This window comes from Sinohyriopsis cumingii, unplaced genomic scaffold (genome assembly GCF_028554795.1).
Source record: "Sinohyriopsis cumingii isolate HCF-2022 unplaced genomic scaffold, ASM2855479v2 utg001518l, whole genome shotgun sequence".
Taxonomy (NCBI): Eukaryota; Metazoa; Mollusca; class Bivalvia; order Unionida; family Unionidae; genus Sinohyriopsis; species Sinohyriopsis cumingii.
In genome coordinates, this window is record NW_028316010.1 from 582,783 (window position 1) to 654,871 (window position 72,089).

Consider the following 72,089-nt stretch of genomic DNA (forward strand, 5'->3'; position numbering starts at 1 on the left):
TTTTATTCCAGGTTTTTCCAGGGAAGATTCTCCAGTGCAACCTGAACCAAAAAAATCTGACTTTGCCACCAACGAGGCATCGTACGGAGGTATCGTCATACACATGGATCAAGTCGGAAAGGCCATTAATCTCATTAACCAACATAAAATCGGTCGTATAATATTTGCTTTTACTTTCAAGGGTGAAGGAATTATCTCATGGCTGCCCCTTCCTAAAACCCCACCCGCGGGTACACAGGTCGTCTATATCGATGGAGATAAACCTGTGATAGCCCCAATAGAAGGTGTCTTTATAAGAGATGCCATCAATGAATTTAATCTAGAACATAAAATTTATTTATCTAAATTGCGATCATTATTCAATGAATGTATCTTAAATAAATCAAAATCATGTAAATTAATTTTCTATTACGTGAAATTTTTAAATCAACTTGCGAACGATCTTGAATATTATCACGGTATGTTCATCAAGGCGATAATTGATGATATATCAATTGCCGATTATGTTCTTCCTATTACCAGCTTCACGTTGATCAGAAATTCAGGTAATAAAAAAAAATCATGACAACGTACAAATTAACCGAGGCGACATTGCCAAATTTCAAATTTCCCGGTTACGATATTGATAAAATGAGAAAATCCGTCACCGATACCATCGATGAGTTATTTCCAAAATTACACGCAGCGTGGGCTGAAAAAACACAATTAGCTTTGTTTCTCAGACACAATAACGATCCGACCAAAGGCGGACGGCATATTTCGCCTGGTATCATTAATATAACGCAGGTCATCGCGATTAATCTTCACGCGGATGTTGTTGAAAACAGCTACAACGTGGATTCGTCCGTGTCAAAACAAGCACAACAAGGATTTATCTTGTATTCGTTTTCACCTAGCCCCTCTCCGGGATTTTTGATAATAAAAGAGCCAGTGAATCCGTTTTACCTGCGATGTCATAATCGATTATTATCGAGGATAAATTTCAAACTGACGGATCAAAATGGAAATTTACTTGATATACGCGGAGAAACATTGAGTATCAATTTACTTGTGAGATCGTGAAATTCTAGATTTTAAATCTTTCCACGGGAAAAAAACGGGCCAAAAAAATAAATAAAACCCAAGGAAATTTTCAAAATTAGTAGATTTTTTTATTTTTGTTTTTTTTTTTTGTGGCAGAAATTTTCAAGGATTTTCGATTCAAAAATCTTTGATTTTACTTTCATCGACTAGTTTTTTCAACTGCCTGACGCGCGAACTTGTAATTTATTTTGACTCATATTCGTCGGACAAACTCGATCTAACTTTTTCTACCAGCGTCGATAATTTAACAAAATTCTCGATTTGATCATCGCTGACAGTCGCAAGAGATTGGTACATCGCAATCTGGATTTTCTTTATAAACTTGTATTCTGACGGTAGCGTGTATCTGTATTCGAGCTTTCCCTGAACAATCGTCTCAAATTCGGACCGGATTTTACCTGTGTCCAAATCTGAGGATAAATTTATTTTTTTATTTTTCAGGTCATCGATGGCTTCGATGATGTTATTTATATTCTGTTCGTCCATTATATAAATTTTGTAATATTTAACTAATTTTAGAAAATCCTGAAGAATCTCCGATTCTTATTTTTAGTCTGAAATTATCGGAATATAAGAAAATTCGATCCATTCACCAAATCGATATGAGAACGTTGCGTTGATTATTTTTTCTGCCGCATATCGTACCGAGGGAGAATTAATACCGAAATACCTTGCAGCGGCATTCATCGACGTGAACACAATTTCCTCGTTTGTTTCTTTATTTATCGATTTAACCGCCTTAGCTGATCGTACACCGCCGGTATTGCCGGATGTGCAATTTTCACTCTGAGATACCGCGCGAAGATTGAATAGTTTGTTGTTAAGTTTATTTCCATCGATATGGTCGATGACAAGGCCGTCCTTGGTAGGTCCGTTGTAACATTCGAATACAAACTTGTGATTGAAATATTTTGCGGATCTTCTTTTATTATTTTTGTTGACGGTAAATCTGAGATAGCCAAATTTATTAAAATTACCAACACGTTTCTTCGTTTTGATATGCCTAACGACACCATCGGACGACGCCTCGTATCCTTCGATCGTAGGATGAGATTTAAACTCGCATGTAATTGTTGATTTTGGAATAGCTGATTTCAGATCCATATATAATAATCTATTTGTCTAAATCGTTATTGGCTTGAAATCGATTAATATAATCTTCTTCGCAGGTTATCACCGACGAGGATCTTTTTTCGTAATATCGCCGCAATTCCCTATAATTTTTTCCTCCACAAGCCAGACACAATCGAGTTTTCCCTCGCGTGCCAACTTGACAAACTAAACACCGCTGCGGTCCTTTACTGCCACGTCGAATCGCATGTATGTGAGCGCCACAATAATCGCCTCTACAGGATTTATCACAAAATTTTGTTGAACCGATTAGTATCCATTTGCATTGATTCATTATATTTAAACATTTGTCTAAAATATAATCATGGACGCATTTGATCTTGATGAGGCAGAATATATTATACCTGAAGTTGACCGAGCCAAGAGAGAATTTTTCGACGATGGAGCGATTCACACTTGGTCGACGTGGAAAACGAACTCTGTCGATGCTACGATGAATCTGGAGCGAGCCAAGAAAATAATCGAACACATAAAAACCGAACACAAAGAAGAACGATTTATCTTTGGAATAAAATTTATCGTACAAATGCCCGACGATACCTGGATTATTCGCGATAAACGAGATCCAGTGCGTGGCGGTAAGAAAAATGTTGTTCTCGATAAGAATTCTAAACCCGGGTTGTTACTGGGAATCGATGGTCCCTATTACGCCAGGGCATATCCATCTAGTGCAGTCGTTTATGGAATTTATCGGCTAAATAACAACCCGGACGTGAAAAATCTACCTGCGATGAAAGAATCACCGATGATAAACTGCGTGGCCGAGCGCGTCATCGAACATATGAAAAACGCCCGACGTGGATCTGGTCTGACCCAGTTGAGGTTGGATAAAATTAACGCGTGGGCGAAGATTGTCGCTGATGGTGCATCTGTGGACGATGTAGCTGCGTTGAGCAAGAAAATTAAATTTCCTATTACGGTAAAAACGTTATCGGGAGAAATATTATACTCGTCGCCGTATAGATCTCGAGGAGCGCCAATCGAGATTGTTGATCACAATTCCCATGCGTGGTCGCAATCGGTGATGATATTTCCACGGGATCGTATCGTCAAATTTTATCCCGTTGACACCGCGAAGGACAATTCCGATTCTATGTTCAGATTTATCAAAAAATTAAGCGCATCTGATCCAATATCGATATGGTTGTTTTCGAGCGAAGAAAGATACGATCAGTTTATTTTGCCATGCGGCGATATTTACCGGGATGAGATATTACATGAGTCGATGAAAAAACTTGCGGTAAAATATTCGTCAAATCCCGATCAGCTACTAACGAATTGCTTTACAGTACCGTCTGTGGCCGCTCACGCCGCTAGAGAGAAAAACTCGTGGAAGCCTACAAGGAACGAATATCTCGCTGATATTCAACTTAGTTGTATCGAATACGGCCATGCCAGGTACGATTTCGAAGATATGATCTCCGTTGACATGAGCGCGTGTTATCCTGGAAGTTTTCTTGGATATGGCGATTGTGCAGATTATTTTGCTAAATTCGGCCATCCTACCAGCGAGATGACAAGAGTAGCAATTAACGGACCGTTGCCTGATTTTGTCATGACCGGATTCGCTTGTGTAACGTCGTTCGAGTTTGCTAAAAATTTACATAAAATTTGCTACATTTGGTTCGGAAGGCATTTATCTCAGCGTCGTTGGGTTCCTACGGTGTTGTTAAGATATATGCTGGATTCGTCGATGTTAGTGTCGTTGACAGTGAGCGAGGCGATCATATCTTACAGAAAACAAACTAATGTGTGGTTGCCGACGGATTGTGACAACGCAAAAGATATAGGAAGAAAAATAATTGGTAAATTTACTCAAGGTGGATCCGTTGATCATAAACATCGACACGCTAGGTTGTTTATCAACGACGCCGAGATGGATTTCATAATCGCCGATACGGTATCGCGAGGAATATTCTGCAACAGAGAGAATATTATCATTGATGGAGCGAAGTTAGGTACCGTGATTAGCTACCTTGACGGAGAATCAGCGCAATATACGCATTTACGATCATCGATGCTCGCTTATGTTAGTATAAATTTACTCTCGATGATAAATAAATTTTCTGATATCGCGGTAAGAGTCGCAACGGATTCGTTCTATATCGATAAAAAATATCAATACAGGCTGGAAAATTTAATCACCGATGGTAGTTCATGGGGAACTTGGAGGATAAAAAACGAGGATATTCTAGATTATTGCGAGGACGCTGATGTTGAAGATTGCGATAAATTTCATCGAGATAAATTTGAAGATTTTTCCAAGGCCGCATCTGCATTTGACCAAATTTCACGCAGCAAATTCGTTTACCTAAATGGTCCTGGTGGTAGCGGTAAAACAACGCGAGCGATAAATTTATTTGCGAACTCCGATATGATTGTGTTGACTCCGACTCACAGATTAGCGCGAGAAATAAAGCAACGCGAAGTTAATTCTTGCACGTATCACAGTTATTTCAAGTACAGTGGTGGATCATGGGATTCGGCACTCATGGGAAACAAATACATCAACAAGATTATAATATTTGATGAAATTTGTACAGTGAATTTGGATATTTTAAAATCGATCTTGACTTGGCTGGAAGGGAAAAATACCGCTGTGATAATGTGCGGAGATCACGGCCAACCTAATCCTATTGATGGTGAATCGCCTCACGAATGGCTCAGAAACTTCGTTGACTATTACGAGGAAATCGACGCTGATTATAGATCGACTGATATTTTACTGACAGAATTTAAGAAATTGATTCGACTACAACCGAATAAAATTCAGTGTGACGTCATGAGAAAAATGATCGACGAGACTCCGATGAGCGAATTTCTAAATTTGTGGCGTCCCGATCATTTGATCGTTGCTAGTAGAAAAATTATTCGTGATATTATTCAGGAAATGTTATTCAAGCTGCACTGTGAGATATTTCCAACGTTGCAGGTACCGTTATGCTACAGGCCCGCCAATACTAGAAAACAAAATATTAATATTATTTTGCCATGCGGAGAGGAAAAGATTTTGGTCCTAAATGATATTATCTTTGTTGATATTAATCTCGTTAATGACGCGATAAATGCAGAAAAATCACCGTGGAAACTAGGATACGCAACAACGATACACTCGTGGCAGGGATTAACCGTAGATGGTCAAATTTGGATCGTCGATGATATAATTTCCTGGTCAAATTTAGTGTATTTAGCCGTGTCGAGAGTAAGAAAATTATCGCAGCTAGGACGAATTCGAGTAAACTACATAAGTGACGCTGGCGGTAGTTGAGTATCTTCGGGGACTATTTGTAATTCTTCCTTGGTAAATCCGCGTTGTGGCGCTAACGAATCCAGAATATAAATAGCTGGTCTTCCTGACGATCTTGTTACGGCTGATATTTTGTGTGTTGTAACGCTCCAGGTTGGGTCGGTTGCTCTTTTTCTGCCTCCTTCAGCCTCGCCTTCTTTATATAAATATCTGACTGTGACACTACCTAGTACAGGCTGAATTGTGGAATCTCGCTTCAGAGGTATATTTGATTTTGTAATTGCAATTGCGGGTTTCATCGCTATCGTTCGAGTTGTCTCGTTATTTAGCGCGTTAATTACCTGAGGCAATCTTGATACCCAATCGTGAGATCGATTATCTTGAATAAACTCTCGCGCGTACTGGTATCCGAATAATCTTTCTGCGAGAGTTTTATTGAATCTTTCGACGATAGCTTGATTGCGATGAACACCTACAATACCGCGTCGGATTTTCACATTATTTTTTTTCATCAACGAAGTAACCGCGCCAAGAAATTCTCGACCCGGATCAACTTGAAGAAGATTCGGCCATGTCAACGGAGATCGTGAGTAAATTTCGTTAAATGGCTTGGCAATTTCTGTTGCTGTTTTATTCGATAATGGCTCGGCTTCTTTATACCTGCTGGCGATATCAACGATGGTCAGGACATATTTATATGTGACGCCGTCAACGGTGTCGTGAGGAAGAAACATTAGATCGGCCTGATGGACCTCATTAGGGATGCTGACAGTGAAACTCGCATACGGTATTTTCTTAGGCGGAGGAAGATATATTTGCCAAATTGCCTGTTTCGATAGCCACGATTCAGCGACGGATTGTTTTACTTTAGCGGCTTTGGCGAGTTTGGCCATCGCTGATTTTCCTCGCCAGAATCCTCGCGGAGAATAATATATCTGCTCCATTATTATTTACCAGCACCGAATACTAATTTGCCTTTCATCGCGCCTTTTACCAACCAAGTTGCCAATTTTTCTTTGAAACTTTTGTCTGGAATGCGTTTAGTGCGTGAATTAGCCTGATATCAGCGAGATGTCTTTGTTGTAAATCTCCGCTGCGATACGCGAGATCGTGAACATAGCAAGCGTTATCGATGGCATTTACCGGATCTTCACCCTGAAATGGTTGGTTATTATCGTCGAGTCTGATATCGAGCCTCGTTCCGGGTCCACAATAATTGTATCCTGGTAGATGCTTCTCTCCTGGATATTTCGCCCTGGGAGTCCCAGGTAGATTTGTTAAGGAGGCGGCAATGTCTCCTCCGGTTCTAGTTTTTTTTTTACAAATCTAAACTTGCGCGTCTTACAAACTTCGCATTCTCCTGCAATTGCGTTCCTGTTATTACGTGTAACGATTTCGGTTGGATTTATCGTGGCTGTGTGCGTGCGGCACTTAACACAATATAGATCCATGTATTCTAGTAACATGAATGTAATTGATTTTTCAGCCACGAAGCGACGCGAGCAGGTAAAACATAACGCGGTATTACCAAATTCGATTAGAATGATAATCATTGGCCCGTCAGGATCTGGTAAAACGCAATTATTATTGAATTTGATAATGCGATGGCTAAAATGGGACAAATTGTATTTGGTTGCACCAACCGTTGACGATCAGCGATGTTATCAAGTGCTAAAAGAATTTAGTGACAATACCGATGAGGGCACAATCGAATTCATCACAGATATCAATGAAGCTCCATCCGTGGAAAATTTAGACGGCGATATTAATAATCTTGTTGTATTCGATGACGTTATGCTGGACAAGCAAACTAATCCGGCCAGGATATTCTCGCGTGGCAGACACAAAAACACCGATGTGATTTACGTAACACAGAGATATACGCAGATTCCAAAGGTGATTAGGGACAATTGTAATATTTTATCGGTATTCAATGGCGTAGACACGCACACGTTGAGAAATATTCATCAGACCTGGTGCAACGGTGACATGGATATAAACAAATTTAAAAATTTATTCAGCCGCGCTCAGGCAACGCCGCACGGTTTTATTACGATAAATCTTCATGATCCACGCAGTCGGTATCGAATTGGTCTCGATCAAATTTATTCATGAAAAAGCGGCCCAACGTTGCAACAAAAAAATTAACACAAAAATCTTATCCTAGAGAACTCTCCGTGGTTTATTTTTCCTGTCCTTGATGCTATATTTACTAACACACCGGCGCGACCACCTGATGCACTCAGTCTGAAATGCACGAAAATTAGCTTCCGTAGAAGGCTGTAAAAGTGAAATCCGAGGCTTCTACGGAGAAAGTTCTCGTAGGAAGCTTTATTTTGGCGGAACACAGTGGTCTGTTAAACTTCCCTGCTGCTAACAGCGTTTCATTGAATGGGAGTAGATGTAGATTTAAATGGTGTGAGATCTTCCTAGGTTCTAAAGGAATGATTCAAACGTTCATGTTCATAGCACTTTAATTTGTCTGTTTTGTTGAAAAGAGCTATATATTATTTTAGCAGACTAAAAGCCAAGGTACGTATCTCTTGCATATAGAAAACGTTTGAAAACCAATAACAAATTCAACGGTTTTATTAAAACAAATATTTCAATTACAAAGAAGAATATTTCTTTGTTAACTTATCTGAAGGAATCATATCTTCATCCAGTAGTTTTATGCACGTGCGGTCGATATTATCCATTGAATAACCGTTATATTTCGTGAATTAACATTATTTACATAATTAGTTACAATAGTCAGGAATGTATTCACAAGTTTACTTGAATGATGGACCTTGAAATTAGTTAATCCGACATGTAACAACAGGTGACTGGGGATATTCGCTGACTTAACTGACTTAATTTTATAATATTGAGATAGATAGTGGTAAGTGTTTGCAGTTAACATCAGTATCTTTCTAATTAATATTTTGTGCCAAAAAGGCCAAGTCTTTGGTGTCCTTATCACAAACAAGTTAGTGATCTTTTCTAAATGACAAGTGCTCATTGCACGTGGTTCCAGCACTTGTGCAGGTAGATGATGATCTGTTTATTGCACATACTGCATACTTAAGAGTAATGTTAGGTTTCTGTTACAAGACTTAATAAATGTTAATTTAATTATGTAAAACATTAAGATAAACCACGAAGATGCATTAATCTAACAATCGAGACAAATGATTTATGATCAGTATTTAGCAAAGAACTATTGACACTACACACTTAAACAACGTATGTGTCTTCAGCGTATTATTTTCATGAACTTGCATCTTTCTTGTGGAATGATAGCCTATTTAATATAAAATGTCCCCGTGACCCGTTCAGTGGGTAAAGATAGCAACATATTTTAGAAAACACCCAAGTCAAGGAAGTTAAAAATTCAAGAATAATTAAAAGAAAACTATTATGTAACTAATAGAGATAATACAAATTGTTTATTTTTCATCAATTTTCGTCTAATCAAGATGGCTTTAACATCAATATTTTTGTTTCGTTCCATTTACATCTATATATATATATACATATATATATATATATATATATATATATATATATATATATATATATATATATATATATATATATATATATATATATATATATATATATATATATATATATATATATCTGTGTGTGTGTGTGTGTGTAATAGCAAACGAACATTTCAATTTCATATCATTATATTTAATTGACTTTACTAAACAGTTAAATTTCCAACTAAAGAACAAATTCTTAAGTAAATGATTAAACCCAAAGTTATAGTGGTAACACTCTGTGGTAAATAATGACTTCCAAACATTGTAACTGAAGAAGATTGTACAGAAGTACAATCTATAGTTTCATCATAATGGTAGACTGCATTTATTATTATTGGAACAACTGGATATAAGTGCTAATATGCACATAACAGCTGTTTTGCTTCATTTTTTTCTACTGGCAGTAGAAGTGAACGTTACTACTCAGCGACTGATATTAAGGATGGAAGAGGCAAATTAAGTTTTAAGCTTTAGAAAGTTAACATTCTAAAATGTATTTCAGAATAATAAAATGATAGAAAAATAATGATTAGAACGGTCCAACTAAAAGGGCCTAATTTTTTTTTTTTTTTTTAAATTACAATATCTCTACTTCAGATTCCACATGGGTTTTAACAAGTTGTAAAAGTAGCTGAAACTAATTGTAATGTTTTGCAAATTTCTAAAATAATCTACTTGATACATATATAACCACATACATTGATGCATAAGCCTATTTCAAAGGGATTGTGTATTATCTTGCCATCAAGGCGCAAGTTGCATAATTACGTGACAGTTCAACAGTGAGATATAGGTAAGGATGCAGACATAGTTCTCTGCAGAATAATGAGCTAGGGTTTAGATAAGGTTATCCCACACAACAAAATCAAGTGACCGTATTTTCTTGCCTAAAGGACGTTTGATGTTAAACTCATCTTACTGTCTATGCTTGCATGTAACTATTTATATATGTATGCATGTATGTATGTATGTAAGTATGTATGTATGTATGTATGTATGTATGTATGTATGTATGTATGCACGTATGTATGTAATTATGTATGTATGTATTTAAGTATGTATGTATGTATGTATGTATGTATGTATGTATGTATGTATGTATGCATGTATGTGACTGACTGACTGATTGAATTTATTTCCTCTTCACAATATATTTCATTCAGACATTTATCATTAGTACAATGGAGATAGGAACATAGATTTTGTGCCTGATCCTGAATCGAACGAGTACTTTAACAATTATCAGAGCAGCCATGCTTTTAACGTTTGAACTATTTATAGTAGACAACGATACCAGAAGTACATCATTGAAATGAACTACAAAACCCGAGTTTATAAGCCACGAAGGAACACATAAGTGTTTTAGAAGCAACAATCAAAATTTAATTGTAAATGGATTTGATGCGTCTAAGCGCCAGTTATGCCGCCTTGTATATGTTCATTACATGTTGGTGCAATGAGAGCGTACTGTAGAGTGATACTTAGGATTCGTGATGACTGTGCATTTAATGTTGATTTTATTGTCTGAGATTTACAATTTGAATTAGAAACTCTGTACGTGATGGTCAGGACGGTCTTAGTTTCTATAATCCTTAGCTTGTTACATATATTACTTGTCCTTAAATTGGGCGTGGTTCTCTATACTCCGTCGATGGTATTACCAACTTCCGGTGGTCAGCTATACGTGTTTATTTGTGAATCATTAGTGTACACTTGGTGAGACTCCGGATGTCTGTTTATGACACTTGAGAGCGAATGAGTGTATATAATTTAGATGATCGGAATGGTTACAGAACCTTGTGGAGCTAAAAAACATACAAACGTGGTTAGAATGGTTTCCATTTACGAGACCCGTGTGGCCCATTAACTTGAACCACTGTAAAGCTATATCGCGAATACTAAAATACAATGTAGGAGAAGGTGACATAATATATAATGGTACATTGTGCCAAATGTGCCTATAAGTGATAGGCTGGTAGGAGGGTATACTTTTGGTGATAAACAAACTCCCACATTGTTTTTTTATCTGAATTTGGTGTAGATGACGTGTTGCGCTATTGACATATATGGACAGGATCTAGGATATTGAGATGATAAGACTGACAGGCAGTAGGAATTAGTAACATAATAGTGTGTGCTTATGGATCAAGAGTAATAATGCTTTTACAACATGTATTCATAAATTTCGTCTGGTGCGTGCTCCGTAAGTACTCTATATATTTTTTCCACTATGGTAGTGTGCTAGTGTGATAGTTTACTTTTTAAAGTAATAGATGTGTTAGTATTCGATCCAGTGTGCTATTAGCCTTGTTTGCAGGGCAATTCGATATAATAGTCTGTATACCCGTTTCTTTAGCGTCAACGGCTTAGTTATCTTCAGTGTTGCATACATGAAAACTGGCTGTGATGTAACTTGATTATGTACTTGCTACATAAGTGGAACAAGACCTCTCAGAGGACATAACATATCCGTGATATATAGTTTTTATTTCTTTTGTAGACAGATAAGTTTAATTTCACTTCTTAAACAAGATTTTCTTCAGCATTTATCTTGGTATATATGTACTAAATGAATGATATCAAAAGATTCACGATACCTTCATGAAACAATATAATATATTATATTATATACATATAATAGTTAATGCTACACTATAATATGAATCTTACCTTCAGATCAGGCGATGTCGTGTGCGGTTCACGTACATTAATGTTAACCAATAAACCATTTTTTTTAAAAATAATATCTGTTTCAGATTCAATGTGTTTTTGTTTCCATACCGGTGATTTATTCAAGAAAATGACGTCCACCAAATAATTGACTAAAAATGTTGCCCGACAGGCGACTTCATTTTGTCAGCTTCGAATACGATTCTAGTCTGTTCAGATACGATACTTTGTCTCCTCTTTTGACACGCTATACTTTGTCATGTACCAGTCTGCCTATATCTTTCAAATATAGGAAAAATAAATAGAACAATATATACAATGTGCGTGCATGTTGGCGATTAATACAATACAACGGTATAGGTCATTCAGTGAGATCCAAACATGACGCAGCATTCATATCATGATAATAAAGATAATTCTCTCTCAAATCATTAAGTTGACGGGCCATAAATTGTTAACATGAACTCTAGGCCATATGATACGGTTTACCGTTATTTATAAAATATCTGCATAACCTATAACTCGTTTTCATTTTCCGAAACAAGATGTATTGCTGGGAATAATATTTTTTAGAAGCATTCAGGTAATTACTGTTGGGAGTTAAAATATGCTTCGCTCCTAACAAAAGCCAGACAATGAAACCTTAATTTCAAAGCATGCATTAATCAGTGAAAAGTGTACTTGCATATTGGGTAACTAACAAATCGTTAATATGATAAGAATAATCAACCCAACACAACGTCTTTAACATGGCCTGTTTCCCACATACAAATATATATCGTTATGCATCGTTATGTATGTATGTATGTATGTATGTATGTATGTATGTATGTATGTATGTATGTATGTATGTATGAATGTATGTATGTATGTATGTATGTATGCATGCAATCATGCGAGCATGCATGCATGCATACATGCTTGTATGTATGTATGTATGTATGTATGTATGTATGTATGTATGTATGTATGTATGTATGTATATATGTATGTATGTATATATGTATGAATGTATGTATGTATGTATGTATGTATGTATGTATGTATGTATGTATGTATGTGTATGACTGACTGCTCGACTTAATTTCCACTTTGCAAGAGATTGCATTCATATATTTTTCATCAGTACATAATAGAGGTCGGAACATAGATGTTGTGCTTGATCCTGAATCGAACGAGTACTCTAAGAATGACCGGAGGAGCCGTGTTTTTAACGTTTTGAAGAATTGTAGTAGACAAGGATGCCGGATGCCAGAAGTACCTCATTGGAGTGAATTACAATAGCCCAACTTTGAAAGCACTAAAGACACAGAATAGTTTTAGAGGCATCAGTCGAAATGTAATTGCAAATGGATTTGATGCGTCTAAGCTCCAGTTATGCCGCCTTGTATATGTTGATTACATATATCCAGTCTGGGTGACCCATGGCTCGGAACGTTTCCTGGACTTTGATCCAATTCTGATTGAGTCTCTCAAACTCTGCCTGTTTCTTTTTGTTTTCCTGGTCTTTTCTTTCTTTTTTCCATCTCTCTTTAATCTTCTTTACCTCTACTTCCATCACTTTTCTCATTAACTCCTCTCCTTTCTTCAGTCTGTCCAGGCCTCTCTCCACAAAAGAGCACTCGGTCCCATGCGACATATTTTCAAGAAAGCACCTAACTTTGCTTGCATTGTCAAGTTCTTCCTTTAGGCTTCCCACTCTGACGTAGGCAGGATTCATCATACCTCTCAATCTCTTTTCCTCCTCTTCTATCATTCCTGCTACCACTTCTTTTGCTACGTTTAGACATTTGGCGTAGTCCAGGTACTCTGCTATCTTCCATTCTTTTTCTAGTCTCTCCACTACATAGATATCATCCATTATCCAATAGTATGTATGTACCAAGTTGTTGAACAACTCACTTGCAACCACCATCTTCGTTTTGATTATTCCTGAGAATGGTTCGAACATCAAACTTTGTGGGTTCTTATAGTTAAATCGCGGACGTGATGGAAAACATCCCCCTAAAAGAAAATTGATATTACCTAGATCATTGCTTAAAACGCGCATACGTGAAGGAAAACATCCCCTACTTTTCTCATTTCATATGATCTACTATCCACATACGTGAAGCAGCAATAAATAACCCAAAATCTACTAATCACACACGCAAAGCATTAAAATGAAACCCCACATTTACTATCCACACACGCAAAGTATTAAAATTAAACCCAAAAATACTATTCACACAAACGTACGTGAGCGCTTACAAATGAAAACACATACACACACACATACACACACTATAAAAAAAGAGTCAGTGTTTATATTCACACTACTCTACATACACACACATTGGCAAATCGATTACTATTTCTTTTCTAAAGGTTTGGGTAGCCCTGAAAAGGGCTGTTTTTTTTAAACTCCATGGCACCTGGTTAATGATGGCACCTTCCAGGCCTGGCACGACACACATATCTTCTTCCCCAGTCTCTTTTCACTCTTTTTTGGGGGAGAGCAGAGGCGGGATAAGTGGCTTCAGAATCCCAATTTTCTGTCTCTGGGATTCTGAAATTGTCTTCTTGTGGTTGTGGTACAGACATTCCTCTCTCCTTTTCCTCCTCTTCTTTTTTTCTTCTCTCCTCCTCTTCTTTGTTTCTTCTCTCCTCCTCTTTCATCATTCCCTCTTCTACAATGGCTTCCGCGGCCAGTTCATTTAGTATGTGCCTGGCATATTCCAGGTGAACATGAAGTTCCAACAGTTTTGCTAGCCTTCTGCTCATTCTCAAGTGTTGATCAATCAACAAGGGTAGCTAGACTGCTGAGCGAGTTTCAATTTATACTAAAAGCGCGGACGTGAAGGAAAACATCCCCCTAAAACAAAATTGATCTTACCTAGATCATGACCAAACAAACGCGCGGACCTAAAATAAACACTCACTCACTTTTTTTATATTACCCATTACTAATTTAAAAATTTTCATTAATCACTTCAATATACTATCCACATACGCAAAGCAATCAAATCAAATCCCAAATCTGCTCGCCACTCACGTCAAACAGCTAAAAAAAAACATGATCATAATCTACTATCCACAGAAACGTACGTGAGTGCTTACAAACACACAATCATATACACAAACACATACACTCACACCACAAAAGAGTCAGTGTTTATATTCACACTACTCTACATACACGCATTGGCAAATGGATTGTTATTTCTTTTCTAGAGTATTGGGTTGCCCTATAAAGGGCTGTTGTTTTTTTGTTTGATATGGCTATCTTTTAGTTTCTAAGAATGCGATGTCCTCTGACGATAGACTTTCTGGCGATAGGTCTGCTTCTTCGGAAAGAGAAGAAGAATTCTTTGGTGTCGATACGACATCGACAAAGCCTCTGTCAGGTTCAGGTTGCTGCTGCTGCTGCTGCTCTTGCTGCTCTCTCTGCTGTTTCTGAAGTCTGTACTTCTCTGTCCATTCTTCTTTCCCCCTGTTCACTTCTTCTCTGAAGAGCTCTTCTATCAGGTCTTCAGTGACTTTTAACATTCTCACATTCTCTATCTCTTCTGGCTTCGGTATCAGACTGTGTCTGACCCTATGCCAATTCACGTAGGCTTCGTTTAGCTTAGCTAGTTTGGAGCACATCTTCGTAGGAGGATGAGTCGACAATGGATGGTTAGACTGGAGGCTGACCCCCGGCTTTAAAGTCAAAGCGCGGAAGTGAAGGAAAACATCCCTCCACGGTTTTCGAGCCGCAACGTTCAATGAGTGTCATAAGAAGGATAGTAAGAACTCAAAGAGCATGAATCAAGATTCCTATAGCCAAACAAACCACAAAGGCATTTTTTCCAAAACACAACATTTTTTATTCAAAATCACTAACAAACAACTCTAACATTTTTAACAATAATCCAACAATATAACATCAAACATTTTTTTCAAATCACAAACATTTTTTCATCTAACACTCTACTTTAAACAGGGCTGACAACGCGGTGAATGAAATTGTGATTTCCATTGTTGGAAGTCATTAGGCCATTGATGGAAACTACGTTTCCTAGCTTGAGACAAAAGATAAGGATAATGGTCACAAAACCATTGATTTACTTTCACATCGTTTCTAGAAGAAGAACGAGGATCAAAATGAGTCACTAAATGTTCTAAGGAATAACCCAGGCTGCGATGATATAGAAAATACACACAGTACTGTCCTAACACCAAGGAATCTGTGCCTTGTAATTTCACAATATTGAATCGGGTGGTCTGAGCATTTCTTCTCATAAAGTTAATGATATCGTCTTCCAAAGGGGGCAAACCATACGAATTGAAATATTCCACCCATCCTTCTTGAGGAAAGTAGACGGCTACCCAGTGGGTTCCTGAGAGAAAAAATGTCGTCCTTGTTGATCACGTAAGCTTGATGGTCTTGAGGCTTGCGATGAGGGAGTTCATCTTTAGCACAGACGACAGGATTCCAAGAAGCCGTGTACCAGCTGTGGTTCAAAAGGTAATAAAATTCCCAGGTATCCATGTTTTGTGTGTTTTTGTTTTCTTCTTCTTCACCGGTAATAATAAGTCATCAATTCGATCCTGACTTTTTGCTTGAAAATGTCTGACAAGTAAAAGGCGTTTAGCTTCGTCTCCCCACTCTGATTCAGAAGAGCTTCGATACGATGGATCTCTTGAGTGGTTAATGGTGGACAAGAATGTTCACGCAAGTCTTTATACCACTGACGCAACACGACTTCGTCCGAGATGAGACTCCAAGCTTCGTACAGATACTCGTTCAATTTTTCTTCTTGACTCATCATCAGGCATTTATCGTGTTGAATTTGACTGGGATGATCGTTTTGACATCCATAGCAATCTTTCTTGATCAATTCCGTCATGTTTTCGACCAAGTGTTTGGCAAAACAGGAGACTAAATGGGCTTCTTGTTATGGCCATCTTGACTTCATCATGATAACTTCTTCGTCTTTGTCTTGAGATTCTTCTTCCCCGGTCTCCTCACATTCCATCTCCAAAGTTTCTCCACTAGGTAAAGAGGGAAAACAGTCTTCCATAGCTTCTAATAATCTAGAATGACTTCTCTCAAACTGTTGATTTATATGGTATTTTCAAATTCTGCATACAGAAGGACGTTCACTGTGTGATCTGGGGGTGGATTTGCAAACTGAAGTTCCACACGAATCTGACCCGATTTTATAGGGTGGAAATGTCCTTCGTCGCTGCCTTGGTCTGGAGTGAAATCAAAACCCCACAAAGCATAGCCTCCTGCATAATCGTCGTACGAAATACCGTGACTGGTGTTGGTTCCTAACTGTCCCGTGGCTTCGTACAGGGACAAGTACGATCTCAAATAATTCTTCGCGACACCAAAGTTGGGCTCAAAGGGTCGGGTACACAAGGTCTTGCCGTCGCGACTGACTTCGATCTTGGACACATTGCAACGTTGAAACTCAAAAGGATTTTGATCGTGGGTTCGTTGAAGGCTGAATTCCTGACGATACCAACAATCAAACGCTTGGGTAACTGTCCTTGGAACAGATGATCTTCGATCATAGATCGCTGTACAGCGGGAATGGTGAACGTTTTCACTTCTACGCGTCGTATCAAATACTTGGCGGTCGTTCTGCTCAACGTATGACTGACGTCGTTCCCCACTTTAGGTAACACTTCCACACGACGCACGTAAAGTCGGGCTTCTTGAATGATAGTTTTGTATTCATTGGCATGGGCCATCAAATGGAAAGCGGCACTGTTACGATTCAGTCTCAGACGGATATCCACCCGGTTCAGCAAATACTTTTCTTGTAACCACATGTCCAAATGCAAACGATTCATCAGTTCTAAACTTCGCCCTTGCAGAATTTTCTTACGACGGTCGTTAAACCCCACATTGTGCGGATTGTTATCTTCTGTCAGGACTGTGTCGCTAAACGTGCCTACACCTGCCGTGTCAGGTTTCCATACCACGCAAGCATCCAGATGAGTATTCTTGGCTTATTTTCCGTACGTCAAGAGATTTTCCAGGTAGGCGCGATATGGGTAAGTATCCATGCTGCTGCTGATCAGTTTGTTATTCAAGTACAAGTCCACTTCGCTGAACAAGGAATGCATGAAATTGTTGACAGGAGCTACTCTAGCATCGCCTCCTGGATTGGTGTTGTCCGTTTTGATCACTTTCACTTTCAAATACAGGTAACTGCTATTCAGATCGATGTAATCTTCGGGCTGTCCTTTGATTTCAAACTCGATGGGAGCGGAATCCATCAAAGCGGAGACGGGATGAAATTCCACCCACTGGGATTCTTGCATGGTCATCATGGTGGGGGGCATGGCAAACATATCCAGTTCCGTCTTGGGACAGGCGCAAGACTCTCGGTGAATCATTTTTTTCTCTTTCTCAATAATCGAAAACGTCTAAGTCTCGAACGGTTCTTCTTTTCTTTGCCTTTCTAGCTTTAGAAGTGTGAAGTCTGGTGAAAGGATGTTTTCTTCGTCGTCTCTTTCTGCCTTGTCCTTGCTGAATGCCTGACTCGGTAGCGTACAGGGCATTTAAAGGTGTGTCTCGTCGGCCCTAAAGGTCTTTGCCGTTTGCAGCAAGACATTTTTGCCTGCCCTCATGAAGGCTTCTTTAGGATTTTATTTGTCGATGATGACACTTTGGAGAAATTCTTTGCCTTGCGTCAGTGCCACATCTTTCAAGGTGTGCAATCCGCGTGTCACCATCGGTTTCAACACCTGGGCCACCGAACGAAAGGCCGATTTCAGCATATCTCCTAAACCGTGTCCTCGCTGTCGAGCAACCCCTCGGTACACTGGATACATGACTTACGAATCGTGAGAGAACCGTTTTCGAAAATGGAGTTTCACCGTGACTTTTCCTTTGGTGAATGGAATATGTTGTCCCAGATCTCCTTTTATAGCAATGTTGACCGTGTCCAAATAAGACTTACTGACAGGCAAATAGTGAGGATGTACAAATTCGCAGTGAACGTGGTAAGTGTTTCCACCTTCCTCGTCAGCGGTCGTGGCAGAATCCACTTTGAAAGGAATGACACGCAGTAACGGCACAGAGGTGTGTCCCACCACGTTGTACTCCACCACATCGGAGTACACAAACATCAAATTCAGTCCTTGGTTCAGTTCTACCGGGGCACGAAATAACTTGCTAAAAGACTCGTTGTCGTAAATGATTGGTAATTCGTTTTTCTTGAGCATGGCCTTTCTCATGTCCATGTCTCCGCCCAACATGTCAAACAATTCAGGACAAAATAAAATGGACACGATTTTACTCCCGTCAAATTTCATAAAGAAGCGACGAGCTGCTTTGTGGTATTCCATGGTGACACTTTTTTGACACTTTCCAAAGCTTTCAGAAACACGACATTAAACCTGGAGGTTATGGTGCCACCAAATGTTGACCACTAAAATAATAGCCTGGGGGAACGAACAAGTGATAGGTGGTGTATTTTTGATTTTTTGTGCCAGGGGTTTTCTTGTCATGTTTGCAATAAGTATACAAGTACTGTTGCAATTGTTCGTCATGAACTTCCACATCAAAAAAATTTTGATTGGGAAGAACATTGAGGACTTCAGTCGGTGAATGATTTCTACTAAAGCCACTTCCCAATGGGCTTCGTGATCTAATGGGATGGTCTGAGGTAATTTGGCCGTGTATCAGCACAACGTGTTCTTGGGAAACACCTCCATGGAACTGTCACTGGGTAAGGTTAAGTAAAAATGGTTTTGGTGACTCATAATTCCAGAGTTCTGTGGCTGTCCGAGGGGTTACTGTACGTCAGAGGCGTGTCTCCGCCCAAAATAGGGTTGTCGTTGTTATTGGAGCGGTGACTGACACTGGCACTGGACACAAGGTTCCCGTTGTTCCCGTTCGAGGAGAATTTCATGGAGGGTTTGGGAAGCAGGTAACCGATGCAACTGCTCAATAAAATGGTCCACAGTTGTTTGTCTCCTTGTTGCAAACTCAAATTGGCAATGGCTGTCCCGATGACACAATACACCACGAAGATTTGGCAGAAAAAGACGATCTGCGTCTTAGGCACACGTTCTCCACACCACACCCACAAAGGCTGTTTTTGTAAATCTTGCAGAGAAGAACTAGATGAAGGAGTGGTCGACGTAGCTGCGTCTGTGTGAAAGGGCATGATGGTCACTTCTTTTTATAGTCGATGACCTGCGAAGCGTCGATCCAAGAATCAAAACTAGGTGGATATCCTTTCCAACGTACTTTCACTTCTTTGACACGTCGTTTACCCACTTTACGGCTTCTGCGTTCGAGAATGCTTTCGATGTCGTACACGTCGTCTTCATTTTTGGTGACACGTTGTAACTCGGGCAAATAAAACGTTCCTTTGAGCACTTCTCCGTTCATGTCTTCCAATTTATAGACGGCAGAATCTTGGCCATGCACTCGTCCAGTGAGACGAAACAATTCGGTCGTCCAGTTAGGTAAGTAACCTTTGTCGAAAGTGCGTTTGGTTTTGCCAATGCGTACCCAGTCTCCTACGGTCAACACTTTACTTTTCTTGGGGGCAGCCCTCGTCGGGGACGTACCAAACAGGCGCTCAAACACCAGCACTTCGTTCTCGGGAGTCACTTCTTGCGGGGCACGTCCGATGCTTCGATGGTAAGATTGGTTGTACGCTTGCACCAGGTGCGGTAAGATGTCGATGTACTTCAGAGTGTGGTGATGCGTAAAATATTTCCACATACGTTCTTTCAAAGTGCGTTGAAAACGTTCCACGATGCTGGCTTTGGTTTCGGGATTCTCGGTGGTAAAAAAATGAATCTCACGTTTCTTTAATTCTTTTTGGAAAGCTTGGTTCAGAAATTCAGTGCCTTTGTCCGTTTGCCATCGAAGAGGGTGACGACCACTTTGTTTCAACACTCGTTGCAGGGCTCGCACTAACTCGCTGCTCGATTTGGAAGTCAAGGGTACGAACCAGGCAAATTTGGAAAAGACGTCGATGACACAAAACAAATATTTGTAGCCGCGATTGTAGCTGGCCAAATGAGAGACATCGGCTAAATCGGCTTGCCATTGATGATCGATGCCTTCCACTCGGGTGCGACTTCTGGAAAACTTGCGTCGAATGGGTTTGTGTAAATAAAGTGTAGGTAGGTTGTTCTTGTAACCATCGTTGCACTTGAGGTAAACGGAGACTTTTCAGTCGAGCTTTGGCAGCACGATACAATTTTTGAACTCCTGCATAACCTGCAGGTTGGGAGGGATCGTAGTAAATGCTGGCTAACACTTTTTCCATTTTGCGTTTGTGTGTTAATAAGGCTCCGACTCTTGGAAGATGCTCCTCTGTTTCTCTTGGGTTACTTTATTGGATTGCAGTGCTTTGCGTGTGCGTCCAGCAAGAGGTGTGGCAGAGGAGGATGTCGGAACAGGGGATATCGGTTCTTGTTTCACTTCTGTCTTCACTTCTGTCTTCACTTTCTTTTTATCTTGTGATGAAGAAGGGGTGGTCACCATCTTTTTAATCCATTCTGGAGGTAGGTGGTGTTGTTAACTTTCGTACTTTTTCTGGTGGAGTTTGAAACTATTCTTCTTCTTCTCCTTTTTCTGTCTTGGTCACTGGTAGTGGTGGTGGTACTGGTGATGGTGCTGGACTTTTCATCAAGGTCTTAAAATCTTTCAGAGTGGGTAGAGCTGTTTAGTCTAAAGCTTTCTGGTGAAAGAGTTGTAGTCGTTGCAAGAGTTGACCGTACTTTTGCGATTTTTCTGTTTCGGACAAATCTTGGCGATCCATCAAGGACTGCAATTCGTGTTGTAACTGGGACATTTCGCTCAAATGGGAATTAGGAGGTAAATGCGGGGTGCGTTGTTCTTGCCAACGATGGTATTCCATCCATCATTTGTAAGGCACTAAAGATAGTTTTCGTCCTTCCATGGGGTTGGCAAGGGTCGATTCTGAGATATTGGGACTTCAAAGGGCCTTTTTATCTTGCTCCCATCCCTCCTCCCAACATGGTTCCCAAGACTCCTTTCAGCAATGGGCCTAACAAGAGAGGTAAAATGCGTTCACGATGGAACAACATCTTCTTCTTTTCACGAAGGGGGATTTTCTTTTGAACCATTTGGCGAAGAACGTGACGATGTTTGCCTAAGCATTGTTTCTGGTGTTTGGACAAAGGGATCGTGCCTTTCAAGACGTTCAAACAACATTCGCACACGGTATCGATGACCTCTTTGGAAGCTGATTGAATGAGTTTTTTTCGTAGGGGTGGAGAAGCTTTGGACAGGACAGATAACATGTCCCCGTGTTTGACTAAACGTGGAGGCAGTCCTTTCCTTTTCTTTCCTTGGGGTTGTTTAGGAGAGGGATGTTTTCTGGAGGGTGACATCTTCAGGAGCAACAAAATACTGATACCCTACTTGGTCAGATACCTTTTTTATACTGGAACGCGTCGCCACTGATTGTCTTTACGTCGTATCAACTTGAGGACAGGCATGACACGTCGTGCAGGGGTACGTAACGGACTAAATCGAGTCAGTTCTTGCTTGGACAAATCCAGTAAACTTTGTAACATGCCCGATCTTTCTTGGACTTTGATTTTGGGAGAAGGTACTTTGTGAGCAGCGACCACTGCCACTAAATTCGAGGGTCCTGCCACTGGAGAAGTTCTTGGGGTCATCAACGGAGAAGTTCTTGGTGTGATCAACGTCTCCAAGTACTCTTCAGTTCTTGGTGACGTCAACGGAGAAGTGAATGAACCTGAGGCTACCGGAGACGCGGTCACCGCCGTGGCAGGTTGTGGCTTGCGAGTGTAAGGTTGCTTCCTGGCCGAAGTGCCTCTATTGCGAGTAATTTTCTTCTGTGGACTTTTCTTTTTCTGGGGGTATTTTCTCTGTTTCTTTTTTGGGGGGGGCTTCTTTTCTTTTTCCGGGGTGGTGTCTGGTAAGAGGAGGGTCCCGCCACTGGAGAAGTTCTTGGAGACACGGGTCTCCTTGAGGACCTGGTCTTTTTCTTCTTCTTGGAGCTTCGTTTGACATTTTTCTTGGGGAGAACTATGGGGGCATTATGATCCCATCTTAAGAGAGAGCGAATGATGACCCCTCCTAGAGTACCGCTCCCTCCAGGTTTCAAAATGATTTGTTTTTTTATCTGAGTGTCGATGCGGGGATCGGCCAGTTGGGTCAAAGCGACTTTGTTTCGATCAAAACAGCGTTTGGTTTGATGAGGAATCTGAATGATCCCTTGGAGTAATTGACGTGCCGTCACCGTGAACCATCGTAAGACTTCTTTGAGACTAGCTTCTAAGACACGAGCTCGTGTTTGTGGATTTTTTTCTCGATTGATGCCATACAAGGCACGAATCAATTTGACGGGAAGATGCGAGTGAAGGGACGTCATGTTGACGTTGTGAGACATACGAAAAGGGTCTGAGGTTTTATAGATTTTTTTTGTGGAATGAAGTAAAGTCGAGGACGGAGACGTGTACAGGACAGGCCCTCCGTCTTGGCACCAGTGGTGAAACAAGTGGGTACGAAATCGCAAATCATCGGGGGTCGTAGGTTTCAAATCGACGAGTAAATAGGCGTGTGGAGTTTGAGTGGCATCGTCGTACGCCTGAGTCAGCCAAGGCGTTCCTAACTGTTTGGCTAAGACTTCCACTTGCGATTTATCTCGAGGGCTTTTAAACAAGACCACGTAATGCGCATTGAGACTGATGGTGCGATGGGCTTTACTTTGTTGAAACAAATTTTGAGTGATGTAAACGACACTGACATTACGGTGATGCCCTTTGCGCGTGAACCACAGTTTAATTGCTTCTTCGTCTTCTCCTAACATGTCGTCGAAAATGACCAAATGGGTTTGACGGGAGTCAGAGACGATGCCGTCGTCTTCTTTAGGAATGCCTTCCACAAACACGATGGAATCGCCTTGACTTTCTCGCAAGAGGCTGTACGCCGATTACCACTCTTTGTAACACCACACAATGCGTTGAGGTGGTCGATCGATCAAATGATGTTTATGTTCGATCAAACGTTTGAGGAATTCGGTTTTGCCTGAACCGCTAGGTCCAGCAATGAGCATGTTAAAGGGATGGCGAAGATACAAAGCCTCCCAACTGGCACGATCTAAGTGTTCGTCGATGACTTTGACAGTAGATGAAGAGGGAGCAGAGATAGCAGAGGTAGCCATAGTGTCAGGAATGTCACTTGTGACACGACAACAAACAAGACGAGAGTTTATATACTTTTCTCAGGACACGTTTATTGAATGTTTTAAACATGAACACGAAATACAAAAATACATAAAAGCCAAAGGCTTAAGTACAACGATAAAAGGCACATGATAACCATCAACGTGGAATAAACACAAGTGTCTGTACAACATGTTTTGGGTAATGTTCTGACCAGTTCTATAGGGGGTAAGGTCACACAAGTGTCCTCCCGAAAGGGTCTTTTAGGCATGTCCACGACAGTCCTGTCCTGGGTGCCGGGTTCTTCTGGCACTGTCACTAACACAGGTTGAAAAGTAACTTTTTTCCTTGAACAACTCTCGTGCATACTGGGCCTCAAAACACCCTTTTTTCCAGTCATGGACATCTGTCCAATTGGGGTGTAAGACACAAGCTACACACACATCGTCATACACGTCTTCGGTAGCTAAAAGTTGACGAATCGTTTTTTCCTGTTGAGGTCGAGAAGTATCCAGACGAAAACGCAAGGATTTGAGAAAAAGGAGTCTTTCGTGACCATTTAAGGTCATTGGGGTGGTAAGTACTGTTCGTAAAGAGTCCACAAGGAATCGGCTGGTAAACGAAATCCCAGAAAACAAGTCACTAAGACACACACCACTTGTCGACCCAACTTGGATGGATACAGTTCTTGTAATAATTGATGGTAATGATCCACGGTTTAAATATGGTCATTGAGTTCCTTCCACGGAATCTGTTCAATCACTTGTGACATAAGCCGTGGCATGGATTCCTGATTTTATAGTCTCTTTATTTCGGAAGCAATAGTACCAGTGGTTAAAGATCTGGTGACGTAATGGATGCAATTGTTCTTTACATTTGACTTGTATTTTGACCAGCTCTCGGTAAATGCGTTCTCTCAACTCCACAGGCAAAGCACGAATGTTCTCTTGCAAAGTATCCATGAATAGGTCAGTCCGTACAATTCACAATCTTCTCCTAGGGCAAAAGTAATCCACATAGTGAGTAATTTCTGGCCACTGCCGTTCAGAATAACGTCCAAGAATCTCATTGAACTCTTTTGATGTAAGCGGTCTAGAGTAATATAATAGGACGAATGCACACTTGACCCAGAGAAATCTAACACACTGGTTGACTTTCTCGGCACAAAAGTTCTACAGTCACCCATTGAGATTTCACTCTGGCAAACCCCTGCCAAACTTCCTTGTAAATCTTCTCTTGCAGTTCTTTAGGTAATGATTCAATATCGTTTTTGAAATGAAGTTTAAATACTGGTCTCGGTGATGTCCAACATTTGACTCCTAACCAATCTGGTTTCTTCTTCTTCGTCAACGACATGGTAAGTTACTTCAATGTCTCGGTCTCACTAAGGGTAAGTAATGACAATTCGGTGACCATCGAGCATGTTCTAGGTAGGCCGAATCTTCCGGTTCCCAGTGGTGAAGTGACACACCGCAACTGAAGCACTTGACTTTATCCCCTTCGCCAAGGCAGAACAATCCGGCTCTGGCTAATTCTTCGGCGGTCGGTCCTCCCAGATACTTAGGCCATTTTCATTTGAAAGATTGAAGACGATTTTCAAAGTCGCAGTATTCCGACAAACGTACATGGAACGAATATTCGTCTTTCACAGGTTCGTTTTGATGAGGGTTGGGTGACATGGACAGGAGTTTGCTCAGGGCTGGATGAAATCCGTAGAGGGGTAAACGTGAAGGTGAACATCCACCTTTAAAACGAAACCCAGCAAAGTGTCCAAGAGGACGAGCGGCATCGCTTTTGCATCCCTCAGGTTTGACACGCACAGCATCACTTTCCATGATAGGGGTAGTGAGAACAAATTTCCCATGATGCTTTACGACATCACTAAGGTCACAGCGTACAGCATCGTTCCCATCGCAAGGCTCACAATCGCATTCCACTTCAGAAGCCCCAAACTTGAATTGTGCCTGTCTGAACTTGTTTTGTGTTTCTCTGAAAGTCTTGTTCGCTTGGTCTTGGTAGTCACAATGAACTTTCGATCTTGCCTAGGGTTCCTTTTTACATACAGACCAATACCGGCGTGTCCATACGGCAAGGTGAAATGATTGGGAAGTCGCACTCGCTTCTGGTACACGATTTGATAGACTTTTTCCAAGGGTCGACTGACGATGTGGTGAGTGGGTAAACGTACAATCTTGTTGGGTTGATAGGTGGTCACTTTAAAGTGTTCATCTTCTCCAGATTGCAAGGCTTCTTTCAATACCCCAAAGTTGACCACACGACTGGTACGATAATTCAGAGTCAATCCTTTCACTTTACACTTCGTGTGCACTTCTCCTTGTGGGTCCCGGTATTCGTAGCCGTAATTTTTTGGACCTCCACTGACGAAACTTAGAATCTTGTCGTCGGGATGCTCGTCTGTCCAGGCTTCTAAACGGTTTCCTTCGATGTCAGGGTGCTGTTGACTTGGGTGATGGATGTAAATGCAACTGTCCGTGTCAAAGTACAGGACGCGTTCCCCTAACAGTTCTAAAGCTTCGTACAATTTTAAGCGAGCATGAGCTGTCACGTAAGCCGCAATGATGACATTTCCAAAAGGGTCGTCTTGTACAAAGTCCAGATCTTCTTCGTATCTGACCAAGATCAAATCCTCGCGAACTACGTCCACGTGTTTCATGAATTTGGTTTTGTCGTGAATCATCTGAAAGTAGCGGGAAGGTTCTGTCAAATACTCCGTGTTGGGTAAACACGGACGTTGTGCCATTTTACCCCACAAGCAATTTAACATCACTTTGGCAAACGATCGCCTGCCTTCGTTTTTCTCGATGTGATCTAAAGTAATGCCTTCTTGTGCCCAGTATTTCTCTTTGAATGTATTTTGGTCTTCGGGAGTCTGACACCAGGAAGGATAGCCACTGGCTTCTTGTTTCATTTTCAAAAAGGCATCCACGTAGTCGGCGAAAATGCCTTTCTGCATGGGGTCACCCTTGTGGTATTGTTGTGTCTTGGGAAAGTGACAAATTTCGTACACTTCTAACAGTTGATATCCCATGTCCAGAGCTTTGAACAATTCTACGCTGACCCAGGTTCCCGTCAAAGCCCGTTCTTCCTGGGTGTGCTGACAAGGCTGATCTTGGTCGCACGTTTCGGCACAAGTACGGCACAAAGGAAACATCAGTTTGCCTTGGCAATGGTGAGGTAAGACGGGATGGTACAAGTCCTTGGGAGGCAAAACTTTGCACTTGATCAAGCCTTCGTATTGTCGAATGTTTTTCAGGCCGATGTGTTCCGTGAACAATTGTGGGTGCCCTGCAGGAAAGCGACAATATTTGCATACGTAGGGATACAGCGAACACACGTCCAAGTATTTCATTTCTTCTCCTTTCTCTTCGTCGGCTTGGTACAGCAAACAGGTAGCATTGGTCTTTCCTCCGTACAAACTATCCCTTGGGTTCAGGGGGTCCATGAACTGGTAACTTTCCACGAGGCGTTTAAATTCGGGATCAGTTTTCAAGCGGTGATCGTATTCGTGTTCCCACATTTCCACTACTTGGTATCCTTCCTGTTCTAACTTTAGGCGTCGCTGACAAGTGTCCTGGTACAAGTCTTCCATGGTTCGTTGTAAAAAATGATTTTTAGTGCCACGGTCAGGGTAACAGACGGGACATCCGTGAAATAAGCAACCGTTAAACTCGTACACGATCTTGGGGTTTTCTAAGTCCCAGCCATCGACCGAATGCGTTCCGATGGTCTTTTCGCCCCCTCCGTTGCTGGCATGCTGAATCCATTTGTCTTCCTTGTCGCACAAGTAATATAACCAGCATAGGGCTTTGACCGAGTATTGACGTTTGACATAGTTGGTCGTTTGAGGACTGATGACAGCCACAGTGTTTTCAGGCATGAATCGTTGCCGGTACACTAAGGAACACGCTTTGGCAATGGTGCAAGCATCTTTCAGAGGATCGACCCCTCCGTGTTCCATGAACAGTTCTCGAAGTTTTCCACAGCATCGTCGTAAAATATCCACGTCGGAACGACAATACTTTAACATTTCTTCCTGAAAGTCGAAAGGGTCCGAGGCGTGAGCCTGGTCCCAAGCGTAGAAAGCTTCTCGTTGTTCGGTACGCATGTTGTCAGGGTCGTAATAGTGAGCCTCAGGTAAATGGGGTAGAACGGCGTGTTGATTGGCTTCCGTATTGAAAAAGTGTGGAAAGTACCCTTTAACCATTTCTGTCATTCCAAATGTTTTAGGCATTCGGCTCAAAGGCATGGCCAAGTAACTCATCGAATCTTTAAACTGTACTTGTCCCACTTGCATGAAAATGATTTTGGCTCCGTTCAAAGTCACTTTAGGACGCTCGGTGCCTTGTTCCGTATAGTATAGAAACTGTCCATCGTATCCGGAGAAATTGTGAGCCATCACAGTGGCATGACGATGACAATCTCCGTAACGTTCGATGTCCTCTTGGCTCCACGTCTTGTCGATGGGGTCTAAGACCCATTGGGCAAAATCGGCTATCGTGTTCGGTCCCTGAAAGATTTTTTCACGTCCTCCAGGAATCTTGCTGCAGTGATGGCAATGACTGAAGATAGGTTCTTGAATGCACTTCTCGCACGCTCGATGAGCCACGCAGAAATTAGGAATGTGAATGCCAGTCTCTTGCATGCATTCGAAATCGAAAAAGATGAAATTGCCTTTCTTCTTGTGACCATCCTCTTTCTCTGGTTGGGGTGGGTATTTTTGCACGTAGCAGTGGTGTTCCAAGTCTTCGATTCGGTGACAAATGTGACATTTTTTTCTTTCCTGAAGATACCTGTGCCTTGGCACTGTTGGTACGTATGGCTTGTCCACACGTAGGGCACAATCTCAGGAGTTGACAAGTACATTTCTGCTGTGAACCTTGCGTCTTCAGATGTTTTTGGTAACAGGCAGGGCTGACAAACGTGCGCAGACAAGCAGGACAAGGCACTGGTTCTTGCCCTTCGTTCAGACAGGGTGGAGAGGCCAAACATACTGAGCATTTCAATCCGCAATGCTTGTGTTGCTCTCGATTGTTATAACCATGGTCACATTTCTCACAGTAATATCTGTATCCCAGGAATCCGGTGATACTGGTAATGGTATCGAAATGGTCATCGTGATAATAGACATGAATGTATTTTACATCCTTAAAGTCTTTCCCTCGAAACAACAGAGGCCCGCGCATTTCTTGAGGGTGCACTTTCAAGGTGTAGTGTGGAACTAGGACATCTTGCAATGTTTGCATTTCAGGAATGCCACAGGGTGTATCTGTGGACAGTCCGGCTTGTTGCAACAGGAGTTCTGCTTCACTTCGTTGTTTGGCTTGGTCGGATCGTTGAATAGTTTTCCAGGTTCTTTTCCATTCTACCGTGTCATTCTTGTTAGCATAGGTTCGTCCCACCACGATGGCCCTGGCTAAACACATCTGGTCTTGAGGGTTGTGAATTCGGACGAGACTCTTCTTGGTGCTGCGAAGGTCGTTCACCAATAAGACATTTTTGCGGCCAGTCCCTTGAGGAGGAGAGACATGGGTCATGTCCAGTGTGGTTTTTCCATCGGTGATGTCAAACTGGTCATTGGATTGTTGCACGTGTTGAATCTTGTCCATGACTTTGGAAGCGGTCAATTCTGCAGGGCTGCTAAACTCGATCCAAACAGGGGATTTCAAACCGTCGTGTTGTATGGAAAGTCTCAAGCGGTCGTCTTCTTTGGGTTGACATTGTCGCTTGAGTGTGGTGAGTAAAGAATCCCACACCCCGGTGATGAAACCTTCTGCTTTCTCTAACGGTACTTCGGACTTCACCGTGTATTTGTAAGCCGTGGTTCTAAATTTTCAAGAGGAGCGCTTTTCTGTCTCTCGAATGTCATAGTACTTTTCAGGGTTAACTAAGGGTGGTGAACTTTGTTTAGAGGGTTTGGATTCTGGTTCACTCATGTCCTCTTCAAAATCACTGGCATGAATTTGTGCCAAGACTTCAGCTCTGGTACGAGGCGATAGATCACGTTTCTGCCTCTTACTTTCTTCTTCTTTCTTCTCAAATGAATAGGATCGTTTCATCTTGAGTGAAAAACGTCAAATGACTAAAATTTAAACAGCATGGACTAATTTATAGTCCTGGCAGACCAGTGTATATAAAAGGGTGTGTGTCCTGCCTTTCACTATTCATTTCACTCTCTAACCGAACACAACGATGGAAGGGACTAGCCAAATCGAACGTTTCATCAGAGCTTTGCGAGGGGTCATTATAAAATTTTCTTCAGACCAGCCGACGGAATACAAGTCCTTCTTTTCGAGATAAAAGTCAAGATACTTGCTATATCTGTCAGAAGAAAGGGCATTGGTCTTCAGAGTGTCCAGACCGTCAAAAAAGAAAAAAATGGGCTAGAAAAGACAAAAGTCAAGATACCTGTTATTATTGTCAAGAAAAAGGACATTGGTCTCCAGATTGCCCAAAAAAAAAACAAGAGGAGTCAGAAGAAGAGAGGGATTCTTCAGAAGAAGAGAGGGATTCTTCAGAGGAAGAAAGCAGCCAGGTAAAGAAAAAGAAACAGGAGAAGAAAAGAAGAAGGGAAGAAAGTGAGAAGGAAGAGGAGGAAAAAACTGTGACGGTGAAGAAATTTAAAAAACAGAGAGTCTAAACAGTGAGACAGAAGAAGTGAATGTACTTTTTAAAGTGCTCTGTTGTGAATTGTGAATTGGATTGTAACTATTTATAAAATAATAAATTAGGTATGAAAAGGTAAGTGTCTTTGAGTTTTGATTTTAAATAAGAAGCTACACTCACGCACTCATATACACGTACTATAGGGGTAAAATGTTTTTTTTTTTTGTTCTTTTTTGAGTTATTGGCAATTGAAAGTCTATCTCTTTTCGAGAGAAGTGGGTGTCCCTGAAAAGGGCCTTTGGTTTTTGGTGTAGGGGTGAGTTTAAGCAATCAACTTTAACTGCCTTAAGCCTTTGCCACGGCCGAGGCCTACTTCTGATGATGATGATTGGGTTGAAATCACTAAGGGTGGTACGGTAGGCTTAGTCAAAGGGTTGGCGTGTTTAGCTCGGGAAGGTCGTATTCTCTTCGGTCGTGATAAAGAAGTCTGATACATTTGTTTCAGACTTCTTAACTCCGCTAAAATGTCTAACGGTACCGTGACCGTTTGATTTTCACCCTCTTGTTTCTTTGCTGCTGCTTCTTCTTCTTATTCTTGTTTTTTTTCTTACTCTTCTTGCTGTTGTTGCTGTAAAAGAAAAGTTTGTTCCGCTTCCTTTTGTCGTTGTATAAATTTCTCCAATTCTTCTTTCTGTCTCTGTCTAAAATTCTCCACGTGTGGTAATGAAGGTGACGAAGGTTCCGGAACAAATTCTTGCGAGGTAAGAAAATCCACAAAATCCGAATTCACCTCTTCTGAAAGTAAGTCCGGGTTCCCTTGGGTGCTCTCCACTGCTGGTGCACCCCAATTGATCGTTTTCTGAGTTTCCGTCATGTTGAATAACTGTCGCGTGGATTGACAGCGCACAGGCACTAGCGAATCTATATAGACCACGTGACGTCACAGACTGTTCTCTTCGGATTGGATGCGAGCTGACTGAATTTTGTAACGCGTGTTTGGATTGGTCAATGAACTCTTTCCGTTTCAATCCTTCCTCTACCTATAAATAAGTGCAGATCACAGCATTGATTTACCTGTTCTCGTCGCCTCAGCATGTGGACTGACGTTGAATCTTCCACCCTTGTGTCAACAATGATGTTCAGGACGGACATACCAATGTATGTCCGATCCGAATGGACGGTTGTCCATAGGACCGCCAGCAACCTATGGATACGTAGGATTTACGTGGAGAGGCAAGGATGCCTCAAATGAGTCCTTATTTACGGTCCTACAGTGAGACGAAGCCTAAGGACAAGAAGAAGTCACAGATGCCTTCATGTTAAGGGCATATATAAACCCAAAGGCCCTTTTCAGGGCCACCCACATTTCTCGAAAAGAGATCGACTTTCAATTGCCTACCCCCTTTTTATTTTTTTATTTTGAAAAAAGAACAAACAAAAATCCCATGTTAAATTCCCCTTGCCCTAGAATTGCTTTATTTCTCCCATGTTAAATTTCCCTTGTCGCTCAACAGACCCACGAATTATTCCCCATGTTAATTTCCCTTGTCGCTCAACAGACCCAAAATATATTCCCATGTTAATTTCCCATTGTCGCTAAAGTGGCCCAGAGATTTACGTAATGTTAAATTTCCCATTGTCGCCAAAGTGGCCCAGGATAGTTTATAATGCAAATTCCAATTGTCGCTAAAGTTGCCCCATTCACTACTTATATAATTTAGATCACGGCGATAATAACAGAACCTTGTGGAGCTCCAAAACATACATAAACGGGGCTAGAATGTTTTCCATTTACGAAACCCATATGTCCTATTAACATGAACAACTGTAAAGCTATATCACGAATACCAAAATCCAACGTAAGGGAAGACGACGTAATATATATTGGTATATTGTTGCAAATGCCATATACGTCATAAGGGGTGAAAGATGTTCTCAAAGTATATATACCATAGGAAGGAATGCTTTTCGTGTTGATATGAACACGAGGCCATATGTTAATGTTTACCGTTATTTATTAAATATCCGCAGAACCTATCACTAGTTTCCATTTTCCGAAACTAGATTTATTACTGGGAATAACATTATTTCAGAAGCATTCAGGTAATTGTCTCTTGCTTGCTACTGCTGAGAGTACAACTATGGCTCATTCGTCACAAACGGAAGACACTGAAGCCGTAATGTCAAAGTACGCACTCATCATTGAAAAGTGTACTTGCACAAATAACTAACTAACAAATTGTACAGATGATGAAAATAATCAACCCCACACAACGTATTTGACAAGGCCAATTTCCTACATAATATATATATATATTTTTTTTTTTTTTTTTTTTTTTTTTTTTTTTTTTTTTTTTTTTTAGACAAGTAAGTTTAATTTCACTTCTTAAACAAGATTTTCTTCAGCATTTATCTTGGTATATATGTACTAAATGAACGATATCAAAAGATTAACGATACCTTTATGAAACAATATAATATATTATATTATATACATATAATAGTTAATGCTACACTATAATATGAATCTTACCTTCAGATCAGGCGATGTCGTGTGTGGTTCACGTACATTAATGTTAACCAATAAACCATTTTTCTAAAAAATACGTATCTGTTTCAGATTGAATGTGTTTTATTTATACTGGTGATTTATTCAAGAAAATGACGTCCACCAAATAATTGACTAAAAATGTTGCCCGACAGGCGACTTCATTTTGTCAGCTTCGAATACGATTCTAGTCTGTTCAGATACGATACTTTGTCTCCTCTTTTGACACGCTATACTTTGTCATGTACGAATCTGCTTATATCTCTCAGATATAAGAAAAATAAAGATTACAATATATACAATGTGCGTGCATGTTGGCGTTTAATACAATACAACGTCATAGGTCATTCAGAGAGATCCAAATATGACGCAGCATTCATGCCATGAGAATAAAGATAATTCACTCTCAAATCATTAAGCTGACGGGCCATAACTTGTTAACATGAACCCGAGGCCATATGCTAACATTTACCGTTATTTAGAAAATATCTGCATAACCTATAACTAGTTTTCATTTTCCGAAACTAGATGTATTCGTGGGAATAACATTTTTTAGAATCATTCAGGTAATTACTGTTGAGAGTAAAATATGCTTCGCTCCTAACAAAAGCCACACAATGAAGCCTTAATTTCAAAGTATGCACTCATCAGTGAAAAGTGTACTTGCATATTGGATAACTAATAAATCGTAAATATGATAAGAATAATCAACACAACACAACGTATTTGACAAGGTCAGTTTCCCACATATAAATCTTATGTATGTATGTATGTATGGATGTATGTATGTATGTATGTATGTATGTATGTATGCATGCAATCATGCGAGCATGCATGCATCCATGCATGCATGTATGTATGTATTTATGTATGTATGTATGTATGTATGTATGTATGTATGTATGTATCTATGTATGTATGTATGTTTGTATGTATGTATGTGTACGACAGACTGCTTGACTTAATTTCCACTTTGCAAGAGATTGCATTCACATATTTTTCATCAGTACATAATAGAGGTCGGAACATAGATGTTGTGCTTGATCCTGAATCGAACGAGTACTCTAAGAATGACCGGAAGAGCCGTGTTTTTAACGTTTTGAAGAATTGTAGTAGACAAGGATGCCGGATGCCAGAAGTACCTCATTGGAGTGAATTACAATAGCCCAACTTTGAAAGCACTAAAGACACAGAATAGTTTTAGAGGCATCAGTCGAAATGTAATTGCAAATGGATTTGATGCGTCTAAGCTCCAGTTATGCCGCCTTGTATATGTTGATTACATGTTGGTACAATGAGAGATTACTGAGAAGTGATGCCTAGGATTCGTACTGACTGTGCATTTAATGTTGATAATTATTTTTTGAGGTATACAATTTGAAATTAGAAGTCTATACGTGGTGATCAAGACAGTCTTAGTTTTTTTTATTCTTAGCATGTTACATATCCTACTTGACCTTACATTGGGCGTGGTTCTCTTTGCTCTTTCGATGGCATTATTAACTTCCGGTGGTCAGCTGTATGTGTTTATTTGTGAATCATCAATATACACTTGGTGAGACTCCGGATGATGTCTATTTATGACGCTTAAGAGCGGATGAATATATATAATTTAGATTACGGTGATGATAACAGAACCTTGTGGAGCTCCAAAACATACAGAAACGGTTATAGAATGTTTTCCATTTGCGAAACCCATGTGTCCTATTAAACTGAACAACTATAAAGCTATATCGCGAGTATCAAAATCCAATGGAGGAGAACATGACGTAATATACATTGGTAAATTGTGCCAAATGCCATATAAGTCATAGGGGGTGAAAGATGTTCTCAAAGTATATATACCACAGGAAGGAATGCTTCTCGTGATCATCAAATTCGCACATTATGCTGCTTTATCTGAAATTGGTGTAGATACGCTGTTGACATGTTAGGACAGGATCTAGGATAGTGAGATTATAAGAGTGGCATACAGTAGGGATTATTAACATACTAGAGTGTGCTTATGGATCAAGAGTAATAATGCTTTTACAACATGTATTCATAACTTTCATCTGGTGCGTGCTTCGTAAGTGCTTTTCATATTTACTTCCATTATGGTAGTGTGTTAGTTTCCTAGTCAATCTTTAAAATCATAGTTGTGTTTGTATTCCATCCAGTGTGCTATTGGCCTGGTTTGCAGAAGAATTCGGCATAATAGTCAGTCTATTCGTTGCTGTAGCGTCAACATCGTAGTTAGAGTCAGTCCTTCATACCCCCATACTGCCAGTCATATAACTTGATAATGTACTTGATTCTTAAGTGGAACAAGACCTCTCAGAGGACATAATATATCCATGATCTATATTTTATGATGTTATGAACCAACACGTTTAATTAATTTTAAACAAGATTGACTTCAGTCAATTATCTTGGTATATATTTGCTAAATGAAATGAATGTTGTCACAAGATTCAAGAATCCTTCAAGAGACAATTAAAAAAGGAATACTACACAATTATACAAATCTTGCCTTCTGATCAGGCGATGTCGTATGTGTTTCACGTACATGAATATTAACCAATGAAACCATTTGTCTAATAAAGAAGTATCTGCTTCAGATTGAAAGATTTGGAGCGATGCTGGTGACTGATTTAAGAAAGTTACGTCCACAAAATAATTGATAAAACATGTTGCCTGAAAGATAACTCTATTTTGTTAATTTCGAATACGATTACAGTCTGTTCAGATGGGATAATCTGTCTTCTCTTTTGACACGATATACATTGTCATGTACCAATCTGCTTAAATCTTTTGGCATAGGAAAACAAATGAGTAAAAGATATACAGTATGCGTGCATGTTGACGATTAATACAATACAACGTTATTGGTCATTCAATGAGAACCAAATATGACGCAGCATTCATACAATGATAATAAAGCTAATTCTCTCTCAAATGTAAAGTTGACGGGCCATACATTGTTGATATGAACACGAGGCCATATGTTAACGTTTACCGTTATTTATTAAATATCCGCAGAACCTATCACTAGTTTCCATTTTCCGAAACTAGATTTATTACTGGGAAAAACATTATTTCAGAAGCATTCATGTAATTGTCTCTTGCTTGCTACTGCTGAGAGTACAACTATGGCTCATTCATCACAAACGGGAGACACTGAAGCCGTAATGTTAAAGTACGCACTCATCATTGAAAAGTGTACTTGCACAAATAATTAACTAACAAATTGTAAAGATGATGAAAATAATCAACCCCACACAACGTCTTTGACAAGGCCAATTTCCTACATTATATATATATATATATATATATATATATATATATATATATATATATATATATATATATATATATATATCCTTATGTATGTAATTATGTATGTATGTATGTATGTATGTATGTTTGTATGTGTGTATGTTTCTATGTATGTCTGTCTGTATGTATGTATGTATGTATGTATGTATGTATGTATGTATGTATGTATGTATATATGTATGTATGTATGTATGTATGTATGTATGTATGTATGTATGTATGTATGTATGTATATATGTATGTATGTATGTATGTATGTATGTATGTATGTATGTATGTATGTATGTATAATGTTGATTGTAATGTCTGAGATAAACAATTTGAATTAGAAAGTCTGTTCGTGGTGATCAGGACGGTCTTAGTTTATATAATCCTTAGCATGTTACATATATTATTTGTCCTTAAATTGGGCGTGGTTCTCTATACTCCTATGATGTTATTACTAACTTCCGGTGGTCATCTATACGTGTTTATTTGTGAATCATCAGTGTACACTTGGTGAGACTCCGGATGTCTGTTTATGACATTTGAGAGCGAATGAGTGTATATAATTGTGATGATCGGAATGGTTACAGAACCTTGTGGAGCTAAAAAAAACATATTAACGTGGTTAGAATGTTTTCCATTTACGAGACCCGTGTGGCCCATTAACTTGAACCACTGTAAAACTATATCGCGAATACCAAAATACAATGTAGGAGAAGGTGACATAAGATATAGTGGTATATTGTGCCAAATGTGCCTATACGTGATAGGCTGGTGACAGAGGATACCAATATATATATATATATATATATATATATATATATATATATATATATATATATATACGGTAGGACGGTATACTTTTGGTGATAAACAAACTCCCACATTGTTTTTTTTATCTGAATTTGGTGTAGATGACGTGATGCGCTATTGACATATATGGACAGGATCTAGGATATTGAGATGATAAGACTGACAGGCAGTAGGAATTAGTAACATAATAGTGTGTACTTATGGATCAAGAGTAATAATGCTTTTACAACATGTATTCGTAAATTTCGTCTGGTGCGTGCTCCGTAAGTACTCTATATATTTTTTCCACTATGGCTGTGTGCTAGTGTGATAGTTTACTTTTTACAGTAATAGATGTGTTAGTATTCGATCCAGTGTGCTATTAGCCTTGTTTGCAGGGCAATTCGATATAATAGTCTGTATACCCGTTTATTTAGCCTCAACGGCTTAGTTATCTTCAGTGTTGCATACACGAAAACTGGCTGTGATGTAACTTGTTTATGTACTTGCTACATAAGTGGAACAAGACCTCTCAGAGGACATAACATATCCGTGATATATAGTTTTTTTCCTTTTGTTGTAGACAAATAAGTTTAATTTCACTTCTTAAACAAGATTTTCTTCAGCATTTATCTTGGTATATATGCACTAAATGAATTATATCAAAAGATTCACGATACCTTCATGAAACAATATAATCTATTATATTATATACATATAATAGTTAATGCTACACTATAATATGAATCTTACCTTCAGATCAGGCGATGTCGTGTGTGGTTCACGTACATTAATGTTAACCAATAAACCATTTTTCTAAAAAATACGTATCTGTTTCAGATTGAATGTGTTTTATTTATACTGGTGATTTATTCAAGAAAATGACGTCCACCAAATAATTGACTAAAAATGTTGCCCGACAGGCGACTTCATTTTGTCAGCTTCGAATACGATTCTAGTCTGTTCAGATACGATACTTTGTCTCCTCTTTTGACACGCTATACTCTGTCATGTACGAATCTGCTTATATCTCTCAGATAAAAGAAAAATAAGGAGTACAATATATACAATGTGCGTGCATGTTGGCGTTTAATACAATACAACGTCATAGGTCATTCAGAGAGATCCAAATATGACGCAGCATTCATGCCATGAGAATAAAGATAAATCACTCTCAAATCATTAAGCTGACGGGCCATAACTTGTTAACATGAACCCGAGGCCATATGCTAACATTTACCGTTATTTATAAAATATCTGCATAACCTATAACTAGTTTTCATTTTCCGAAACTAGATGTATTAGTGGGAATAACATTTTTTAGAATCATTCAGGTAATTACTGTTGAGAGTAAAATATGCTTCGCTCCTAACAAAAGCCACACAATGAAGCCTTAATTTCAAAGTATGCACTCATCAGTGAAAAGTGTACTTGCATATTGGATAACTAATAAATCGTAAATATGATAAGAATAATCAACACAACACAACGTCTTTGACAAGGTCAGTTTCCCACAGAAAAATATATATCGTTATGCATCGTTATGTATGTATGTATGTATGTATGCATGTATGTATGTATGTACGTATGCATGCAATCATGCGAGCATGCATGCATCCATGCATGCATGTATGTATGTATTTATGTATTTATGTATGTATGTATGTATCTATGTATGTATGCATGTATGTATGTATGTATGTATGTATGTATGTATGTATGTGTATGACAGACTGCTTGACTTAATTTCCACTTTGCAAGAGATTGCATTCAGATATTTTTCATCAGTACATAATAGAGGTCGGAACATAGATGTTGTACTTGATCCTGAATCGAACGAGTACTCTAAGAATGACCGGAGGAGCCGTGTTTGTAACGTTTTGAAGAATTGTAGTAGACAAGGATGCCATATATCACAAGTACCTCATTGGAGTGAATTACAATAGCCCAACTTTGAAAGCACTAAAGACACAGAATAGTTTTAGAGGCATCAGTCGAAATGTAACTGCAAATGGATTTGATGCGTCTAAGCTCCAGTTATGCCGCCTTGTATATGTTGATTACATGTTGGTACAATGAAAGCTTACTGAGAAGTGATGCCTAGGATTCGTACTGACTGTGCATTTAATGTTGATATTATTTTTTGAGGTATACAATTTGAAATAAGAAGTCTATACGTGATGATCAAGACAGTTTTAGTTTTTTTATTCTTAGCTTGTTACATATCCTACTTGACCTTACATTGGCCGTGGTTCTCTTTGCTCTTTCGATGGTATTATTAACTTCCGGTGGTTAGCTGTATGTGTTTATTTGTGAATCATCAGTGTACACTTGGTGAGACTCCGGTTGTACATTTATGACGCTTAAGAGCGGATGAGTGTATGTAATTTTGATTACGGTGATGGTTACAGAACCTTGTAGAGCTCCAAACATACAGAAACGGGGCTAGAATGTGTTCCATTTACGAAACCCATGTGTCCTATTAACATGAACAACTATAAAGGTATATCACGAATACCAAAATCCAACGTAGGAGAAGATGACGTAATATATATTGGCATATTGTGCCAAATGCGCATATGAGTCATAAGCGATGAAAGATGATGTCAAATTATATATATAATAGGAGGGTATGCTTTTCGTGATCACCAAACTCCCACATTATGCTACTCTATCTAAAATTGGTGTAGATACGCTGTTGACATGTTAAGACAGGATCTAGGATAGTGAGATTATAAGAGTGACATGCAGTAGGGATTAGTAACATATTAATGTGTGCTTGTGGATGAAGAGTAATAATGCTTTAGCAACATGTATTCAGAACTTTCGCCACACAACGTCTTTGACAAGGCCAATTTCCGACATAAAATATATATATATTTATGTATGTAATGTATGTATGTATGTATGAATGCATGTATGTATGCATGTATGTATGTATGTATGCATGTATGCATGCATGCATGCATGCATGTATGTATGTATGTATGTATGTATGCATGCATGCATGCATGCATGTATGTATGTATGTATGTATGTATGTATGTATGTATGTATGTATGTATGTATGTATGTATGTATGTATATATGTATGTATGTATGTATGTATGTGTGTATGTTTGTATGTGTGTAACCGCTCATGTGGCCTAGTGGTTAGAGCGTCCACCTCGGAAGTGGGAGGTCGTGGGTTCGATACCCGGCCGAGTCATACCAAAGACTTACAAAAATGGTTCTAACATATACCTCGTTTGCGCTCAGCATTATGAGGTTAGTGTTAGGACTTGTCGGCCTGGTGCCAGGATAATGTGACTGTGTGGGACATAATGCTACGTGTCTGAGTCATGATGCCCCAGTGCTAGACATCACTATAAACTGCCACACTGCAGACATCGTAGCGAATGAAAAATTGTTAAAGCTACGTTAAAAATTATAATCACACACACATGTATGTATGTATGTATGTATGTATGTATGTATGTATGTATGTATGTATGCATGTGTGTGTATGGCGATAATGACTAATATTTTTTGGTTCATTGCACTTTCTATTCAAGTAGATGGGTTTTAATTGCAGGCATTTTTAGTTTACACCATAAGTAACTACTGAAACAATGTTTCAAGGAAAGGCTTTATAAACATATTTTCGTCGTGTAAGATGGTATGAACTTATGAAGTTATATAGTTCAATAAGAGTTAAAGATGACATTTTAGTCCGTTATATGTCTTGAACGACCCTGACATTAATTAGGTAGACGACTATAAGCCATGGTAACTCTTACTTATACTTTAACTCGATTTAATATTAATCGATTTTGAATAATTTTTCAAAAATTGTATTTGATATTTAGTTTAAGAAACTCGTTAGATATCAACCTACGTAACACCAGAATTTATAAAACATACCATAGCGGCTCATATGAAAATCAACACCATAGCCAATTAAGTAAAATTAAACATCAACATTACTTAATGGCACTCATGTCATACAAATGTGATGTTATAGTATTTAAATATATACATCAACATTTTAACAAATCTTTTCACAAATACATGTTCTTTCTAAAACTGAACAATGCTGAAATTAAATTCAAGTTTCTAATTGATTTGGAAAACACTCATTATGGGTAAACAAATGTGGGATACTGCTCATAGGATTGTAACTACTTCTACTTCTACCACTACAAATGCTACCACTGCTTCTTTTGATGTCAGTATATATGTTGTTGCTCTGCTTCTATTTCTTCTTCTTCTTACTATTATTATTTTTAATAGCATTATTAGTAGTAGTAGTAGTAGTGGTAGTAGTATTAGTGTTAGTATCATTATTATTATATACTGTTTTATTTATTTAGTAAGTACGAGCTCTCGTGGCGCAGGGTCATGCATCGAAGATGAAACTAGTGGACACTGCTACCGAATAGAAGATAGTTCTGTCACATGGTTCCAGGCATTCTTAAACTGTTCGGGTGATGGTGGCAATCTGGTTATCATAGAATCATACGAAGAGCAGAAGTTTCTAGCAGGTGAGAGATACAATTCATCGAAAATAATATTTTGTTCATTTGTCTGAAGGTCACATTATGCCAGATCTATTTTATTGATAAATACTGTTTGGTTTTCATCATGTCTGGCTATGGATATCCAAAAAGAGATATAATCAGTTTATGTTTTGAAAATATGTAGTTGATTGGTTGCTTGAATTGGGATTTAACCTTCGCACGAAGCACTGCAAAGCTTTATAGCGGAAATGTAGTATAATATATTATGTATCGAAGAGAAATACACACAACGATGACATGATGAAAATATATGAAGGTTCCCTATCAACGGGGATATAAATGGTGCGTGTAGGATAAATAGGTAAATTAAGGTGATTAACATTACAAATGTTGGTTAAAAATATTTAAGGGAAAGATGATTACACTCAAGCAATGTGTTAAAGCAAATGTTAGCTTCCAAAAAGGAATTTAAAATAAAAGACACATTTAATGTAAGTTCCTTCATGTGCTGAACATATTAGTAATTGTAGGAACGATCGCAATTACATTGGAGATCCTAATAATCTATCAAAAATTGAAAAGAGTTCATTTGAAGAAACGTGAATTGTTGCCATTTAATATGTGGGAGTGGGTAAGATAATTATGACCAATTCTAACTATTGCAATGACTATCTCGTCTTAACCGATGGTTCTGTAGGAAGGAGATCATTTTGGTTTGAACACAAGAAGCATGTTATTGACACCTTCATTCCAAGATGCTTGCCATTTGCTATATAAGGATTTGCTGATACCAGAGTATGGTATTTCAATTCGGATGGTTGAAGATATAGGGCTGCCAATATGTATATGTAAAACCTTAATTATATTAACAACGCTTTAATGACTCTCACAACAACGAATATTGTAGGTCTTAGATCACTGAAGTGATATCATAAAGGAAAGATAATTTTTATCAAGAACCTGTGCAGAACGTTTGTGTATTTTTTCATGTTCAATTTTATCATGGATAAAAATTTCATGCAGTTTTATACTCCAAGTACATGTATGAAGCGTAATATATTAAAGCTAGATAAATTTTGTATTTTGTCTTAATCCAGTGAGTTCGTTAATCTCCAACGAATAGAACGAACTATCGTCTAAGAACAGTACTACGTCAATTTAATTTATCGAAATATCTTGCAGTTCAAGCAACACAGATTGTGTATAATAACCAACTTTAATCTAGAGTTATTTTTTCTCAGTGAAAGGTTATTGTATACGCATTGTGCATTTCTAAAGTGAGCTTTACTTTTTATATGATTTGCCTCTCAGAACATGCTGATTTTATTACTAGATAACTGCCTAATTCTTTGAAAAAAATGCGTTCACATTGCAGACCAAATGCAGAAGAGAAACTTTTCAGCTGTTGGATTATGGATCGGATCAGAAAAGGTGCATCCAGAGGAAACACGTACTTGGGTTAATGGAGATAAATTCTCCTATGTTAACTGGGCAGAAGGTATACATGTCTTTTGATGTTTCTTAACAGTGAAGTATTTTAACTCCTTTGTTTATATTTCCGTTATATAATGTTATTTTACGTGCCTGTAACGGCTCTAAAAATAAACAACTTTGAACGCTGGAAATATTAATAACCATGCAAAATTTATTTTACATTAAGAAAACTAGTGTCAGGAGCATGAACAGTAGCAACAATGTTGAAAAATGTATTAGGTTAAATAAAGTAAGTGAATAGTCAATTGTGTAAATTATGTTTTGAGGATGTACAATTGGCATGCTACATGTAGTGAATTATACAATGACGAGGTTGGATAAATAATAACGCCAATTGCTTGAGTTCTTTACCGAATCAATCTACACTTTAAATTTATCGCAACCTCAATTGGTATATTTATCTATACTGTAATTAAGATGACTCTATGGCACTTACTTTAAATTATACATAATTGCAATATAATTATTATTTTCTTGGGTAAAGTAATTCCCAGAATGCATACAAATATCATGTGAATTATGTTTTGCAGTTTTGAAATTTTATATTTTATACAATTAAAACAAGGTCAGCCTGATAATCCTCCAGTCGACGAGAACTGTGCAGCAATATACTCTTCTGACGGTACTTGGCGCGACTACAAGTGTATATATCGTCATGGACACATCTGCGAGAATACTTGTATGTTCAAGTTTGAACTTAGATCTCATCTTGTGAAGCTATCCGTCTCACATTGAAGTCATAATTGTTTTTTTTTACTGAAGAAAAAATTATATTTACTGGCTCTTCTATCAAATTCACAGTATTAAAATGTCAGTACTTGTCATCATTGTCTAACATAAGTTAATAAACCTTCTGCAGCTTCATCTTGACCTTTTAGAGAGAATTTTGTTTCTAAACAATTCTACAGGTGGTCAGAAAGCACAAGTGTGCACTTTGCAGAGATATATATTTTGGAGACTTTCATGTACAACATTTTTTCCGTTAAAGAAAATAAAATGACTTATGTAAGCAAGTGGGGTGTAATGAACTTAGCTACTGAATTGCTGTTTGTTCAGGAATTAATCCTTTACATTTACTATATTTCAGCTAGTTTATTTCAACTAGTTGCCGATACTGGAAAACATTTTTATTGACCTAGAAATCTAGTGGAACACCTTGAGCGACCACCAATGGTCGTTGGCGCTGTATTGCCTGCTTTATTGTTCTACTGGTGCAGATATATATACCTCACCAGTGTATCTGGCTACATGCTTTGGTTCTATAGACAAACCGGTATCGTTACAGATGCTAGAAACGTCGGTTGTGCGCATGTTGCTGACCATGCAGATGTAGAATATATGTTATGCATTTGTCTCTTGCTTCATCATTTAGTAACGCCACAATAGCCAGCTGCCAGAATCTATTCAGTGCAACCCACTCTTGTAGCCTTGATCTCTGTAAGCAAAATATAATGGTCATTATATTGCCTAGATGTTAAATGATGAACAGGATCATTAATTTTTACAAAGGTGTCCGTGTAACGTTTAGGTTTGCTAACTGTTTCAATCGAAGACCCAGTTACGATTCTTTATCTTTCCGCTTGAAATAACAGTATATTTAATATTTTCACGGGATGTTGGAAAGTAGAAGATTGTATTAATGTCTTCAGTTATCTTTCATTCTAATGTAAATCATAGGAGCAGGAAACACTTTTTCAGACCAATGTACGTATACTTAAAAGTTCCCTTACAGTAATGCATCGGCGTTTTGGTGTTTTCAGGTTATATAGATACCAATCATTCACAGGATTAATCATAATACCTTTTCCTTTCTGTCATTTATGTCACATTTATGAACTCTTCGAGTAGAACTAATGGGGTAGGTAGCTGTTCATCAAGGTTTTCAAATTCTTATGGTTGTATGTCTGTGTTTGGCTTTTTAGCGGAAAGCCGGGAAGGGATTCCTATGCAAAATAGTAGGAGCTGCCCCTGCTATCAAGTAACCGGTGGGGCATAATATTGAAATCGTAAAATGCTGGAGCTTTTTTATGTTGTGCAGTCACACTGCTCAGTACTCGGCTTCAATAATATTATTTTCCTTAGTTTGTCCCCAAATGAGAGTTAAATTTCCAATTAGCAGATGGGAATGACAAATTCTGCTCGCGGAAGTCAGTCAACGATGACGTAGATCCTTTGTATTACAACCCTCACGAAAATGCCTCTATTTGTATATATGCTAACATTTAAAATAGTCCAACATTATAATGAATTTAGATGCAATTTTGAAACGTATCAATAAGTATTATAATTTAATAGCAGACTTAACCAGAACACACAATACAACGAGACTCTAGAATATTGACAAATGCCGAGAACAGTCTCAAGCTACGATTTGTACTGAAATGCCCAATATAACGAACTGCGTAGCAACCTTGTTAATATACATTACATAAGACTTCAGAAGTAGATAAATACAAGGCAAAGAACACAGCAAGTACATTCCACGATAATACAGAGAGTATGTTTGTTCGAAGTGAGTGAATGATGTATATAAAACTCGGTATTTTTACGAGATGTGAAGTTTTTCATCCACGAAATGAAATGTATCTGTTTCTTAATCTGAGCAAGGTAATGTTCTCCTATTTTGTGATATCATAATTGTCTATAAAAATGTATGTCAGATTGAAGTAGCAGATTTGATGACAACAGCTGTTAGCCGTTTATTTTTTCTTCCGTTAAGGTATGATATAACAACGCATAACAATAATTTTTAAAAGTTGAAGAATAATTTTTTCCCAATCACCGGTTTGAATATGGTTCGTCTGTGTGCAAAGCGATGGTATCTACAGCTATTCCATGCCAATATCATATTCAATATTGAAATACAATGTATCCATTGCTGTCGTCAATATCATCAGCTGGGACCATCTATCACTGCGTGTTTCGGCCTTTATTAAAGAACACCTACCATACCGTGTGGGGGAAGGAGATGGCAATGATGATCAGTCACTATATGTTGGTGGTAGGTAGTCAGCATTTATCCTAACGCTTTATCCATAGCCAGTTATGTTCTATTTTCAGCAGAATTTGTTTAGTGCGTTAACCTCCACATTGCAGTTTTTATCTATTATCCCTAGAAAAATGAGCAGGTTCCAGACCAGTTGAGCAGGAAACCCACAGCTTCCCACCTCTACCGGCAACAACTATATATTATATCCTTGCTCTTGCATGTCTGCATAAGTGCTACATACTTTTCCAACTTTCTTTAATAAGACTCATCACACTTCTCCCAAAACATTCAACTTGATAGCCACCAACATCTTTATAGACTCTGAGAAATTATAGACGTACATACGTCTGGACAATGTCCAGAAAAACACAATTGTTACCTCAAAATGCCATACACTAATGTCACCGTAAATTAGAAGTGGATAGGCTTGTAAGTTCATTGCTGTCAATACTCATGTTGCCGGAACATGTGAAACAGTGGTGACTGTTAATTCACCCATGAATCTCTCGCTGGCTCATTGCGTGTATTCCTGAAATTATGTGGTGTTTCTCTCTAGTCTCCCTTTCCGTTGTTTTGATTATGTGTTTGAAGCTCACGTCAAACAGTATACCAGAGCTGGTACAACCTGTGATGATCCCTCGTTTCAGAGTGAACCAGGATGTGAAAACAATTCTTCTGTATATTGTAGCTGTATTCCTATTATACTTTGGGATTAACTCTAACATATGCTCTGGTTTATGGTAATGGTGGTCAAGAGCTGATTCAACCGGTTTACGTGCTATTCAACCATATGTATTGATACGATACAACCATACATTTGTCAAAGTCCACCCGGAATCCAGGCGTCTTTGATGAACTGAAATATGTTACCTGTGTGCTTAATACACTCACAAAAGCCTGATACTACTCCGGTATACACTGATGTATCGATATTTTCGTACTTATCATGTAGTTGGTTAATTGCTCTTCCAAGATGAAAGGATTATATTTTCTCCTACGCTAAGTAGTTATATCCGGAACGATTACTATCTTTGGAAATTTTTCCAATGGTTCAGAGCATCCTACAGAGTCCTGCCGACAATTAAAGATCCTCGTATTCCACCATATCACTCTCATCAGTCCGTACATGTATCAATGTAACCGTCTACACATTGTAGGACTAACCAATAGCTCCGTGGACAGGACTAAATCTAGCCCCCATTGCAACTTCACATATCTCTGACCAGGTAGATTCTCCATTTTCTGTCACAAAAGATAGTAGCTAAACATATAGGATACTTGGACACTCTGCCGAATCATCGTATCTCTAGGGTAGCATATGCTTGTTTCGGAAACTCTTCTGGTTCAAATTTGCTACACTCCAGATGGCCTGACAGCTCCTCTCCCAAAAGAGGTTAATCCAATTTTTAGGATTTGCGATAAAGACGGCCCTCTTGCACGAGTTTTATCTCCTACTCCTGCGCAGCTCTTCGGCATTGATAACTTTTATTAACCTTTCTCTCCGTATCTCACGCAAGTTTTGCAGTCCCTGCTTTCCATACTTATGCAGCGTCACTAAACTTGTCTTTATAATGTTCCTTCTGTATGTTGTTTAGTTTGACTTGTCGTCTATTGGGACAAGACGTTGCTGGCTTTTACCATGTGCTATGGATACCAAACATCTCCTTTATGAGATAACGGCCATCGTATAAAGGAATTAGATCACCCTTCCCACATTTCCCTGCAGATCTACATTGAGGCTGTTCTCCATGTCATTCTCAAACTCATCCCATGCATTTTATTGTCAATCTTTTAACACCCTCCTTTCTCCCACCCACAGTTCTGAGTGTCTTGCTGCTGATCTTGATCTTCAATGACGAGGTGTTGTAGGTTAAAACAATATGTGCTCTCTTGTCAGGTGGTTGCGAATAGTTCGTTAGTCTCTCTTCAGTTATAACGGTAATGTACTGAGCTGCCTCTCATCCACTCGTCCCGTTGCACGTACCTGAGGCTAAATTGCTGAGCAGAGAACTTCAAAAATGCTAGTTTGGGGAATATTGGCATTACAAGAGGAATAGTTTCATAATTCGCTCAAGTGAAATATCTGACACATGTTACAACTGCCCTGTCGAAAATATTATGTTTTGCACCACTACACGCCTACTACACGGAAAGACAAGGAAACATCGTAAGGGGTATGAAAATCTACCAGAGGCTTGTAATTATTATGATGCAACGCATAAAACATGATTCGATAAGACCAAGTAGGATGTCAGACAGTGTTTTCATTTATTCTGGATTTCGTTTGACAGCTAAGCTTTCTACTCGTCTACCCGTCTACCCGTGTTCGGAATATATATATATATATATATATATATATATATATATATATATATATATATATATATATATATATATACACATTACAGATGTAAGTAATAGACAGAAATACCATAAATATTCATCAGTGTTCTCCCTTGTAATGATTATTTATTATTAGAGGTTTTTCTGTACTGCTGATTGTGTTTAAAGTACAACTGTAGAAAGAATAGTGACATAGAAGACAAGTCCACGTTTTCGACAATCTAATATGACTTTAGTTTTGTCTGCGCAAAAGGGATGTGCTTAATTGTCGTTTTTGACCTTATATATGCCCATGCGATAAAAATAATATAAGGAATCTGGGTGTAGAATAAAGAAAATTCCTGAGATATCCATGTTCATCATTACTTGCAAATAAAACTAGACTGACCAATCATTCTATGAGATTAGAGAGCGCACATAAGTTATGTAATGATAAAAATAGCATATTGTCTCAAATTTTAAGTAGACTGGATATAAAAGAATATGCGAACTCGAAAGGTTATATTAGTATTAACATTAATTTTCATTGTTATAACTAATCCCTACCCAGTGGTAGTAACAAAATTTGAGAAATTTCATTTATTTGCCACAATGAATCGCAACTAGTGCTACTACTAATACAACAACAACTACTACTACTACTACTTCTAAGAAAATGATTTTTCATTCAACATATAAGTCAGACACTACAACTAGAGCCTCACTTTTAAAGTTTGCGCTGTACATGATCATATTGTCTTGATGTTCAAGTTTGCGCTGTTTGTTTTGTGTTTTTCCTATGTGATATGGCTTTTTGTCAGCAAGTTACTGACCAAAGTTGCACTGGGAATGAGTGAAAACAATTTTAGTAAGTGTAACAGCGTGTGAATTCCTAAAGGAATAATTTCACAATTTAGGTATATAGTTCCATTTCACGTTTATTCTGCTTATGGTTATCATGAAGCGTCATATGAGGTAGTTCGAGCAAAGGAAAAGTCAAGTAACTCAAATATACATAACATTTATAAAACTATACAAATTCGTCGATTTCAAACAGTTGCATTTTGTTAGAAAGGATATTTGGTACATAGTATGAAAAGAGGGCACCTTTCACATTGTGCATTATCGTTTTTAGAGGAGCCTTAGAATTGATGAAATTTAACAAACAAGTACTATACACATCAACACCTTGTACAAAACTTTGCCATTTGTATCTACATTTTCCACATAGACACTGGCTGGTGACACAAAATGTGGGCGAATTCTACGTTTCTGTAGTTTCCCTTTCAACTACGCGTTAACTAAACGCAAGCTGTATACATTGAATTAAAACACATATTAACCTACCATTTGAAGTATTCACTTATCCCGCCTTCTATCGATCATAATCACATATGTTTATGTACGTCGATTTGCTTTAACAATTATTATTATTATTATTATCATTATTATTATTATTATTGTTATTATTATTATTATCACTATTATTATCATTATTATTATTAGTAGTAGTAGTAGTAGTTGTATTTTATTATTATCATTATTATTATTATTATTATTATTATTTAGTAAATTTGAGCAGAAATGCAGCCAGGTCGTACATCAAAGATAACAATACAGGGCATTACTACAAAATAAACATTACACGATCCACGTGGACCACGGCATCTGACATCTGCAGGAAAGACGGTGGCATGCTGATCATCATCGAATCAGCTGAGGAGCAGAAATTTATACAAGGTACATATTTTATCGTAAATAGTTTTCGTCTTAGTCTTTATTCCACAATTTGTCATATCTCTCTCTCTCTCTCTCTCTCTCTCTCTCTCTCTCTCTCTCGGAAATAATTTTTCAGGTCACCGATCATTGTATACGTATAATTAAGGAATGGCCTCTATTGTATAAATAATGAACGTCTTCATAATGAAATATATTCAATATGTCTCAATCGTTTAAGGTATGTGGAAATCATTTCCACACAGTCAGAAACTCATGATTCATAATCTAAAGCGTATTATCAAACACACAAATTCATTGATTTTGCATCTTTCATTGGTCAAAGAGGACACTAAAGTCAGTATACGTCATTGGATAGTTTCAAGGTCAGAAACTATAATTTACAAACTGGGCACCAAGCATAACATTAGCAATTCAATTTATTGAAGCCCTGGAACAATCAACTAACGCCACTTGTAAACAATAAACTTTTGTCTCCTGTGGCTCACAATTCCTCAGTAGAAGTTTATTTGTTCTGCATATATATTGTCTAAAAGTCTAATACTTCCGTCGGAATATAATAATCTTTTTCTCTAAAGTATTGCCAAAAGCTTAGAAAAAAATACATCCATTTGCCTTGCAGACCAAATACCGAAGATTAAATCCAAATTATGGATAGGTTCAGACAAGTTGCATCAGGAACATGAACGTACATGGGCTAACGGAAAGAAATTCACATATGTCAACTGGGCAGAAGGTATAACATACTGTAAAGCTATTTATTGAATTTTATTTCAAGTCATGCATTTTATCATGGCGACCACATTTCCCTAATATAATGCCACTGTAAATGCCTAAATCTTGTTTTAGCACAGTGTTCCAGTAGATTTTATTATATATACCCATTTGTATTCATCTGCATACGTGCAATACTTTAACAGAATATCACGGTAGCTAGATAATTATTTTATTTTTGTAGCAAAGGGCAAATTTGTTAAAGTAAAATATTTCCTATCTTATCTGAGAAAGATACAAACAGCAAGAGATAAGTATTAAAATGGATTTTGCAGATTTTGTTGTAAAATAGATAACAAACGAAGAAAACTGCTAGAATTCTTTACACAATGGCACACACAGTTCAAGCACAATTATTATATTCGTTAAATTAAGTTGGAATGAAGATACGAAACTAATACAAATAGTTTTCAAATAATATTTTACTGGATAAAAAAGATGTAGAAAAAGAATAAATAGTCTATCAAACCTGTACCTTCAGTGTCGTTTTTATAAATCGTTATATATATATATATATATATATATATATATATATATATATATATATATATATATATATATATATGTATGTATGTATGTATATGTGTGTGTGTATATTACTTTCAAAAGAAACATTTATATTGCAAAATAATATTTGTTTACAAAATAGTAATATTAAAATGTCACAAGTTTTCGCATATTTAATTATATATAAATTCAATAAATTTACGCTTACTTTTAATTTTATCGAGATTCTGAAAGCACCAGAAGAGCGTATGTCTTTGTTTGCAGTTTCTTACCTTGTACATTATTTGTATCGATTCGTTTTACTAACTCAAGGTGAGCCTGGCAATACTGCTTACGTCGAGAACTGTGCGGAAATTTTTACTTCTAATAAAATGTGGAACGACTACGATTGTTCAAAACACAGAGGGTATATCTGCGAGAAAACACGTACGTACACAATTAATCAGAGAAATAATCTCAGCATCACTTCTGATGGAAATGTCATATTTTGATATTTTATTAAAATATTTTACTACAATATTTTTGCGAATCAACATAGGTTGCAATGTCGTTATGTTCATTAAATATATACAAAAAACATGGGTTTTTTTTGTTTTTTTTTACAGCAACTTAAATATTGCGACTGAAGAATCCATGTTAGCCATAAATGTCAAATATTCGCAGTAGCGGCTCAAACTGAGCGCCCAATCTGCGTATTGTGGGAGGTTAAACGCTTCATTAAAATTTCTTGTCCAACACTATGACCAATTCCAGACAAAGATTAAAGAAGGACGACGAACACGGTTTTGTTAGATTCTGCCATTACAAGTTCGGTTAACTGGTCTATATGCAGACATACATTTTTTAAAGCGCTGCGGTCAGTCGGGCGTTCACCAACACCACGCTCTTGTTGATTTTCCATTGTCAGTTAGAAAGTGCACTTAATAGTATGTAACATGTATCCTAATATCGAAGGAGGTTACTCAGCCTGGTACGGCGCTGATGTGGATCTGATCAGTGGTGTCAAAAAGCGGGTTGAAAGTCCCAAAGTTTTAAGAGTGCCTCTTTTTGTAATCTGTTACAACTTTCTGGTAAGAAACTAACAAATAATTTTATTTTCAAAGTTATGAAAGAAAATGGAATTTGTATTATGAAGTGAATCCAAACTAATCCTTACAAAGGTCTATTAAAGTCAGGAATGAATGAAAAGTTCCCTACAAATTTAAAAACCTGAAATGCCCTGGTCCTCCAATATCTGTGATATTGTCAAGATGGCGTTGTCCAGAATTCCTTCGAATAATTTATCACAGTTCTAGAATAATGTTATAGTCCAAATAATGATCAATGTCTATTCCACTGAACAGTCCAAACAAATGTTTTTCTCTCAAATAATATGTAAGTGCAACATAAAAACAACAGAACAAAACAGTGAGAATGACTCCAGACTAGGAAGAAATTCATTGTTAATTCTCTGTTTATATAGACCCTCTTTTTCGACTATATTTCACAATAGACCCCTCGTGGCCAATCTTACTACTCATTTTGCGCTAAACATGCCTATTCATGTTCCTAGTCCAACTAATGAGAAGCTACTGAATTCTTCCGGACACCTTGAAACCCAATCAACTAACGTGAAATTTAGCCAAAGTAGCCATTAATTCTTATTAATAAGATTATTATTAATAATTATCAATACATACTTAAACAAATTTGTATCGAGCCTATCTAACTACAACACTCTTGATAGACGCAAGTTACGAGGCAAACTTTAACTAAAAACTTTCTGCATTTTACAGTCACGAACAAATTACAAACATTAAATAAATTCATGTACCAGGAGCTACAACTAATATACATTTATATAACACAATTTACATCGATCTTACACCATTCTGTATACTAGTATTGACTAGCAGCTGACATATCTAGGGTTCTCCTATTATGATATTATGAAAAATATTGTTTAGAGTCAATTGGAGTCAAGCCTATAATGTTCCGCTCAGCAGTATATCACTGTTGCTATCTCTGTTACTGCATAGCCTTCAATAGAAAATTAGAAAAAATAGAAAAATGCTCATACTTACTTGAAGTTAAGCATGTGATGTGAAAACATTGCGTGCGCAGTGCCTCTATAATAAGCCTTTATGAAACCTTACTTAATTAGTATTTCGTGATTTATTATTTACATACCACAAATAATCACTTTTATTGGTAAGCATACATTGTACTGAAAATATGTTTAGATCCCTTGAATATTTGCTAGCCCGTTGACCAGATTTGAAATCTAATATATATATATATATATATATATATATATATATATATATATATATATATATATATATATATATATATATATATATACACGACTGTGGCTATTTTATAAGGATAATACATGTGTAATTTACTTTGAGATATTCGCCCTGCAAATTTATTCACATCCATTTCTTAATTAAATGTATTTTTCCTTTGAGAATCGCACACGAAGAATATAATTTAATATGATTATAATAGAGCCAGCTGCAAGACTACGAAAATAAGACCTAACAAGTTATGCAAATGCTGATCCACCCATAACATAGCATATATATTCACTGTATACGCCATATGTAAAGACTAAGTTAGTGATTAATTTTCCTTCGTCTCCAAATATTGTGGTCATGTAAACCATGTATATACTCGTGCGGCCTTGCGATGTTGACGGACGTTTACATAGTATTAGTGAGATACTAGTTACGTTGACTACTCATGTGACTTTCTTCTAATGCACGTGACTTTCTTCCTTCAGGGATTCCTGTGGGTAACGTTTCCGCGTGCGTATGTACTCGTCATATGAGTGTCAAGTTGGATGGGTAGAGAGCTGTGACGTAAATACGTACCACAGTATAAAGACCATATACCAATATTACTCAACTCTTTTAGAATCTTAATCAAAGGAATTGAGCAAACATATGCACAATAATAGCAACATTGTTGGGACTCACTGAAAAAAAACGAGAAACAGCGCCATATTTTTATTACCACATAGTAGGTATAGTTTTCCTATAGTATGTGCAGTTTCATATTTTTGATATTACCACATGTTAAAATATCACTTTATGTGATTCTGGTTGGTCCAAATAATCACATTACATTATTGTGCAGTATCATCAGTACTGATTGGCTGGGATCGTGGGAAAAAGTTTTTAACCCCGCCTTCTGGAATGTTTGGTTTTGAATGAACATTTTTGGCGACCATTTTTGAACTCGACTCGCGAAAGTAAATTGAGGAAAAATGTTCTCGGCTATCTGAATATGGATAACTTACACCTACATTAGTTTGTTATGTCATGTATAACAATATCATAATGAGAAAAATGGCGTAAAACTATAAGACAAGAAAAACAATATGAAATAAATCTATGGGTATTCCTTATTTAATGGCGGGGTGGGGTGAGGTAGCGGTATGTCCAAATCATAGATATAGAATCCACCGTGTATACAAGCGTGGTTTAAATGTTAACTTACATAAGTAGATACACTCACCTCTATTCACAAAATAATTAGGACAGGAAAGGGTCCCCTAACAGAGAGAACTTTATTCAACCACAGCATCTTTACGCAGTATATATATATGGGATGCAAATTCGACTCAAAAATAAATGTGTTTACCTCTTCTGTACAGTCTATTGTTCCAGTCAAATACTGTAACTATCCGGTCACAAATGCATTGCAGTAAATGTGGGAATTTCTGCAGCCAATGTAGCGTTTAGTTCTGCAGTGATATTTTAGGGTAATCATATACTCTAGGCCTGCTGTTTACCGTATCAATGTGGCATCACATAGCATTGATGATTCTCTTATGAAAAATGATTTTGTCGTTATAAAATGTTATATTTATTAGGATGAAAGCTTTTTCTTAGATTTATAGTTTGTAAAAATGCACAGTCTACTTTTACTAGTTCAACTTTGTTTGGGACTATCTTGTGTACACAACAAATTAAATGTTTTTCCACTGAAATAAAAAATATGTGACACAAAATAATCTTAAATGGGTAATGACTTAATATTTAATTTATGAAAAATAAATACAATATTAAATCGTTGCCCATTTGAGATCCTCTATATATTAAGTGATATTGCCGTCTATTATTACCAGGATAATTCATTGTCTTTTCTGCAAACATATACATATTATAAACCATTCGATATTTAATTATCCAACATGTTCAAGCGCAGGAGATTATGGTCCACGAGTACCATGTTACCATCCTCAAAGTTTTATTGCAGCAAAATTGCAATATGTTGTGACGGATTTTATAGTGTTATTCTCGGTAATAATAATACTAACAATAACATTAATAACAACAATGATAATAACAATAACAACAATGATAATAACAATATCAACAACAATAATAATAATAGCAATAATAATAATAATAATAATAATAATAATAATATTATTATTATTATTATTATTATTATTATTATTATTATTATTATTATTATCATTATTATTATTATTATTATTATTATTATTATTATTATCAGTCAATGCATCTGGTTTCATTCATGTAGCTCCACGTACATCCGAATCGCATGCAACAGTTATAGGTGTTGTTGTGGGGTCGGGGCTGGTTCTTCTGGGAGTTCTTTTGCTCTACTGCTTGATACAAAAAAGGTAATTTTGCGCGGAATGATCTTTCAAAGTTTATTGCTATTAAAGCTGCTAGCAAGTGGTTCTTTGAAATACTCTGCCAGACCGGATAATAAAATTGATCTTATATCTGAATACGTTGTATTATTTCGGTACCTGAGCCGATGAGATTCAGTTCTGATGTTAGAGTCTGAAACTCAAATTTGATGCATACATGTCAATAATTTGAAATGTTGCTCTAGTGAAAATTAGAAATTTGAAATTCTGTATCTTACCTTAAGTGTAAATGCTTACGATATTTTGCTACTTATACATATATATTTGTGTGTGTGCTTGTGTCTGTGTCTGCGTGTGTGCGTGTGTCTGTATTTCGAATTGTTTTGACTCAACAGGTTAAATACGATATATTTCCATTCCTTTGTAATGCTTGTATTTTTTCCATGTTAAGAAACATTTGGACTGAAATAGTAGCTGCAACTATTCTCTCTAATGATGAAAATAGATTCTTAGTAATATGCGAATCGTCTCTGCACACTTATATCACCATGAATGTTGATGCTAGTACCAAAATTAGTGCACCAGAGAACAGATTATGTCAAGATGCGATTTTTAAAATGTTTCTATGGAAATCATTTAGCTTGCCTCTAGAGAGAACACTTTATGCATCTTATACTTTTAGAAAGACATACAAGGAGAAGAAAAGAGATGAAGCTTACCAAGAAGTGCAGCATGTGGACATGAACAACTTGGAGCACGTGTACAATCGACCTTCTTCTGAAATATAATGTGCAATCGACCACTAGTGGGACCGGAAACAAACATACTGAAATTATAATCAGCAAATAAACAGACGAGTAGTATTCTCGTAAGATTCTTGTCTTGGGTGAATGTTACTCTGGTACTAAAACGAGTCTCCCTAGCGAGAATAAAAGAAGAGCAGATGCCAAACAGATTCTATATTAAGACTACCTTTCAAATGATAAAAAATGTTTTGATCCCACGTTTGCTAGCTGAAATTTAAGCCAAAACATACTGATATACAACATTTAGAAGCAAGAGACCAATGAAGCCTATGTGGTCATCATGAATAATTGGAAAACCACATCATTATTAAATCACGCCAAATATAATTCAACCCATCCTGAACTTCAAAGAATTTATGTATCATGTCACTAATGCGATCTAAATAGTTATTACACCTCCAGTACATTTGTATTTGATATTTAGTGTTGGTTTGTTTTAGAAAGTACAATGCTCCCAGTAATGCATTGCTGAGCCTGACAATGCTATATAAATCCATTATAAAACTGATATAACGTTTAGCATGACACATGGATGTTGGACATGACTTGGGATGTTTCTGGTCCCTTGAATAAGAATGGAGAATGACGATTTATACAATTCAAATAATAGCTGTTTCTAGAACTAAATGAAACCGTAGTTACTATATCTTTCGCTTAATTAAATAGACCAGAAATTCTGCATTAATTACTGGAGTTATTCCTTAAATAGTAACAATATAGGACAAATAGCTATTAGCTCTGCAGCATGCTTAATATAACGAAGAGTCCGTGCAAAACTCCAATAATTGCGTATACGCAATGAATATACCTTTTGGAGGAGAATATTTGCTATTTTCAAACTTAAGTGCAAGGAGGGACACAATATATATTGACTTCTTTGTCATGACTTCTATTTTTAAAACGTGCTCACTAAAGCTTAGAATCTGGCTTCCAGCAGCCAATGAAATGTGTGTGACAGATTATTTCACATATCACGTTCAATGCACGTTTACTCGATATAGGTTAATAGCGGAAGAAAGAACATTACAAATCATTATGATTTAGTCATGTTCACAATTTTAGAAACAAGGTTCACTTGACACAGTTTTGATGTGTGAAATACATCTTTCATATACCATCTTAGAGCAAGTAAAGTAGCAATGATGAAATGATACATGCATTTATTTCCTTTCGATAGTATATAATTCCTTAAGTGTATGTCAATAAAGTTTCAACAATTAGTTTGAAGGCAACTCAATAACGGTAACGTGACAAATGATTCACTATAACAGCTCCAGTTTTCTACACATTTTATTTTAAGTGTTAATTCTTCGGGCTAATTCATATGTTATATGTTGATCTTGAATGAACTGTAAACGTTGCTTGATGTAAGGGGGTGTCACGTTTACAATGAAGAACTAATTACTGAAGACTATGAATCATGCAAGCCTTATTTACATCGTAAATGAATGAAGTAAATTAATGGTGTAACTACATATGCGACAGCTATTAAAAGAAGACAGGACTTACTCGATTAGAAACAAGGACCCCCAATTATAATTGCAGATCTTGAGCTGTATTAATATTTCTGAGCCTGTACATCTGTTTCTCTCTCCAGTTTAACCTTCCTAATAGGGTTATTCTCCTTACAGTTGTTGTTTGCTCTTGTACACGACATTGATGCAAAAACTTATGTTTGACTCTTTTATAGTCTCAGAATTCTATTTTTCCTGTTTGAAATTATTGTATTCGTTTGTCACTTATCAATGGCGACGTATAATTCCTTTTCATCTTCCATAATCGTCTTGGATGAGTACTAGGATAATTTTTGTAAGACCTATTTTAGTATAAAAAACGTTAAGCTCAAGTTATTGCGTACAAAAATAGCATCATCACCAGATTCATAACAACGATTGATTGAATGTCCATAACACCGTTATCATAGGGACTTCACAGAGAATCAATGTTCATGACAGTTATAACAGGCGATGGTATGCATATTTCACGCAAATAAGAGTTGCCGTAGCAGACAAAATGTAATCCCTGTCGTATGCTAACCTCCTGTTCTCGTATTCAATATGTAAAATATTATCTTGGAGAACTAATGAAATCGGAAATTGTTTAAACTGCTGGCAAAGTGAATTTAGCATTAAAATGTCGCCTCTCTTGTAGAGATCTTTACTACTTTACAATTTTGCACGTGCACCATAGGCTGTTTGGTCTGTCATCGCCTGTAAAACAAAAATATAATTAACACAAGCACGGCGAAATTCATATGTACCTATAACATTTGTCAGATTTGCTTTACTAAGACGACGATACAAATCCCGAATAATTTCCAAATGATATTTTATAGGTATGGTTTAAGATTATGACATCATCAAATTACGCGTCATAATTATGTAGACCAGATATAAAAGCCGGAATCTCGATGGAGAATTTTTCTTAGCAAACGACATCACATTATATTGTCAAAGTTCATATGTTGTTGCACATGCCTAAATTATATTGATCTTTCCGTGAGAGGAATATGGCAGAATCATGTCAAAAGGTCACACTTGGTGACATATGTTCCATTTCTAATTTTGGCAATACTGTCATCTATTTTTGGCTTTGGTAATGAATCTGTTTTGATGACATTTATATTGACAGTACACATACGGAGTATACATCTGGTTTTGGCACAATAACACACATTAAGCTCTATTTGCTTTAAATGATTCTATAAAATCATTCTCCAACAAATACTGAGTTTTCAAACATTCATGATTAAATCCATTTTTTGTTTTCTAATATCACTCAAAAAGTGCTAAAATCCACATAATAGCTTATTTTGTTATCCCTTTCCCGGGGTTGTAGATGTGAAAGGTTTAGGTCCAGATTTGGTAACATTTCTGAATTCCTTTGATTGATTAACCAAAGTTGCTAGAGTGAGATTGCATTCCATCGTTTTCATCCTCACTGTGGGATAGGGACAACAAAATTAAAAGAATAATTATCTTGGCAAGCCATACCAAATTTATTCTTTAGCAATTATATGCCTGTTTTTGCTTCGTATACGAGGTAATGATACGATTTAAGATATTTCAATTTTTAAAGTTGTATCAGGACCATACAATTTTAGATTTAGCTTCAAGATTTTGTGTCAAAAAGCAATTCAAAGGGACTAAAATCTGCTGGATTTCCCACTGATTTTCTAACATTAAATGAGCACCTCATCCCTATCATTTCCTGTGTTGAAAGAATATGACCGAATCAATTTCTTCGAAAGTCTGATAAAATGTTCCCAAGGTCCTTTGACTTTCAGGGCTATTTGCAGAAGATTGAAACGGTTTGATTAATAACTCGTGTCTGACCTTTTGGAAAACTTAAGACCTTGTGGTCAACATATATTGGTTGCCCGACTTGATCTTATAGGAGAAATCGACAGTCTACCATTTTTCTGATAAATGGTTCGTTAAATGCAGAAATTAGCTTAAGTTGAGCCTTACGTATCTTCTCGTTGGGATTCCTAATGATTGACAGGTATGTTAAAATCGATATTATTGAGAAGCATCATATTTGGTTTCTGGCGAATAAAAAGGGTTCAAGATCTTATGATCAATCGCATTAATTTCTAAATGAACAGTTAATGGTGTTCTCGCGGACTACACTAACAACTTCATAACACTATGATTCTGCAATAGCTCACTCACCGCTCGTTACTAGCGGTTACCCCAAGTGATCTCCATTTTCATTGAAGGACCCCATGTTTTACAAAATAATACCCTGGTAGGTGTCTGGATTCAGCTTCAATAATAGCCGTCAAAAACAAAAAGGATACAGCAAGGTCTCAGTGATTACGTCCCATTTCTTTGTACCTTAAGTACACGTAGGAAGCGATGTCAAGCTTGTGAAGAACGATTCCATTTGAATTTTAAATAAAATTGCCCTAATTTATAAGCAAATTCAAAGACATATTTACTAATGAAACCCAATTAACTATCCACCAAAGTGTAATTTACCTCCACGAACTGATCGCAAATATTCTCTTTTTCCTGCTTTGATAAAGAGGCGTTCGAATCAGAAAGTGTATACTGTCTAGCAAGCTCAGATAACATTTCCTTTTTCGTAGAATATAACCCGCCTTTGATTTGATTGAAACAAAGTTCAATACACTAGATGACATTTTGGATCCTTGCTGCTTTCACTAAATAATGAAAAATGTGTCATCATGAAAATAGTAAATGAGACAATTACAAACTTTTGTATGTATGCATGTATGCATGCATGCATGCATGTATATATGTATGCATGTATGTATGTATGTATGTATGTATGTATGCGTGCGTGCGTGCGTGCGTGCATGCATGCATGCATGCATGTATGTATGTATGTATGTATGTATGTATGTAGTTGTGTATGTAGGTATGTATGGATGTAAGTCTGTATAGATGTAGGTATGTATGTAGGTAGGCGTTTTGGTAACCATCTACCATAAGTTACAGTATAAGGTACTAGTTATTTCCAGTGATTCAGAATACATATCAACACCTGGCTGCCTCTAGAAATTGCCCTCTGCTGGATAAGGCGGCCGAAGAGATGTGTTCATCCCCCGGCAGTGAAGGCAGAGGTCAACAGCTGTGTGGATAGCGCAGAGCTTCAGCTCAGGTGCAGTAGGATCTGATGGCCATCTTCTGAATCCTCCACGTTTTTCCAGACGGCTCGATACTGTCGTGCAGTGCACTATTCCACTACCCCAGCACACAAATTTACGTCACCTCTTTGCAAAACAGCGAGCAATTTCTTCAGAAGATTTACGTATGCGAACTCATGGTTATACACTCAGGTCTTGGGCCATACTATTTGTGGCAGGGGCCTCGCTTGGTGACATTTCATCATTTGTTCTTAAAAATAAAGAACCGAGACTGGTTTCTCAAATTATGGAACATACATGTGATTCTCGTTAGATTATTAATGAATAATAATTTACATTGTCTTTGTGGTTTTTTTTCTTCTTTTAAGATTGTGTTAGCTAGATATTTCTTACAAACAACAGTCACAATTTGTTGACACTAGCTGCTAGTCGTTAGGTCATGCATTGAAGTCTGAAAAGTGGAATGATAATCGTTGGCAGAATGCATATTCCAGGTATATATTCTGATGTAAATACATCATCAACAATCTTTATACGAATTAGTAAATAGGACCGATGAGTGTCCCTTAAGAGCCAAATAGTTCAGTAGACAAAAAACGGGCATTAGATAATTTTGTGTAAACACGAATCATCTACAAAAATATATGAAACTTTAATGCAATTTCTAAAAGGGTTTGTCATTTTCTTCTTAATGAAACTTGAAATATTTTCTTGGAAAAACTATAATTGATGACATCAGAAAAAAATATGCTGAGCATAAAACACAAAACCAATCATTACGTTCTTAGATGTGGCGTATTTGGGGGATATATTTGCATAGAATATGTATCGCATATCAGCCTATTCAATTTCAGGCAAGGATGTCACCAGATATGTTTGCATCACAAGGTGATCAAAGTAATACCAATATAACTGGTACAAATGAAAACATATGAGTTGCTTAGATGAAATTAATCTTTGCCAGCAAAACGTGCCTCGCATATGTCGAGGAAACCTACGACATCAACGTAATATTATAATATTACAAATACCGCATCCGAATAAATGATATCAAGCCTGTAGTAACCTGCAATCGCAACATTTTAGAAAATGAAAATATATTTCATTATCTGTAATGGTTTATTTATTAATAATCCGTGAATTTCAATTAATACATCCAATGCACAAGCAATATAGGTTACCTAGGTTATGGTCTTTCATCCTTTATTCAAATCAAAAATATTGAAAAATAACTAGTATTGTGATACACGATGAATTATTAAATTGTGGGTTGCTGGTACGAATCGGGCCAGAACCGTTGATGCTCGTAATTTCCGTTTACAACGGTGCATCTTAAATCACTCCGGGATATGGGTTTTGGAAACTGTCTGACAATTGTTTCAGTTGTATTTTTAGACACAAAATATTTTAACTCAAAGGAATGTTTTCTCTGGCTGCTAATATTAGCTAAGTGTCCACTCTATTTTAAATCTGATTCGGTTTGTATCAACCAATTAATCGTCTGGCTTGTTTTTCTGTTTTAACCCCACAACGTGTTTCATGCAACGTTGATCCCACCCATATCAGTACATGTTTATATTGAATCACGTTTTTGAGAGTTTCAGTACGATGCTCAGCGATCAATGGCTAAACTAATATATAGAAATGTTTGTGACAGAACATATTTAATCGTTCAGCCATGTTAATCTTCATATGAAAACGTTTACTAGTTTATCAAATACTTGACCAGTCGAAGCAAAGGTTGCAAGCCATTTTGTCATTGTTAAAATGAATCAGCCTAACTCGGACTTTATCACAAAAGCGTTATATCACTTCTTTCGAGAATTTTCTAGCATGATTTCAAGTTTCATTTAATATCTTACAGTATGCTAATATTGTGTACGTGCACAAAAATGTATTGTATATCCAACGATTACAAGGAGAAATTGATCTTATTTGCATTTTGATCATATAGATCTCAGTAGGTGAGCTACCACTCACAGATACGGCCTTTATAATAATTTCTTGCCCATCTACAACACATCCTTGCAACAGCTAATCAGGTTAATGTAAATATAAAACAAAGAAGTTAAACGTCCATATAGGAGTATTATGTTCCTATTTTTAAAGATTGTATGCACAGCTCAGAAAAACGTCTTCCTAAATTATGATATCCACGAAAATATAGTCATTAAAAGTTAGTGTATATCTGTTTTTATCGTGAATTGTATTGAAAGTATAGATAAGTTTGTACCGTTCAATTCTTTTGTAATTTCAAGCTTAACTAATAATCATATCTGACCCATAATAAATCCTTGAGTTATGATACTCAAAACTTAACAAATACAATCCTTTCAAATCATGAGCAGTACCTATGCGGTGTTCGCAGCTTTAACGAGTTCACTTTTGGCACACATGTTCTTAAGAACTGTTTTACTGTCCAGGGAAAAATCTCCAGGAAACAATGATTACATGATCTTGTCCTTAATTCATATTTAATAGTCGTGTCAAAGGAGAACAACTTCGTAGCAACATGGAATCTGCAAATTTCGTTTAGATTCACACAATTTCAATTTGCCAATAGTAGAAGCGCCAAAATCCCACATATCGTTCTTTTCAATAAAATACGTTATAAGAGATTTTAATGTATATAGACAAATAGATAGATAGATAGATAGATAGATAAATAGATAGATAGATAGATAGAAATAGGAATCCCTACTCAACTTTACTTTTTACGCTTTTCATTTTTAAGCATACCAAAAAATTGTTTATTAGTGTCGCATATAACCACTAGATAAGTAACTGATTAGCTTTATGAATACCTGTGTAAATATCTAGGTGTACCAATATTTTTTTTTTTTTTTTTTTTTTTTTGTAAATGGAATGTCAGGTATAATCGACTTAACTGTGTTTAGGTAGAGATACTATACTGAGACACATCAAAAATGGTCTTTATGTCTGCCAGAAATCTGATAAAATGAATTTAAAACTTATAGTAGAAATAAATCAAATGACAATTTGTAAAAGCAGAGGTTTAGTTGCTATTCAGTTAGGATTAGATATATCAGCAAGTCTAGCTAGCAATATTAATTTTTAGAATTGTTTGGTACAAGTCTGAAATAACTCTATGGTTCAAACAACTGAACAAGTATAAAGCCTGGACAACTGAAAATATTGAGCTGTAACTACAATTAGTTAACAAAACTCTAAATTATTAAGTTCAGAAATGACTATGACAGATTTAATGTTTAGCATTATATTTCATTTTCCTGGAAATTACAGTTGTACATTTCGACTAGTTTCCGAATTATGATCGTAGGGCATAGTTTATTTATATTAAGAGAGTAGGTTAAAGCTTAAGACGCTACACGGGGAACGTCAGATGTTTACACAAATCAACTTAACGGAGACAATCAAGCTTTTCATATACTCCTGTTGGAAACCGGAAAACTAAAATCTCCCGCTTAGTAGCAAATGATAAAAAGAACGATGATGACATTATTTGTGCTACACACGTTCTAGGAGACACAAGTCACAATAAACGAACGTGGCAGTATATTAACATCGTCATACTGAAATAAATAAGCACCCTTTAATCGAAGAGTAGTAACGAAGTTCGCAAATCATCAAAATTGATGAAATAATTGCCGATCGATGGCAAGCAAAACATTCATGTGGCTTCAAAACGTGATTGCCTCAAGATATTATAATTAAAGGACACGCGTTTTGCGCAATCATGTATACAACGGTTTAAGTATCAGACAATAGTCAGACTGACAAAGCAAGTATTATGAATTAGTCCATATTTAAAAAAAGCTAAACCAATTTTATTCAAGACGTATTCGTCATTTTTCTCGAAACCTGCCATAATTTAAAATAATATTTAATCGATATTGCAATAAACGGTGCAGCCTTTAATATTATAAATTTTGCGTTTTCACATAGTATGATTAAATATGTTGTGTATGTGTTATATTTGTTCTAAGCATTCATTTCGTACGAACTGAGCAACCACCAAATTTACTTTGACAAACATTACAATTGTTATAGAATAGCAAAATTACCTCTTGAAATCAAGAACATTAAATCAATTAAAGTATTTATAAATGGTTGTTGTACATCTAATTCATGTATTTAATTCAATTCGTTGATACATCTGTATAGTGTATATCTGTACATTTGTGTAAGTCAAGTGGTCAGTATCATGATAATCTCGACAGATATTCGAACCATGTGTCACCGCTTCAGCAATCATAATCTTAAACATGGTGCAATCTCTCTCGTATCTCACATAGTAAAATTGACACTTCTACATTTTAATGGATAGACGAGCCTGATAAAGGACTATTCGTTATTAGGAATATTTCATTCAGTCACAAACTATTATATTTTAGCAAAATGGTCAGGTCAATTTTCCGTTTAGTGCGGTAAGCGCTAAATGTTGAAGTTAATATATATATATATATATATATATATATATATATATATATATATATATATATATATATCTCAAATAAACCGAAACAGAAGCCAAGACAGAACATTCATAAACATTATGCGTATGCTTAATTATGGTTAGTTCAGTAGAGTGAAATATTAACATCTGATGTATATATGGAATTTTGCAATGAGGCATCGGGTATCATAATATCATATGCATAATCGAATAATGAAGCATCAGACATTACACTAAAACGCACAAACCTGCGTTAGAAAGTAGAGACCAATATAGTTCAAATTTGGTTGTTGACATCATAAAGTAGCATGCATCACAAGTATATGTGTGGAACTGCGCCACGAACATGCAACCGTGCAGTACAAAGCATGAAAATATATAATATCTCAGAGAAACAACAATGAATCTTGAATCAGGTAGTATGTTACAAAACAGGCAGAGCTGCGCTAAAATGTTGAGAGTTTTATTTAAACATGTATAATTTCACCGTATTTTAAAGGGCATTTATATAACATACCATGATGTATATTACTTTTTTGGCATATTGTAGACACTGTTTCAGGATAGTTTTCATGATGGTTCGTTCTGTAGAAGAGCGAATAATTTGCATTGCTAATTTCACTATATATCTCTGAAAGGAGCGATATAATAACTCAAAAATTGGCGAGGATTAACTGATCCCCATTCACATCCGCTCCTTGGTTCTGTTTGTTGATCCTATTCACTCACAAGCAAGCCCAACTTTCCGTGTTTTAATAGCAAAATCAAAAGGGCACCGGTTATACTTCACCGTTATGATAGGTAATACAGGTAGTGTTTATAGACGGCATATTTTACTTTACATACATCAACCTTTTGTGTCTAAAGAAACAAAGCAAAACTGTGAATGTTGATATAAGCCCACATTTGACTTTGCCATATATTTGATAGCTATATATAAACATGGACTTACGATAATGCAACACGTGGCTATTATGTAGTACGCATCAATAGCAGACTAACCGAATGACAAATAATAAAGAACCACGAACTCATTTGAACTGTAATAACTTCCAGCTGCCGTCATTTTGCATTTTGATGATTTTTACAAAATCTTTCTTACTCAGCAAAAAATCTCAGATCAAATTGATGGAAAAAAACAACGACAATAAGCAGCGAATTAAATTGATAAATTGCTTCTGACCAATTAAAGGTTAGAAAAGGCAACTTGTATCGTTAATATTAAAAAGGAAATATCATACAATGTTTTTTACCATTATATACTGAAGGATATTTGTGAAAAAAGCATGTCATTGGTATATCAGTTATATACAATAGCAATTGAACCGAACTAATATCCTTGAAACTAAGTTGGACAAAATTTGAAATTTAAAGCCTATCGGTAGTTTTGTCGATCTACGTAGATATGACAGTCCATGCTTATTTATTTCAATACTTGTTTCGTTATCGCTTTTTGCACAATTGTATCACCTCAAGTAAAAAGTATATTTTAGCCATTTTTCCATCATGGTGGATGCATGTGTCACGGGATACTTTTTCACAAAACTCCTACAATCATTTTGTTTGCATGAGTGCTTAATCCATCATGTATATTAAGGACGGAAGTCATAAAGAGGTCAGGCTATCTATAATCTCCTACAAAAGAAAGATAAGCCATGACACTGTAAAAACAAGGAAGTCTTGAAACTCTGTGGATAAATCATCGATTTGCTAAAATTTAAGACTAAATTAAATAACGGTAAGGGACATTGGATAACTACTTTTAACAATACATAGGAATACTCTGTAAAAGTGAGAGGACACTTTTATGCGCTCCATGAGGTGTATTTATGATAACATTTGCCCCTCGAGTAAATACAAAATACTAATGCAGTGAGTTAATTTCCAAGCCTTGTTTATTGATATATGCAGCTTATGAAAACTATATTGTCTGTGTAGTTTGGGTGAAACGCAATCAAGCCGTAATTAACTAAATGTTTATTTGTTTAACACCCTCAACCAATCAGAAGGATTTAAATGAAGTGTATTAATAGATGCAAAAGGAGAAGTCAATTAATAGCACTTACATTCTTTAATTTTGCCCTCACGGTTTTACATGCAACAAAGCTTTAAGTTCAGGAACTGACAGAGTAGGTAATCATTTATTGAATTAATTATTAAATTGCATAAGAATTATATATAGGGGATCTACATATGATAGCGAACATAGTGCTTGCAGAATTATGCTAACAAGCTGTTTAGTGAAAACGTCCAATACTGGTCAAGTTAGTAAATATTAATGTTCAATTGCTTTTCTAATCATGACCATGTATTTAGTTAATCTACCTAAGCACGTGTACATTCCCCAAGTTGATTTGCTAATACTTCGCTTTTCCTAAATATACTTTTATTGTTAAAACTGAACGAACAAGTGTAAACTAAAATGGTATGAAATGCTAAATTTACTTAAATTACGTACAATTCTAATATGAACACATACACATTCACAAGAATCTATTTTATATTCAGATTATACATCAGAGTGTGTGTGTATGTGTGTTAATGCGCAACCGTATTTACGGTCATTTGTCGACATCAACATTAGGGTTACAAAAATCATGTCGCCCTAATTTGCTGTCATTATGTACATCACCTTGCTGACTGCTTCACATATAAAACTTCAGGCAAGTTTTATATACATCCGAGTATTAGTATTTACAAATTTTAATGCAAGATAAGTACTGTTTTATTAAATATTATTATTCAAATATTTAACCGTTTGTGAAGGCTGTGTTTTCTCCCATTCTCAGCGAATACTTATTAAGGCGACATTTTCAAAATCGCTTCCTTTTTTTTCAAAGTTAATACATATTTTAAAGGAATGTTTTCCGAAAGTGTGGTACTCGTACTTACGGTGGTATGCGAAAGTGTTTCAAGAGGTATGTGGCAGCAATAAATCACTAACATTCGCACTGAAATTAAACACTACGGCACTGTGAGAAGAGGTACACTGAGAAAACCGATTTCCCAGAAAGGCTATGTTAATGTAATAAGTTTGGGAAAACACTTTCTTAAGGTGATATATTTAATTGACTTGAAATAAATATACACACCCTTTTATTACCTTTCGTTCAGATCAAATCCGTTGTCAAAACAGTTCGCGCGCAGCTTTACAAAACGGAGTAGATGAAGAACTGTATTTAACGGCAGTGTTCTCTTAAAATTGGGTTTTGCAATGAATACTTAAACTAAACGAACTAAACACATAATTCATAAAATAAAACAAAATGAGTACACAAACTGTTTATACACACACACACACACACACACATATATATATATATGTGTGTGTGTGTGTGTGTGTGTGTTAATGCATGATACATTTTATTGAACTTCAGCACATCACATATATTTGTTCTATTTTGTTCTTGATTTATATAATGGCTCTTATTTTATCATTTCGTAACCGGGTGGCTTAATTGGTTAGACCGTCCGCTTCGGATGCGGGAAATTGCGGGTTCGAAACTCGGCTGAGTCATGTCAAAGACTTAAAAAATTGGTGTCAGCAGCGGCCTTGCTTACGCTCAACATTAAGCGGTTAGTGTTTGGACAGGATCGGATTGTGTCGGGTTAATTTTTCTGGGTGGGAAAGATGCTACAAGTATGCGGCATGATGCCCCAGTGCTAGACATCACCATAAACTACCACACTGCAGGCATCGTAGCGATATGACTGAGAAAGTGTTCAAGCTACTTTAAAACTCCAGATCACACACACATATTTTTCCGAAAATGTGTATATGTTTATAACTATGAACTAGAAGTATGGTGGACAATTATTCAGAGAACGCTGGTTATGGGTCATGGTACGTATCGGTAAATATCTTTACTTGCTTAATTACCCGTCCTAAAACTTGAGTCATGAATTAAAGTCTAAACATAAAAACAAAAATGTAAATATAACAAATTGGATAGGCGAATTTAAAAGAACGTTTGAAGATAAAAATTAAACAATAAATAAAAATAGAAATGGATGCTACGAATTTCGCAAGCGGGATGGGACAAACAGAAAGAAAGACAAATGTCGGTGTGGGTGTTTATATATAAGATAATATATTATTTATGCAATACAAATATAGGTTTATCGTGTATTTTTCTCATAAGGTCCTTGATATTTACGAATTGCTCTTGAAATTCGGAGCAAGGCGACATGCTATTTCGTTATCTCAATAGCCAGCATCCGTTTTGCATATGATAATACACTCCAGTTTCCTTGCATTGTCTAATTCACGAAATCTCAAATTGGAAACAAAATGATACAAGCAGTTGATATTTTAAGGTCATTTTGTCATAGGAAATAAGGTCATTTTGTCATAGGAAATAAGTATCTCAATACAATTGTCTTTCCAAAAGCATAAGGCTTAGACGAAACAAAAACCTTATTACTTAAGATATAATACAGTACAACAATATTCGAGTACAGTGCAATACAATGTCACAGCCAAACAAGATAAACAAACAAAAGAATACATAAATAAAAAAAAAATCATACATTCATTGTACAAACTACTAGGATGTATTTATAGTTTACATTTCACTAAGTATTTACTAGCATTATTTTAATATCGTTGATGTGAAATTGACATCACCCTAACTTTATATATATATATATATATATATATATATATATATATATATATATATATATATATATATATATATATATATATATATATCCATCTGCAAGCTAACCTAGTAATTAGTTGAGTGTGCTAAGCAGCTTACGTGCAAATTCCCTGCATATTTCTTTTAAATATTAAAAATGTAACTGCTTAAAGTCGTTGAAGGCATATCTTTGCATAAAATGATAAACAATTGTCAGATAATCGCACTGATGGGTCACATATAATTGATTCTTGATAATATCCTATTGATATAAACAAAAACGCGGTGTTGTCTGAGTATTTTACATGAAAGCCCGTTATACGTCAATGATGATCCATTGCTAATCTCGATTTTATTTTCAACAGTGTTGATGAAGTGCTTGGCAGATAATTTGATGACATTTAATCCAACAAATGGTTGGATCATACACCGTTTGAAAGTTGTTATGTTGTACAAATTTAAAGGATCACAACTCTGCAAAAATACATTTATTTACAAAATATGCCAATATCTAAATCTCTATCTTGTAAAGGTGAAATATTATTACACATTTCTGCTAACCTGTGGACGACGAAATGCAAACGAGAGCCAGGTTCACGCAGTGTATAGGAGACATTTCATTATAAATCAAGCTTGATGAATATTTAGTATATTAGACAGCACACGCTTTTGAAAAATGCAGTTCTAATATATACAATCGTTTTGACTCTTTTTTTATAACAGCCTGCTTGTCTGTATATGGTTTGTACGTCTTGATAGAATCTTACACTTTTAGTTGATATTGCATGCATACTTAAATGACGTAGCGATATCTGTCTTAAAAGTTTGGAAGTTTTTCCATGTGTATATTGGGAGGATTTTATTGCTCAGAGGTAGGACTGTTTCCACAATTTGATCACTAAATCTACCAAAGGAATTCGTTGCAAATATTTAAAACTAACAAGCCTCAATTCAGTATGAATACTTTTATCTAATTTAAAGGCGGGCAAAATAAACATTTACAATTGAGGTATGCATCAGAATTAGATGGTATTATCTTCAGAATTGTCAAGAAAATACTCTCATAATTAGTTGCCCTTTTATGCCTCAACCAGAACTGACTGCTTCTTTAAATAATTAGAATAACTAAATGTAATGAAAATCTATTGGTAATATATGGTGGCAACAACTTATCTGAAATCTGCATTTTGCTACCAAACAATTGTTTCGGATGAAGCAAACGTGCTGCAGATTTTCATGTTGCAACCAATTGTAAGCGTCCGGGTCCACCCCTACATTGTAAAACTAATACAAGTATCGGATATGTAGCCATGACCATAATCATAAATGTAAGAAATATATAGGGCGTAAAGAGTACTAAGCTCGTGTACTTGTCACTTTTATAATGGTAACATACATTTAGAAGATGAAGATTATATACATACACAGCATAGAAGCTTTGGCACTTGCTCAGAGAGCAGACTTCAATAGGCTTTGTCTTGGTTGGGTCACCCACATTTTGAAAGAAATGCAACGAATGCCAAATGGGCGGTTGATATAATATATAACATTACT

At 36.9% G+C, this 72,089-nt stretch overlaps 1 protein-coding gene across 5 annotated transcripts; it reads left to right on the forward strand.

Moving 5' to 3' along the window:
• The first annotated feature begins 11,055 nt into the window (after positions 1-11,055).
• On the forward strand, positions 11,056-56,907 carry LOC149772063 (C-type mannose receptor 2-like). 5 transcript variants are annotated; one of them, XM_089947929.1, is made up of 9 exons: positions 11,056-11,197; positions 41,449-41,619; positions 42,971-43,093; positions 43,655-43,768; positions 49,970-50,140; positions 50,760-50,873; positions 51,731-51,844; positions 55,958-56,060; positions 56,716-56,907. In XM_089947929.1, exons 1-9 carry the CDS (start codon positions 11,152-11,154, stop codon positions 56,819-56,821), a joined length of 1,062 nt encoding a protein of 353 aa, XP_089804055.1. In that variant the 5' UTR covers positions 11,056-11,151; the 3' UTR covers positions 56,822-56,907. The 5 variants fall into 5 exon arrangements, 4 of the variants coding, with proteins under 4 accessions (XP_089804055.1, XP_089804056.1, XP_089804057.1 ...); XM_089947930.1 differs by lacking the exon at positions 11,056-11,197 and adding an exon at positions 34,935-35,069; XR_016418028.1 differs by lacking the exons at positions 11,056-11,197; positions 56,716-56,907 and adding exons at positions 37,205-37,380; positions 54,186-54,424.
• The last annotated feature ends 15,182 nt before the right edge of the window (positions 56,908-72,089 follow it).

Excerpts from the sequence above, each read along its gene's own strand:
- LOC149772063 (XM_089947929.1), top strand. The coding sequence starts at position 11,152 with ATGCTTTTACAACATGTATTCATAAATTTCGTCTGGTGCGTGCTCC. Across the intron at positions 11,198-41,448 it reads TTTCGTCTGGTGCGTGCTCC|TAAGTACGAGCTCTCGTGGC; the intron begins GTAAGTACTCTA and ends TTATTTATTTAG. Across the intron at positions 50,141-50,759 it reads GGAGCAGAAATTTATACAAG|ACCAAATACCGAAGATTAAA; the intron begins GTACATATTTTA and ends TTTGCCTTGCAG.